The sequence below is a fragment of the Mauremys reevesii genome, linkage group 2 (genome assembly GCF_016161935.1).
Source record: "Mauremys reevesii isolate NIE-2019 linkage group 2, ASM1616193v1, whole genome shotgun sequence".
NCBI classification, from domain to species: domain Eukaryota; kingdom Metazoa; phylum Chordata; order Testudines; family Geoemydidae; genus Mauremys; species Mauremys reevesii.
In genome coordinates this window covers 260520669-260592757 of record NC_052624.1, presented here as the reverse complement: position 1 = coordinate 260592757, position 72089 = coordinate 260520669, and the positions used below count along the sequence as shown (strand labels likewise).

Genomic DNA, 72089 nt, shown 5'->3' with positions numbered 1-72089 from the left:
AGCATCACAAGATCTCAAGATGTACATAGAAACGTCCCCCATCCATGCACAGCTCCAGATCTCACACCAGTGTTCCTCCCAAGCCTACCATCCCCTATGCCTTGAGGATTGCCCAAGAGGAGTTTACAGGTGCAGAGTGGAAATTTGTATAAAGTAACACTGATAGAGTCAACATTATCTTATGTATGGAAAATGACTGTGGCTTTCTAGAATAATGGATAACTTTCCACACCAGCCAAGCCCCCTCAAAACTCACAGACCTTTGTATGCATGCAGCTTTTATACAGTTGCTTATACTGGGTTAAAGGTTTGCAGATAACATGTTACTTCACTCCTCCCTCACTTTACTTACAGAATTGGCCCAAAGGATTGGATGTTCTTCTTCCATCCCCTTCATGGGAAGAATTGGAGGTGATAGCATAGTTATTTATCTTCATATACAATTCACAGTTCTTTATGTATGGTTAGGAATGCTTTCCAACACATGAATTTTCTAAAGGCTGAATAGATGTAGCTCTCTTACTTAATCCGGATAATTCAGGATAAAAACAATTTTATTCTTGTGTTTTCAAGGGCATCATCGCACAATTCAAGGGCAGAAAACTAAAGTCGCTCATGTCTCCTCTTCTGAGGATACAATAGGAACCTGAAAGTGAAATATTATAAAAGTTGCTGTATTGAAATAATTTAAAATTGGCTAAGAAAGCAAGCCTATCTGTACCTTAGTAGTTTGCATGCATGTTTCCAAAAATAAATAGATCTACAATATTACCAGATTATTGTTGCCAGTTTTTTAACTTTATTTGCTGTTTGCAATGCATTCTTAGGCTGATAACACTTTTGCAGATGTGCTGTTACATCTCTCTCTTTTTTAATTCTCCTGCCCACAAAGAAGCAGATTTGTATAGCCAGAATAAACATGAGTGTTTCTTTAAGCAAGCTACCCAGTTATTGCTAAAAAAGAAGGAAATTGCCAGGAAGAAAAATGCTTAACCCATTTTCCGACTAGAGAAAAACACCACCAGCAAAAATCATTCCCAGTCCAGCCAAGTACAAAGATCTTCATCTGAGAAGCCAAGGACAATTGGACTGTATTTCATTTATAATTGGCTTCTTCATCTTTTTTTTTAAGTGTATCTAATTAATTTAAGGGTGAGGATGGCCAAGTGCATATCCGTTGTAATATATATTTAAAATATCCTAAGATAATCTGTGGACCAAATTCTCTCTCATTCTATCTATCTAAATATGAAGGAACTGATTTGGGGCCTTAGTCAGAACCCCATAGAAGGAGTTGGATCCAGTACAATGAAGAAAATACCATTGATCTCTTTTGAATTGCTCCAGTTTTATTGCACTGTAACCATCTACAGAATTCAGCCCAGTGTCTCAATAGTTTCCAAGAATTAAGCTAATTGAAAAAAGCCAAATAAAGTTAACAATCAACAATGACCCAATTAAAGCAAATGAATAAATAAGATTAAAGCTCTACTGGCTACTATTAGAATACTGGCATAATTGAATTGAAAAACTCATCAACATCAGAGATGGCAGATTAAAAAGCTTTTCCTGCAGCTAGGCTCGCATCCAGCGGTTATTTTGCATCATCATAGTCATGCAATAGAAACTTTTACCCATCCAATTTCATCTGAATCATAGCCACTTAAAAAGACAGCCGCTTCAATATTAATTGGGCAGAATTTATTCTTGTCATTGCTTTAGTATGACAGCCTGTATAAACACCAGCAGGAAAACATTCCCTCTTTGTGTCGTTTAACACCAATTACAAGCACTACTGTGAAGGCATGAACAGAGCACAACATTTTCCGTTAACGTTTAGGTAAGAGCAAGATTCTAACTCTTTAGGGTTTTTTTATTCTGCTTCCTGTGTAGATGATACAGAAGTCATAACAGATGTTGAATACACAATTAGAGCGATATATAACAAGAGAAGCGCTATTGCTCTTTGACCTGCACGGTATTTGTGAATATATCACTATTTTTCTATCACTCTCTTCTAGAACTTGTTTACTTTTCTTTCCTTGATGGGTTTCTTATATGAATAGATGCCTTGATATTAATATGGTAGTGAGAAATATAGGAGTAACTATGCTAATGAAATTATGCCATTTTAATATGGGTATGCCTATAATAACAGAAGCTTACAGAAGTCTAAGTAGTCAGTCTGAGGGCTGATCTACACTACACAGTTAGGTAGATGTAACACACTTACATTGACCTAATTATGTCAGTGAACACACTACAGCCACACTAAACTGACATAACAACTCCACCTCCACAAGAGGCATAGAGCTTATGCCCCTGTAGTTAGGGTGAGGAAGTGTCTGTGCAGATACTGCATTACTTACATTGGCTGTTGGCTGTCTTGTCAATTTCATGGAAGGAGCTATGTAATTGACAAAAAAGCTGAACAACTAGAGCCCAGCTGCCCCCCGTCCCCAGCTCCTCTGAAGAGCTGGGAAGCAGGACCCCATTCACAACTGGGACATGGGGCAAGAATGGACTCGCTCCCAGCTGGGGCAAGAAGCCTGGGTACCTGGACCCTACTTGCTCCCCTCTAGGAGCCATGAAATTGACAAGGCTTTCCAGCTTCTGGTGGGCAGTGGGCAGGGGGAGAAGAAGTGAGGGCAGCTGGGCCCCACTCTCTGGGGGCGAGAAGCCCTGGATTGCTTTCCTCCTCTGCTTCCAGGGGAGAACAGGGAGGCAAGAAACTTTGAGTGGTTTCCCCTCCAGTACTGGTGGGAAATGGGGTAGTGAGAAGACCTGGGTGTTCCCCCCCACACCACTGGAGGGGAATCATAGAATACCAGGGTTGAAGGGGATCTCAGGAGATCATCTAGTCCAACCCCCTCCTCAAAGCAAGACCAATCCCCAGACAGATTTTTGCCCCAGATCCCTAAATGGCCCCCTTACGGATTGAACTCACAACCCTGGGTTTAGCAGGCCAATGCTCGAACCACTGAGCTATCCCTCCCCCCAGGAAGCAGATTTGGGGGCAGCCTGCTGGAAGCCTGGGAGTCTGTGTGGTAGCCAGGTTCCCAGCAGGGAGCTGCCAGCAGAGCTGAGAGACCATTCTCTTGGCTCCCCACACTGCCTCCCTTAGGTGTGTGGTAGTGCTCCCTTGTGAGGTCGACTTACCTTTCTAGTGTAGACATACCCTGAGTTGAATTCTTGTGCAATTAATAAAAACATTCTCTCCAACCTTTCTGATCCCTCAGTCTCTGATCCTGCACCATTAAAGTCACTGGGAACTTTGCCATTGACTTCACTGATCAAGCCACAAATGCTTACAGAGCATTTTCCACATTATCTGTTTTTGTTCTGACTCCATAAAATGAAGTTAAAGTGAATGATTTAAAAAAGTCAACATTTACCAAGAATTAACATAAAATTAAGGCACATGTACACAGGAGCAATAACCATGCTTGCAAGGTTGGGCAGGCAGACATGCTAGCTCTGTTTGAGCTAGTTCATTAACAATAGCATGTAACTAGTGGTAGCACAGGTGGCAGCTCATGTTAGCTGCTCGATTATGTACATAGGGGCTGGTGGTGGGTTTGTGTCCAGGGGGCTGGTAGGAAAGATCCCATAGGAAGCAAGTTTAAGGGGAAAACAATTGAAGACAGTTCGCAGTTTTTCAAAAAGATATTAGGAGCACAAGAGCAAACTATCCCACAGTGTAGGAAATATGGAAAGAGACTACCCTGGCTTAATCAGATCTTCAATTATCTAAAAATCAAGAGTCCTACAGTGGTTCTCAAGCTTTAGCAACCCGAGGACACCGACTTTAATTTAAACATTTTCACGGACCTCCTGCATGCCGCTGAACAGCTGTATTCTGGCATGCAGGAGGCGCTGGGAGGGACGGGGAAGAGTTGAGGGAGGGGGAGGAGTTGATCAGCAGGGACTGTGGACTGCCTGGAGTACCCTTATCCATGGACCCCAATTTGAGAAACTCTGGCCTAGATAATATTTATTCCTGCCTTGGGTGCAGGGAACTGGACTAGAAGACCTCTCGAGGTCCTCTCCAGTCCTACTTATGATTCATGAAGTTACATCTAATAATAAGTTAGAGGCACAGTAAAATTCCACTGTGGTCTGGGCAGAAAGGGTGAGTCATTAGTGTGTCATTAATCTTTTGCTGGAAGCCCCCATTATCCCCACTGAGTAAGGGTCTCTGTTTGTCTCCTATGCAACAAAGTTTAACTTGATCACTTTCTATGAATTCCCCACCACCACTACAGCTAGTTTCCAAACACAACCAACCACTCATTTGTTTATTCACACACCAACCCATTCACTAACAATGAAAAAAATCCCAGCATATTAAAAGTCATGGATAAACTTTAAAGACTTGAAAATGGTGGAATTACAAAAGCCTTGACAAAAACCCAGCCTTATATATATTTCATAAAAATAATTGTCAAATAAAAGGAAATGCCCTTCCATATAGTTTTTTACATTAAATGCAACAGTTGCTAAATTTAAAAAAAATCTGTAATAATACTTTTTTTTTTTTTACTGGATGCATATTAAATTGTCCCATACATTCACAAGATTGAACAAAATGTTCTAGTATCTGGATGTGAGACAATTAAAATTCTAATTTTGGATTTAGTCAAAATATGTAAGAAAGTGCTTTAGTGTATGAAAGTTGATTCAGTAATTTATGTATGACTCATTAAAGTGTTACCTCTTAAGATAATTGTTAGAGCCATTCATAATGTGAAAGTGTATCATCTGCTTTTCAGTACCTCAAGGTAATGTTTGTGGCAATTATTTCTTTTAATAAGACCTTTTTTCCTCACAAGAATATCGATTAAGTATAAAAGGATTGTGTAGTAAAAAGTAATAGTGTAGTCCTTGAAGTGCAAAAGTCATTTCCCCCCCAATTTTGCTCCAATATATCATGGAAAATAATTAAGATATTTATTTAAGTGCATACAATCTTAATATTTCAAAATGTTGACAAATGTTTGTGTATTCTGTTGTAATTTGGAAATTGGTAGCATATACCAGCTAGTATAAAACATCTATACATTTAAGATAAGATTTTCCAAATTAGGAAACAAAATTAGGCTCCTAAATCCAAATCTCAGCTTTTAAATATATGACCTGACTTTTCAAAAGTAATGGGCATCCATTGATTTCAGAGGGAAATGCTGGGTACTCAGGACTTTTGAAAATCAGGTCACATATTTAGTGTTCACCGTGTATTGATATTTCTCTCTTTTCTGATCTGCTTTACCTATCACTCTCATAAATTATGCTAAATTCAGAGGTTTTAGTGACAGGAGAATGGGAGCTTTTATATTGTAATTTTTGGTATTTATTTGAACTATGACCTCCTTTGATTCCCTCGTCCCTATCCCACCTCACCTGGCCCCCTACAATTCTTAACTGATAATACTGAAGTACTGTAGTGGAAAAATATTTTCCCAACAAATTAATCTCGATTGTAAAACAAAGTCTTTTTAAGGATTATGGACAAGTTTTTCAACAGTGACCAGCAATTTTGCACAGTTCTATTTTTAGGTGTACAGTTTGAAATGTTGGTTTTCAGCAAGTGTAGAGCACCCACCTTCTGATTATCAGGCCCCTTTAAGGTGTCTCAAGTTGGGCACCCAAAAACCAGAGACATCTAAAATCACAAGTCACTATTAAAAGCCCAGCCAAGTTTCTAAAAAAAGTTTCAAAACAGTGGATGAAATTCTCACCCCACTGAAGTCAATGAAAATTTTGTCATTTATATTAATGCGTTGACTGGTTTTAGACGGGCCAGAGACCAGTCGAGAGATTTGTCTCCCTACCTGCATCTATCATCGGGGTTTAAGATTGACCGAAATAAAAAAAACAACAAGGAAGAGTAGGAGTAAAACGCAGGTATGTTTATTAGACTAACAACAGTTCAACAAGGTAAGTAGATGGGATATGTTACCCAACACAGGCAAGCATGGTAAATAGGTGAAGGTGACACTATAATTATACTGACTGTGACCAAAAAGGTTTACTCCCTCCCCAAGACGGGTCCCAGGTAAGTCGTATGGAGGACTCAGATGGTCTCTACCATTTCTTGCAGCTTGTGTCTGAGAATCTCACGACCTCATGACGCAGATTGGAACAGAACAGACCAGATGGCAGGGTGAGAAGTGGACCTCAGGCAACAGATAGGTGGTAATTCTGATCGATGCTGGTGATTCTTCTTCCTTCTCCCCTGCGGTGTCATGGGTTCAAGTAAGATCCAGATGAGAGGGTGGCAGCTAGCAGCTTACCCTTGTGTGCAAGAGTGTTAAACCCTTCCACAACCCTAAGGCACAGTGCTCTGACATACGCATCTCAGTATAGCACTCTGCCACTCAGATGGGTAGCAGCTTCCCTCTGACATGCTGACACTTATACGCCCTGCTGTTACAGGGCAGATCACATGACACATGGTTGCCCGGTTTCCAGCCTTTCGGTAGAAAGGGCAGGAAACTATACCTAAGGAGCGGGAAGAAGGGCAGCCAAGATGGATTCTTAATTGTTGTTGTCAGGAATTCAAGATGGCATGTGGGTATTAACAACTAGAACAGAGATACAGAAATTCTCCCCCTACAAATGGGGCCAGGATTTCACCCCTTTGGGAATGATTCACCGGTGCCTTGCACCTTGTGTAGTAATCCACACCTGTGCAAAGATGGTCTAAGAAGCTGTGAGTGGTGTAAGATCCAGATCTAAATCCCAAATCCAACTGAGAAGTTTTCTTTTGACTTCAGTGGTCATTAGATCTGCCTAGAGTGAGCAGAAAATTCCTGTTTGGTGGCATCTTACACCAGTTTTGCAGAGATGTAAATGGCTCCACAAGGCACTGGAAGTCAATGGAGAAAAATCTGTTTAAGGGCCCAGTGTAAACTGAGCTAAGTCTCTACATTTCAGCTTCTCAAAGACTCCCTCGTCTAACTAATGTCTCCGGATAAGTCTTTTACAGATTTATTTGGTAGCTTCAGAAAAAATCTGATTAAGGACTAGGCATTGAGCTAAGACTTTATCTATTACTCTAGGTAGCTACTGCATCTTCCTAAATCACCTGCAGTTTTGAATGATGACTGCATATTTTGCTGATGAAAAAAGTCTATGCCTTGCCCACTATTTCTGAAGATGAATTTTTATAATTTGTGCATTTCTCCCATAACATCAATTAATCACTTAAATAGCACCCTTCATGTGAATATTCTGGTGTGCTTTACAAAAGTTAGAGCCATATAAACTTAAATTAAAGTGAGCAAAAACAAAGGGTAACGTTTAGCAACAACAACAAAATGTAATTCTGAATAAGATGATGTTCAGAATCTGTTTACTGGTAATGAAAAAAATAATCATGAGAGAAAATGTAGGGAAAGGGAGAACACTGAAAACAAGAAGTGTTCCTCATATCCAGTGGTGCATTACATCCCTACCTAGTGAGAGGGTATCACAGCAATACTTTTGTGAATCAAAAATGAATAAAGGTAATTTATGAATAATAAGGATCAACCTAAAGTTTGAATCCTGGCCCTCCAGAAGTCAAAACTCTCATTGAGTTCAATGGGACCAGGATCTCAACCCAGATGTTTAAAACCTGGTCTTTCTTTTGGCAACTATAGATACTAGGTGCTATTAATGTCCTGAAGCTGCACCTCCCCATCAGATAGTTAGAAATCTATGTGGCATTAATTGCACTTATAATATTTGTTTCTGCAAATGGAGGGCAAAAAGAAGGAGGCTAGGTTTTGGGCAAGCTAAAACCCAGATGTGACCAATCCCTTCCCTGTGCTATAATGGGACTGACCTGGTAGATGCTTGCTAGCTTGCACTAGAGTAAGCATGTTCAGTGGAAGGGGGCTCATGATGGTTGAGCAAGCAGAGTGAAATGCAGTGTCAGCTGGTGGAGTTTTCTCAGATATGATTATGAAGTTTGAGACTCAATTATCATTGGCTTAAAGAAAGGTGGGCTAATGTTTTCACTTGCTAGTCGGTAGTTAGTGGAGAAGACAACAAACTGATCTTCTGCTCTTGGTAATTTGGAAGGTTTGGGAGTTCTCCCTTCCTATAAAGAATGTGATTTGGGTCCAGCTCCTATGTAAAATACAAATGTTATACATGTGGGTATGATCCAGAAGTAAAAGCTTATCATGTTTAATTTTAAAAGTGATGATCCTGTCACTGGAGTTTTACTAATGGAAAATATGTTTCAGAGAGCTTAGCAGACCTATGGTCTATTTGGTTTGCAAACAGTGGGTGAAAATTTGCCATCAGAAATGTTCAGTCTGTTGGCTCACTTCAGTATTGCAGCAGGTGAAATTTTTTGACTACGGACAGTGACAGGACTATTAATGGGTGGCAAGACCTTTGTTTCTTTGTTTAAAAATGCAAATCTATTTATAGAGACTTTATCACATGCAGTAAAAAAATGCTTTTAATGTACACATTCAAAGGCCTTCTAAAATCTTTATAACTCAAGGATCCCAGTTACTGGCCAGTCAAATAACTATTTGAGATATAGATAGCTAGATAGATCTTTGTGCAATGTATGTGATAACATGCAAGCTATACATTAATACAAAGAAACTCTAAAACCATATACACCCATACAATGGTTAGAAGAGCAGTATCTGCATTGCATATATTATGCCCAGCTTCTCGCGGACAGCAAAAGGAAGCTAGATACAAAGGCAAAGGTCCTCAACTAAGAAAGCTTTGCCACTAATCTTGGAGAGCTTAATTCCAAGAGCATTGCCACTTAATTACTACAGTGGGATTTAAGGAATGAGATGACAGCAGAGGTCACAGATCATGCTTTAATTCTGACGTGCCACCAAAGGCTTGTAGAGAGACACAAGCTTTTGAGCAAGAGCTCTGTGTAGCTTGAAACTGTCTCTCTCACCAACAGAATTTGGTCCAATAAAAGATATTACCTCACCCACCTTGTCCTCTAATATCCTGGGACCGATACGCCTACAACTACACTGTGTACGGCAAAGGAGTGTAGCAGAAATGGCATATTTGATCATAGTCACTGACTTCCTCAGTTCCTGGAGGGGTGCTCCACCCCTGCTCCACCCCAGGCCCCACTGCCACTCCACCCCTTCCCCACCTCTTCCTGCTCCACTCCCTCGCCAGCCTCTTCCTGCCCCCACTCCTCCCCTTCCCCCAGTGCCTCCTGAATGCTGCTGAACTGCTGATCACGGTGGGCAGAAGGCACTGGGGGGAGAAGGGAGAGGCGCTGATCCACAAGGCCACCAGTGGATGCTGAGCATCCACTATTTTTTTTCTGTGGGTGCTCCAGGCTTGGAGTACCCACGGAGTCAGCAGCTATGTATTTGATCAAAGGCTGGAAGAGCTCCAGTCCTGTTACAACATTCTCTGTTCACCTTCTTCCCAGCCTGCCTCTCTTCTTATCTCCTAGAATTGCCTCCTAACACAATGCAGGTCAGCTGGTAGGTCACATATGGAAGAGGCTCCTCCCCTCATCCAGTCAGACCACTATCTTCTGCTTGTCAATGTCAACATTCACTCTACTGATGGGATCTCTCTGCTTCTATTGTGCCTGGGATCTCTCCACCAGGTACTACATTGGATTTCCCCTATCCTCTGAGCCAGGAACATTCACTTCCCATGCCTCCCATATTACTCACTTTCCCACACGCAAGTCCTCCCGATTTCCCATAGTTTACACCTACCCATGTCTCAATTTATTTTTAATACTGGAATTATGGGGATGAGTGACCCATCTTGCTATGCTGAGCTTTGACTGTAGATATTACCAAGTAGATATGCATTTGTGAGACCCAGCTTAGTTCCCATTTAGTAAAACCCCTGCCAACAAGCATCACTTCCATCTTATCAGGGTTGGGTTGTGGGCATTTCACTTAGATCCTTACCTCACCTAAACATTCTCATAAATGCTGAGATGCAAGACTTACTCATGGGGGAATTTTACACCACTACGCATGTGCATATTTCATGTGCCACACACACACACATATATATATAAAGTTGCTGCAGTTCTGCATTTTGCCCACCAGAGGGTGCCGTGGTGCTAGAACACAGCAGCAGCTCCTGGCCAGCCCCAGCTATGATAGGGAAGAGAAAGAGCAAGCAGTCTCTTCTTCACAGTGCCTGTCAGGCCAGGTCTGGAGACAGGTTATACAGGGAGATAAATGGAGTGGAGCTGCTGTGGGGTCAGACAGGGGCTCATAAGGGCTAGTAGGGGAGGACACACTGGGACAGAGGCTAATGGGAATGGAGGTGCAGGGCCATAGGGGGAAATAGGTGCAGGGCCACATGGGCAGAGGGGGTAGGAGTGGAGAACTACAGTGGGGAAGGGGTATGGCTGAGAGGGGCACAGAGACACATGGGGACAGGGGGTGCAGGAACACATAGAGATGAGGGGAGGATGCTGACTGAGGGGGTGCAGGGACACCTGGGTGGAGGGGGTGCACAGCTACTGAGGGAAGGGGGATGGCGGAGTGGGAGCTCAGAAACACAGAGGGACGGGGGTACAGTGACACATGGAGATGAGGGGAAGGGGCTGGCTGAGCAGGTGCTTGGACACATGGGGATGGGGGAGGGGTGGAGGGCCACATAGGGACAGGGGGTGCCTGAGTGGGGGCACAGTGACACATGGGGACAGGGCCACATGGGGATAGGAGGAGTGGGTGTCTGAGTAGGAGTGGAGGGACATACGTGGGCAGGAGGTGCAGGGACACATGGGGACAGGAGTAGATGTTCCTGACTGAATGGGAGAAGCTAGAGGTCAGCCAGGGTCTGCATGCGGGATGCTCCCTAACAATCCGTCTCGCCCCGCTCCAAAAGAAAATCCTGTTCCACATTTTTTCCACCTATACCCAACAACCCTTCAAGTTCATACCCAGACTCCTTCCCAGCAATTACTTTCCTCTCCCTCAGCTGCTCTGTTACCCCTGACTCCTCCAAGCCTTTGCACTGCTTCTGAGGGGTGTGGGAAATACGGTTCTGTACTGTAGTTTGAATGAATTATTACTCAGAGTTCTGTATTAATATGTCTAGTATGGAATCTATTTATCAAAAAAACATTTCCTGAATCTTTTTTGTTGTCTGTATTGTTACAGACGTACTTGCTGACAGGTATTTTGAAATAAATTACCAAAATAATTGAAACGGATGTGATTCTATTGTGTTATTTTGACAAATAAAATATGCAGAATTTTGCAGAATTTTAAAATATTGTGAGCAGATTTTTTTTTAAAAAAAAATTGGTGCAGAATTCCCCCAGAAGTAAAGACTATAACTCTCAGTAACTCCAATGCCTAGCCAGCAGAAACTCAGTTAACTCAGTTAAGGAATCAAAGAGGCAGTGGTGCAGCATATACAAAGGAAACAATTCCCTGTATGACTTAACAAGTATTTGTACCATTGGAAAACACTGTAAGTGTAGGTGTATAAAGTTTAAATTCTCTTTTGGGTAGCCAGTTTGCCATTTAGGTATGCTGATAAATTACAGATTTCAGAGTGGTAGCCATGTTAGTCTGTATCAGCACAAAGAACGAGGAGTACTTTTGGCACCTTAGAGACTAACAAATTTATTTGAGCATAAGCTTTTGTGGGCTATACCGGAAACATACTGACTGCTATACTTACCTACATGCCTCCAACTTTCATACAGACCACATCACACAATCCATTGTCTACAGCCAAGCTCTAAGATACAACCATATTTGTTCCAACCCCTCAGATGGAAACAAACACCTGCAAAATCTCTATCAAGAGTTCTTACAACTACAAAACTACTGAAGTGAAGAAACAGATTGACATAGCCAGAAGAGTACCCAGAAGTCACCTACTACAAGACAGGCCCAACAAAGAAAGTAACAGAACGCCACTAGCCGTCACCTTCAGCCCCCAACTAAAACCTCTCCAGCGCATCATCAAGGATCTACAACCTATCGATCCTTCACTCTCACAGATCTTGGGAGACAGGCCAGTCCTTGCTTACAGACAGCCCCCCAACATGAAGCAAATACTCACTGGCAACCACACACAACAAAAACACTAACCCAGGAACCTATCCCTGCAACAAAGCCTGTTGCCAGCTCTGTCCACATATCTGTTATGGGGACACCATCATAGGACCTAATCACATCAGCCACATTATCAGAGGCTCATTCACCTGCACATCTCCCAATGTGATATATGCTATCATGTGCCAGCAATGCCCCTCTGCCATGTACATTGGCCAAACAGCACAGTCTCTACATAAAAGAATAAATAGACACAAATCAGATGTCAAGAATTATAACATTCAAAAACCAGTCGGAGAACACTTCAGTCTCCCTGGTCACTCGATTACAGACCTAAAAGTCACAATATTACAACAAAAAACCTTCAAAAACAGACTCCAACGAGAAACTGCTGAATTGGAATTAATTTGCAAACTGGACACAATTAAATTAGGCTTGAATAAAGACTTGGAGTGGATGGGTCATTACACAAAGTAAAACTATTTCTCAATGCTTATTTTCCCCCTACTGTTACTCACACCTTCTTGTCAAGTGTTGGAAACAAGCCATCCTGATTATCACTACAAAAGGTTTTTTTTTCTCCTGCTGATAATAGCTCACCTTAACTGATCACTCTCGTTATAGTGGGTATATTTTTTCATGCTCTCGGTGTATATATATATATATATCTTCCTACTGTATTTTCCACTGCATGCATCCGATGAAGTGGGTTTTAGTCCACGAAAGCTTATGCTCAAATAAATTTGTTAGTCTCTAAGGTGTCACAAGTACTCCTCGTTCTTTTTGTTTTATTACACTATACGTTGTGATGGTGCATTGGTTTTGTTACTGAGATCATTTCCTACCAGATAAATAATGAATAATTTGAAACAACAGAATTGCATACTTGTTGTCTGTCTGATTCCTAAGTGATTAGGCAGAAGTGCTGGTGACTGAAGTTGGTAAAAACTAGTTTTGTGTTGGCTGGTTTATTTAAAAGCAAGCGGAGTTAAGGCCTTCTTTGGTAATCTCTCTTACTTAAACACAGCTTTCACTGGATTGTCTTGCTGCAGTAGAAGTTTGTTTGGAGTGAGGTTTTTTCTGCTAAATGTATACTTTACAAATTCTTAGATCTGTGTAACCCACTAAAGAGCAGTTAGAAGAGTGTCCATCATCAGAATCAGAGGGGGATAGGGTTAAATTTGACCACGTGCAGAAGACCAGCACAAACACATAAATCCTTAAAAGTGACATTTAAGTGTTGCCTATGCCTTGTGCTGGCCTTCTGCACAGAGGTGAATTCCACTGAGAGAATAATCTACCAGGGATTGAAAAGAAATTGGATAAATGTGCTTCAAAGGGGTGACATAAAAGCTGCAAACACAAGATAATCCTACAGTGGGTGTTTCTCAATCAGGTTATCAGCTTCACAAAGTCTTTATGATTAGACAAAGTTCAGAGGAGATGAAAGGAGCCATGTGTTGGTGCTGTCATCCTCCACTCATCTGGAATGTGTGGGATTGTCTTTAAAAAACACATACTGCAATTTACCACAGAACATGAGAATTGCAATCAGGGCGGGTGCAAGGATGTTTCATGCTCTAGGCGAAACTTCCACCTTGTGCCCCCACCAGTCCTGTGACAGCTCTCTGCCCCCCCTCCCTCTGCCCTGAGATGCCTCCCCCGCGGCAGCTCCCCCCTCAGCCATGAGGCACCCCCCCCCCGTGGCAGCTCTCCCCAGCCCCAGGAGCCGTGCAGCAGCTCCATGCCTCAGCTCACCTCTGCTCTGCCTCCTTTCCGAGCACGCCGTCGCTGCTCCACTTCTCCCGCCTCCCAGGCTTGCGGCGCCAATCAGCTGATTGGCGCGACAAGCCTGGGAGGGAGAGAAGCAGAGCGGGGCGGCCTGCTCAGGAAAGGAGGCGGAACAGAGGTGAGCTGGGGCGGGGAGCAGTTCCCCTGCGTGCTGCGCCCCCCCTTACTTGCTGCAGGCGGCCCTCCCCGCACCCCCCTGCCCTAGCTCCCTCCGTCTAAATGCCAATGACAACCGAGGCAGCTGAAGATCCATCTGCCACAGACGCTGCCGAAGGACCCGAAATGCCGCCCCGCAAATGCTGGCACCAGGCAACCGCCTAGGTCGCCTAATGGGTTACACCGACCCTGATTGCAATGTTTGCTCTTGATGGTGGAAGATTCGAAACATTTACTCCATTTATAAGCAAAAAATCTAAACTGTTAACAGTTTTGGATTTGAACTGGCTTCTAGCTCATTCTGCAGAGCTGCTTCTTCATAGAACACTAATGTTGCTAAACATGGGATACTACAAGCGACCAGCAATGTAAATAATGGAATATTGGTTCTGCCATCCTTACTCACAATGTGGTTAAAATACGGGTACACATTATTTTCTCTATTTTTACAGATAGGAAATTGATTCACAGAGAGGTGAAGGGCTTGATTTTCAGAAACGTTGAGAACCACCACTTCCCTTGAAGTCTATGGTTCAGCACCTCTGAAAATGAAAAGCTGATACACTTCGCCAGAGATACAATGAGCTGAGTGGAGTTGTAGAATTAGTACAATTAATAACTACTTTTATGTAATTCACAGTACATAGAGAACTTAAAAAAAGGAATGTAATAAGAACAGGAGTTAACCAGTCATGAAATTATTCTTGTGTCAAACTTTGCAACACAAATAGCAAACGCTACAAATTTAGGGTCTGATCCCATGCACACTGAAGTCAATAGAAAGACTTGCATTAACTCCAGTGGGCTTTCAGTTAGGCCCTTAGATTTCTTATGTCACCCTTAACATAGGACTAGATTCTGACTGGTACCAAACACCTCTGTAAAGGAGTACCCCTCTATCCCCTTGAAAGCTGTTCAGACCCAGGGTCTGGGTGGATAGGCATAAATGAGGCTATTCACCCATTTATTCTGTCCCTGGCGTTAGTGAGCAGGGAGTGGGTGGAGCCTTGCCACAGTAGCTGAGCTAGCTGGGGATGAATATACTGCTGTTATAAGCCAGCAGTAAGGTGGAGGAGCCCGAGGAGCAAAGAGGAAGCAAGGGAGAAAGAGTGAATCAGAGGGGTGCCTCTAAAGGTGTGCGTATATTTTAACTGCTATAGAGACACAGCTGCAGCTGTAGTGCTTGAGTGTAGACACTACCTACACCGATGGGAGGGGTTCTTCCATTGACATGGGTAATCCACCTCTCCCAGAGGCAGTAGTTAGGTTGACAGAAATTTTTTTCCATTGGACTAGCACTGCCTACATCAGGGATTAGGTCAGCATAGCTACATCTATCAGAGGTGTGGATTTTTTACACCCCTGAGAGATGTAGCTATGATGATAGTTCCCAGTGTAGACCAGCTGTAGTGCCTCTCTTATGCATCATGCCTTGCTCAGAGTTGTACATGAAGCCAAGGTCTGACCTGCAATAATGTGATGTTGTTGTTGTTGTTGTTGTGATGCAGTTTCAGCTCTGTAAAGCCATGCAGCATGACTAAAACTCATTTAACAAAATGATACAGGGTCTGACTTCTGTGAAAAGCTTAATCAAGACTAGCTTTGAATAAAAAGGAGACAGAAATTCAGCTCCACAGCAAGCCAATGGAAAGACTCCCAACTTATTTCAACAGGCTTTGGAGCAGAACTTAAAAATGGAACAAGAACATGGAAGAAAAGAGAAAATAAAATAAAGGGAAAGCTGAGACCTAAGGTGAAGGTAAGGAACAGGGGTAGAGAGGGAAAATTAATGATAGCGAAAAAAATTAATAGTAAACAGAGAAGTATCCACTGTGGGGAAATCAAGCTGCACTGCATGTCTGGCAAACAGACAAAAATGTTACATCAATGACATCTTTGTGTAGCTGTACTTTTTTCCAAAGGCCTTTTCAGTAGATACATGAAAGACTATACATTCACTCTGCTAAAAAGAAAATCAGCAGGGACACACAAAAAATGTTTTGGGGAAGCAAAAGCAATATTGAGAGAGCTGTCATCCTGTAGAATAGCAGCTGATCAGAAAAAGATTGCAAACAGCACTAGTAGTTGGCACTCGGTTATAGACATTGGCAACTCTTAGTGTTAAAGTGGCAGTATTATTATACTACCCTTGTCAGAAAAGATAACTTTATCCCACAAAGTGAACTGGATTTCAAAGTTCTCCCCATCCATTTTTTTGCAGTATTCACATTTTTCTAAAAGAAATGATAGACACTTTGGCTTTCCCCCATTGGTCTAATAAGAAAAAAAAGAAGTTTTAAATTGTATTTCAAAATAGTAGAACATATGGTTGCAGAGGGAAATTCACTTATTTACACAAGGCCTATGCACGACTTATGTGAGGGAAAATTTCCCCATCAGTGAATGTAAGACACATGTAAACCCAAAAGAGACACTAGTGTGTTACAAATCTTAAACATAACTTGTCCAATTCATCGCAGTGTAACTGCTGATATCAGTGGAGTTAACACTGAGATGAATTGGATCCATTGTTGGCAGTGCTGAGAACTGCTGCTTGGAGAAAGCACAGTGTTCCTAACACCTTGTCTATGCTACAGACATCTCTGATCCCTGACCAACATAGCTGTGTGACAAAAGCAGAGGCGGCTCTAGCCATTTCGCCACCCCAAGCACGGCGGCACACCGCAGGGGGCGCTCTGCCGGTCACCGGTCCCGCGGCTCCGGTGGACCTCCTGCAGGTGTGCCTGCAGATGCTCCACCGAAGCCGCGGGACTAGTGGACCCTCCGCAGGCACGCCTGCAGGAGGTCCACTGGAGCCACCTGCTGCCCTCCCGGTGACCGGCAGAGCGCCCCCCCCCCCCCCCGCGGCATGCTGCCCCAAGGCGTGCTGGGGCCTGGAGCCGCCCCTGGACAAAAGCCCCTAATATAGTCCCAGTTATATGGACAAAGCTGTGCTTTTGCTCGTTTAACTTATTTTGCTTGAGAGGGGAAGGGGCAGCACCAGAGTAAGCACAGTATTGCCAGTGTAAGTTGCATCCACACTAGGAGCACGTTGCTGGTATAGCATCCCAGTCTACTTAGCAAAATGCTCCTAGTTTAGATCTAGTATGGATCTGGCCTTACTTTAATGGTAATCTACACTTGTAGCTGGGAGCGTCCCAGTTCAGGCAGACTGACATGTGCTAACTCTGCTCAAGTTAGAGGGCTAAAGCAGTGTAGTTGGGGTAGCATGGGCAGCGACTTGGGCTAGCCACTTGAGTATGTACCCAGGGAGTCTGGGCAGGTTTGTAGTAAGGTGGCTAGCCTGAGATTCTGCTCATACTAGCCCTGACTACATGGATATTTTTAGGCAAAACTCACCCTTTGCAGAAGACAAGTACAAGGACCGTGCACCACTCAAATGTTCAAAATGGATGTTTTGATGTGATGGTTCATTGGCTTTATATTTTAAATTCTTCAGTCTGTTTTGCCACTAAAAAAAGGTCCTTTATTACCAAGATTCAAACCGTTTTGCAGCTATTGGAATAACACAAGAATGTAGCATGAAAGGGACAAAGAGGGGCAGAATTTAAGATTTTTATACACGATACACTTAGAGCAACAATTCATCATATCATGAAATGTTTTCTAACATCTAAGTACTACAAATGTCTGGGCTTATTGATCATAAAATTGATAAATGCGCTAATATTTTATAGTAGAAAGCTAATGCATCTTGCAAATGACAATTGGACAAGCTGTCAGCCACAGCTTTCCTGGCTGCAACAGAACATTTGGGTTCTCCTCTGGATCCTGCAGTTTGGATGATGAAGTGTTTCACAGGCATGCACTGTAGCTGCTTTCAGAATATTACAGCTCATACTTAAGCCAATATTCTGGATAGAAATACTGCTGGATGAAACCCGCAATACATATTTGCTTGTTGTTGCCATTAGTTGAATGTTTTTGGAAAAATCTTTGTCAAATATTTGTAAAAATGCCAAGTCAACATTATAGTGACTATAAAAAAATCCAAAAGATTTCACTCACAAAGAGTGCATGATGATGATTAAAATGCACATGACTGAATTTAACTATCAGAATCTATAAAGACACATAAAATCTCCATATAGAGAAAACTATGAAAATAATATATTAATATATTATTTATTTTATAGTAAACACACAAACAGGTTGATATACACAGAGGTTCATGATCCCTATCTGCAAAAGTTCCATACTTTGGAAGTAAAATAGATTGGTGATTATTAAGGACTCAGGGCTTTTGGAACAAGTGCCCGAGATGAAGAAACACTGTGCTATATGTGAGATTATGGGTGCTATAGGCCAAATTCTGATCTGAGTTACACCAACAAAACCCGATTGACTTCCTGTCATATTATGCCATGTAATTCAGAGGTATTTTGCCATTAGAAATTAGAAATTAATGTATAGAATACTCAAAAATTTAAATCAAAATCACAATGCAAATTGTTGTTTACAACGTTGTTGCAGCCATGTTGGTCCCAGGAGAGTCAAGGTTGGTGAAGCAATATTGTTTATTGGAAGAATGTCTATTGATGAAAGAGACCTTGTTGAGGCTCTTCTTGAAGACCTGAAGAAAAGCTCTGTGTAGCTGGAAAGCTTGTCTATATTCACCAACAGAAATTGTTCCAATACAAGATATTACCTCATTCACCTTGTCAATGCAAATTGTGGAAGTGTACGTCTGGGGCAAAGATCAGCCATCTGCACACAATGGCCAGCCCAGCAAAGTTGATGTTTCATAATCTTCACCTCAATACTGGTGATGTTAACTGCAGAGAGAACACTGGTTGGTGCAACAATCTTCCCATCTGATATGGAAAATCTTACTAAGGCAATGCTGGTGGTATCACCTCAGATGCTTAAAATGGCTTTGGAATGTCACCTATGTCTCGTACCCATAAAGAAGAGTGAGGATGACTACTGCATTGTAGACCAAGCTCTTAATTTCCATCCAGAAATGGTAATGGTAAGAGGACTCATGGGTGACAGAGGAAATGCTACAAGGACACCCTGAAAGTATCATCTTAAGAAGGGAGGTATTGACCTCCACACACTGGGAAGAGCTGGCTGGCAATAGACTCAATGGCACTGCATCATACATCAAGCCTCAGCCCATTTTGAAGAGAATTGCTTAAGAGAATTTGCTCAAGAGACTTAGAAACTGTAGAGGAGGAAGGAAAGGGTACAGCATTCCAGCCAGCAGTTTTGCTGTCTCCAAGCAACCACCTGTCTTATAGGTGGAAACACCTGTAGAGCATGGATTGGACTCCTCAGTCATCTTAAGTCTCATCAATGATATTTCCCCCCCGGCAGACATCATCTTTGTATCGAGGGATCGCCTCTGCCGATGATTAGCAAAGGCAGCCAACCCCTAGCCATTATCCCTCTTGGGTGAAGACATGCATCTCAGTCCTTCCCGACCACAGTATTTCCAGGCTGCATAGTTACCTGAACTACACTGTGATTTTTCCCAGCAAAAGACTGTCTAAATAGACAGGCTTCCTTCTCTCCTAAGAGATGGTAAGCAGTGTAGTTGCCAACAGTTAGAAGTTATTACACAACTCTTTGTAAGCAAGCCTATTTTATTCTCAAGGTAAAAGAACTACAGAGAAAACATATTAAAAATAAAAGAATCTACACACGTTAATAAACTTATAAGAGATCATCTCAACTGTTTCCAACATGTCTTCTGGAAGGCAAGTCCTTCAAACCCTGGGGTTCATAAAAGCCTCAGCTCAGAACAAACACACTAATGAAAGTTTAGTCCATCCTTTGCATAGGTTGGGTGTCTGATCTGGAGTCTCCAGGAGCAGGTAATAAGTAGACAAAGCGTCTCTCTCCCTAGGTTGTAGCTCCAAAAGGCTGGCTTCAGAGGGAAGAATTTGCATTTCCCTGATCCCAAGTATTTTCCAGAAAATCCACTTCACACATATTGCCCCAAAAAGCTCCTTGAAGTTTTTGATCCTTCCCAGAGATTGCATTAGTCAGTCTCCTAGAGAAGGTACATGCAACTCCACAATAACACAAGCACAATTTAATGTTTAATACAATGGACCCCAAAGGTATTAAATTTAATTAAATAATGAGACATATAAGGTGACTGAGGTAATATCTTTTATTGGACCAATTTCAGTTAGTGAAAGAGATAAGCTTTGGACTTCACAGAGCTTTTCTTCAGGTAATTAATTAGTAATGATTACATAATTAATAATAACTTAATGATTCAATAATGTTTATTTTAATTCCAAACAGTTTGTCCAGGATATTGCAGAATATTGTCATATCTGTCACAATCTGTTTTTCTAAAACTCTTTTTGACAGTAGAGATGGTTCAGAATGAACAGTCGAGACAAGCAATGACTTAAGTACAATGAGAAGTCCTTGTCTAGGAAGCCTTGGGCTAAAGGAAGAAGTACAGATCTTCTAAGTGCAACTGAAACCCCTGGGAAGAGGAGCTGCAGAAGGACAGTGGAGTACAAATAGCAGCCTACTAGCTGTCTTACACATCTACCCACAGCCTAACAGAGCAAAGTAGGAGCTCCACTTCACAAACCCCCCTTCTTCCCCATCCCAAGCATTTTACTTGAGGATGCAATTTCTGAGTGCATGGGGAAATTTCATTGAACTGTGGTGGTTTGTAGAGGCAATGGCTGATGGGAGATTTAGAGGAGAGTTGTCTCTGGGCCTGATCCAGAGCCGACCGAAGTCAAGGCAAGACTTTCCTTTGACTTCAGTGGGCTTTGGATCTGACCCATTAAAAGACCCTTTGTTCATTTTGGGGTGCTCTAGATAGAATAATACATGCTTCTATGTCCCATCTTAATGTTTTTTCCCTAAACTCAATCATTTCAACACTGCAAGTGTGAAAATATTTGAACTGGACCCTAGAAAACTAAGGTTTGCCAGACCTTAAGTTATAATAACAGCAAATGCATGATGGCACAATTTCATTCTTTATGTGAAGGATTCATACAAACTACTTTATATTTTCTATATTTAGTTAACTTCTTCTAGTTAGGAAAAAAACACCCACACTAAGGAGGTATAAGGATAAGATTTCCAAGGACACATTTTTGTGCACGTTTTGTATTGCTTCTTTGTTCAAAAAAGAGTGGGGGTAGTGGGTAGGAAGCTGTCTCAAACCAATTTATGTGACCGCAGAATTCATGGAAATGATAGTAAATTATATAATTGCTTCAGGCTTGAAAAAAGTAACCACGATCTTTTCAAAACTGTTCTTTTGAAGTCAGTTTTGTGCAACTTTAAATATTTTATTTAACTGCATATGAAGTAGGGGTCCCAACTTTGACTTCTGATGAAGGCAAAGGTGCTTTTGCATGATTGCCGGGAATTTTAGATTTTTTATATATTAGACGAGTCATCAAGAAATTGGCACATATGCCGTATAGAATTTCCTCTGAAGAAAGCAATTTTCAACAAAGATTTCTGTAAAACACAGCAAATAGTACACATTTAAAATTAAGTGTTAAATGTAATTTTTAAAGGAAGACAGAAAAAGAGCTTTAAGAATTTTAATATTAAAAACAGTTCATTTTTTCTGCCCCCCTTTTTTTTTGGCTGTATCCTACTTTTGGCAATATATTGTTGTCATAGGTCTTCTCCCCCACTTGGAGCTGTTGGGTTTCAAGATGGGGACCTGCATGGACTCCTCTAAACTAAAATCCTAGTTTAGATCTGGTTCTCGCTGCCACCAGTCAGTTTTAAGTGTCTGACACACTCCCTGTTCCCCCAAAAACTTCCCCTGGGGAACCCAGATTCAAACCCCTTGAATCTCACCTGAGAGAGAGAAACAGCCAGTTCCCCTCCCCCCCCCTTCCCTCTCTCCAGCCTGCTCCGGAGAGATTACACACAGAGTCAAATCCTTGACTCAACACAAAGAGGGACTCACCTCCCTCTCCCCTTCCCTAGTCCTGGAGAGAGATACCTTGATTCAAACCCCTTGAATCAAACAAAGAGGGATTCCCTATCCCCCCCATCCCTTTCCCCTAGGCCTTGGGAAAAATACCTTGATTCAAACTCCTTGGATCAAACAAAGAGGGATTCACTTTTTCCCCCTCCCCTTCCCCTGAAAATCCAAACAAGGGAAGAAATCAATCAAGTTTTAAAAAGAAAAGATTTTATTAAAGAAAGAAAAAAAGTACACTCTCTCTGTATTACCAGGATGCAAAAATACAGGGTCTAACTTATAAAAACTGGAGAGACTTCCCCCTTCCTCCTCCTCAGAATAATCAGTAACAGCAACAGAAATAAAGAATTTCCTTCAGCAAACACACAATTGCAAATGTAGAAATCAAATTATAAGACTAATTCACCTTTCTAATACTCACTATACTGGATAGTAGGAAATACTCCAGGAGAACTTGGAGACATGTCTGGCCTCTCTTAGATCCAAAGAGAGCACACAGAGCAAACAAGGAACACAGACAAAGCCTTCCCTCCACAGAGATTTGAAATTATCCTGTCCCTTGATTGGTCCTCTGATCAGGTGTTCCTCAGGTTACTGAGCTTGTTAACCCTTTACAGGTAAAAGAGACTTTAACCCTTAACTATCTGTTTATGACAATTGTTAAAAGAGTTAAAGGCCTTTTTTAAAAAAAGAGAATTGAATGTCATGTTTGTGAGTGGTGCCTGATTGACAGCCATACAGTCTCCATAACTTTATCTACATAAGAAGAAGACCCCAGGCAGTGGCAGTGGAAGGTTCATCACAACCATGTGAGCTTGTAAATGTGCTTCCATCACCTCCTGAGCACACCACCTGAGAAGAGGCTGCTTTAGACAGTGAGGCACTATGTGTCCCAGAGATCAGGGAGGCTGCATCCTTTGAGTTTTAGCTAGCTAGTCCCACCCAAAGGCTGGTTCCGCTGTTTAGTGTGTAAGAGGGATGAAGTCATAAGTTTCTCTCTCTCCCTGCCTGCTCTGAGGTGCGATGTGTAACCACAGGAGTAAGGATGGAGCAGCCCACAAACTTCCCAGGTTGCAATTCTTCATGGCATTTGTGCAGGCCACTCAAAATGAGAGAAGCTGCTCATATCCCTCCATGCTGTGTACAATTCTGAACAACTAACTTCAAATTTATTATGTAATCCTCCCTATTGCCTGCTATTGTCTCTGCCTGTGTCATGTTACATTTATTCTAAACTAGATTTGTAAGCTTCTCAGACAGGCATTGTGTCCATTTATCTGTAAAGCATTGTGCACGCCAAAGATTTCATTTAAGGCATAGATTGTGCCAGTTAGATGAAGCCAGCAGACACATCCACATGCATTCTGCCTCCCTGAATCCCAGGCACATGGAGGTTACATGTCCAGTGCTACACTTCTCTGGGGCTTACTCCTTCCTTTATTGGAGAGTTGAGAGAAGGAGGGGAAGTCCATGCTGAGCAGAAGGGCTTCAATGTCCAAAACCCCTTTCCAATGAAGAGGCAGGTGAGATGTAAGGGAATGGGAGACATAGTGGAGCATCCACTACAGACATGAATCACCATTCCTCTCCCTCCACATGGGGAGTGGTCATTAGCCTGAATGTAAAATTCAGTGCTGTGTTTTTCATAATATTCTTCAAGGTATTTTATTAGTCTGTTCCTTTTAAGTACATCAGGGATCTTGGCCACTAGTAGAAACAAACATGGTTTTAGATAATAAGGAACATGGTACACCACTACCCTGATATAATGTGGTCGTGGGGAGCCAAAAATCCCTACTGTGTTATAAGTGAAACGCCATTATATCAGGGTGGCGGTGGCAGGGCTGCAGCAGTGATTTAAAGAGCCCGGGGCTCCGGCCATGGGGAGCCCCAGGCCCTTTAAATCACCATTGAGCCCTGCTGCCACAGCCCCGGGATAGCAGTGGCAGGAGTCCAGCGGTGATTTAAAGAGCTTTGGGCTCCAGCCACTGCGGGGAGCCCGGGCCCTTTAAATCACCAGTGAGTCCTGCTGCTGGAGCCCCGGGATAGCAGTGGCAGGAGTCCAGCGGTGATTTAAAGAGTTCTGGGCTCCGGCCGCTGCGGGGAGCCCGAGCCCTTTAAATCGCCAGCCCAGCCCTGCTGCCGCAGCCCTGGGATAACGGCAGCAGGGCTCCGGTGGTGATTTAAAGGGCCTGGGGCTCCCTGCAGCAGCTGGAGACCCTGACCCTTTAAAGTGATGCCCAAGCACCGCTGCCGGAGCCCCAGGATAGCAGCGGCAGGGCACCAGCAGTGATTTAAAGGGCCCTGGGCTCCCTGCAGCAGCCGGAGCCCTGGACCCTTTAAAGCGCCGCTGGAGCCCTGCTGCTACCATGCTATATGTGAACTCGTGTTATATCGGGTCGCGTTATAGCGGGGTAGCAGTGTAGTAAGCCTGTTTCAGACACTAATAGTAAGAGAACCCTGAGTTAGCTATAATGTACAATAGAAGTACATTGTATGTATGAAAATAAAAACCACCAAGGATAGAAAAAATGTTCGTATGAGTCTCAAATTAAAAATACATCTCACCCCAAGGAAGAAATTGAGGTAGGATACATGTGAGAGAGAATGGAAGCTGGATAGTTTAGTCCAGCCTTAGCTAGGCCTCCATTTTTGCACCCACCAAATACTGCACCAATAATTGCAATCAACATTTACAACTGCAGTTGGCCACCTGGACGTCTCCCCTTCTGATCTGTGGGCCCTGTCAAGTACTCAGGTACCCTAGGGGTGTTAACTGAGCCAGGCAATAATCAGGGAGTCAGTGTGGGAAGGAAGGCAGGTTGTGTGTGCAAAATGGTACAATTTGAAGCCCAAAGCTGGAGATTTACCTCTGAAAATCTGGCCCCAAATGCCCACCAAATCCATCCCATCTCTTCCTGATGACTGCTCAACTACCTCTGGCAGGTGTATGTAGAGGGAGGCAAGGCACTTGTCACCTCCCTCCAGCCAGCACTAGGAGTGAAGTAAGGAAGAAAACATCACTATGGCTTTTACACCCTGTACCTCAATGCTCATTATTGTCTGCATGAAACAACAACCCTCTTCCCACCGTGACTTACTCACAGATAATCCATCTCTCCGGGCAAGAAGCAACAGTGGCTGTGGAAAGTGTTGTGCATTGCCAGGTTCCCCCCAGTGTCTGTGCTGGGGAAAATACTAGAGCCAAGAACAGGGATCTGAGGGGTACATGAAGGTAGCAACGATTCTACCATTGTCTCTCCACACATATAAGGAGGGGATGGTGGCAGCGATTTCTATTAATTACAGATGATTACATCATTCCGAGTGGAGAGTTTATTTTTTAAAAATTCTCCAAATGAAAAAAAAGCACAGAAATTGCCCACTTAGATCAGACTAGTGATACGTTTAGTCCAGTATCTTGTTTAGGACAGTGACCAGCATTTGATGTTTCAGAGGAAAGTGCAAGAAATCCTAGAATAGACAATTGTAAAAGCTTGCCCAAGGCAATGACTGGCTTATGCACTGAAGCATGAAGTTTCATATTCCTTTTAACTGTTTTTCCTGTCATGTAATGATGGAAGATCTCATTAGCCATATAAAAGTCCAACCCTTTATGTAAACTTACTAAGCTCTTAGCCTCAAAGATATCTTGTAGCAATAAGTTTCACAGGTTAAATATGTGTGCTGTAAAAATATTTTTTACCAGCTTTAAAACTGTTGCCTTTCAAATGAACTGAATATCACTTTTCTATTGTATAAAGGAAAATGGTAAAATCAAACTGTCCAATTAAGCTGTTCCACATGATTCAGCATTTTATGTGCCCTGTACCATGATCCTTGTTATACTTCCCTTTCCAAACCAAGCAACACTTTAACTGTTTCACAGTTTCCTCATGTGGAAATCTTTGTTTTCATGTCTCCAATATTTCTGGTACCCATCTTTGGATTCCTTCTATTTCCACAATATCTTTTTTTTTTTAGTTGGGAGTGACCAAAGCTATACATCCTGCAGCTTTATTGGCTACTGTATCATGTCTGTTAGCCAGGATGGGCAGGAATGGTGTCCCTAGCCTCTGTTTGCCAGAAGCTGGGAATGAGCGACAGGGGATGGATCACTTGATGATTACCTGTTCTGTTCATTCCCTCTGGGGCACCTGGCACTGGCCACTGTCGGAAGACAGGATACTGGGCTAGATGGACCTTTGGTCTGACACAGTAAGGCCATTCTTATGTTCTTTTGTTTCTTGGTCAATGTTTCAATAAAAAAGAATGAAGATGAGTGTAGGTAAATATTGAACAAGTGGAATTTTTTTGAAACCTGTGGTCTGCTCTATCCACATGGCTGTGTTGTCTCCAGCCCAGCTCCTCACATTCCCTGTTTTCCTGTAGTCCCATCAATAATAGTCTCTCCAGGAAACACTGGCCCTCTGGCCCCAGTTCTTCTGCCCCCATGAGTTCCACTCATGATTCGTCTTCCCTATTTTACAAACTTTTTAATATAAATATTGAAACAAATAATTGACACCTACACATTGTGTCCCTTTGGCCGGAAGTTGTTAGCACATAGCCGATTTGGAGTATTGTCTTCACAAAAGACTCAGCTGATTACATAATCATTGAGGTATCATTTGCTCTCTTCAAGTGGCGACCACACTGAGGGTGAGCTCTCTCTGTCTCCCAGTCACCTGTCTCTGAATCTAGCACTCTTTCTCTCTGGAATCTCCTTCCTCCCTGTGGGGCTGTCCTCCCAGTGGTCTGTCTGTCTCTCTGTTCCATTATGATCTCTGTTTCTCTGTAGACACTCTGTGGATGTTGTGTTTGTTGGCTCACAAGTGTCCTGCTCCTTCAGATCACTTGTCCCTCTTGCATAGTCACCTCCTATGACCTGGGCGCCACTGCACCCCTCATGACAGCTTTAGTCCACTCTTTCTGGTATCTCCCTAATGGCGGGAACCTCACAGGATCACCTGTCTCCAGGCCATTAGGTCCTTGCCTGTTTTCTTTGGTTGTTGGCCATCTTCTCTTGGTGGTATCTCCATCCTTCTGATTGCAAAAAGTCTCCCCTCTCTGATAGCAGGTTTTTGGTCCTTTATCCCAGCAGTGCCTGAACTGGACTTTTTTGGCACCCTGGTGATTGGGCTATTCCTGTGTGTCAAAAATGCTAACAAGGCGTCTGACACAGAAGTAACCAACTTAGGTATCTGTTTGTTGACTGTTTTTGCAGCTGATTCCAACTGACTTTTGGTTTGTGAGTGTGCTGGGGACGAGGTATGGTCATCAAACTCCCATTTGCATGCAAATTCCTTGACTTCTCCTGAGGCAAACCAGGGCCTATTTTCAGTGAAAATAGTATGTGGAATTGCATCTCTCTCAAAGTGGGTCTTAATTGTGCCAGTCAATGACTTGCTTCTTGTATCAGGCAGGGCATCAACCTCCCAAATATTTGAACATTGTCCACTGTAATCAAGTATTGCTTTTCACTGAAGGTAAATAAATCTGCTCCCACCATTTATCAAGGTCAGGTGGGCAGTTCATATGGTAACAATTTCTTTCTGCCGATGATTGTCACACAATGGGTAGATGTCACACCCTTTATCAAGGAACAGCAGTGTTATTCCTTTCTAGCCAGTAAATAGTCTGTCAAGCCTGTCTAAGACAGCTGTCAATGCCCAGAGGTGAAGCATATATTTTTTTGCATGATATCTCTATGTAAGGAAGTGGGGATAACAACTCTCTGTCCTCAAAATGTAATTATATCCTGCACACTCATTTCACTTTTAATTTGAAAATATGTTTCTGCTGATACCGGTACTTGGCTTTTGTCTTCTGGCCATCCTGCTAGCATTGTTCTCTTGACTGCCTGTAGCTGGATGTCCTTTACTATAACATCTTTGATTTCTATCAACTTCACTAGTGAAACTGGGAGATAGTGCACCATGTTAATGGATTCAATGTCCTGATCTCTTTCCCCCAACTCACTGATGTCCTGATTAGGGTGTCAGCTAACACAAGTAGTCATCCTGGACCATAGCTGATCTCTACCTAGTAGTGTTAGAGTGGCATTAGCATGAACTGTAATCTCTTTGGTGCTCTAAGAAGGGGTTTTGCCATGATTATCTTTAGGGGGGTTGTGATCTGATTGCACTATTACTGGCCACAAGTGTACTGATGAAATCTCTCCACTCCAAATTCCACAGCCAGAAGCATTTTCTTCTATTTGGATGTACCCCTGTTCAGTCTCTGACAGGGCTCTTCTGGCATAAGTGACCATCTGTTCCTGCAAAAGAGCCACATACAATCCTTTCTCCGATGCATCATAATGGAGAGTCAGTGCCTGTCCTGGCTGGCAGTACCTCAGGACAGGGCCGTCCATTATCATTTGTTTCAACATGCCAAATGCTTGCTGGTGGGAATCTGCCAGTCCCATTCAACGTCCTGCCTTATGAGCTGATGTATGGGTTCCGCTACTGCAGCCAGGTGGGGACAGAACTTTGACAGAAAATGTATCATTCCTATGACTTACTGTACCCCTTTCAATCTACTGGGACTGGCATGTCTCTGACTGCCTTGATCTTGCTGGGTTCTGCTTTCAATCCTTCTGCTGTGAACAGATGTCCAATGGATGTCACTTCATGCTGCTTGAGCCATATTTTTTCTGGGTTAAGTTTTATGATCTAGTCATTGCTGTAGAAAAGTTTGTTTGGTTTTTTTTTTCATGGTTTCATTCAGCATCATTGCTCCATTCACCTACAATGAGGATATGATCTGTAATTATTTTCACGCCAGGCAGTCCTTCCAATGCTCTGGTATTGGGCTTATGCCCATTGGCTTGCCGAGCCACATGTAGTCACCAAATGGTGTTGCTGGACTCTTCATCCAGGCTCATGTGCCAAAGCCCATTCCTCACATTACAGACAAAGATTCTGGCTTTGGAGAGTTCTGGCAAGTTGTCATCAGTTGTGAGCAGTGGATACTGGCATATTTTCAGTGCCTGATTCAGACGTTAATATGCCAGATGGCTTCTTTACCGCCACTATGCTATTTTCTTAGTGGCCTTGATACCCCTGCTCTGCAGACTTTGAGTTCCTTGTGTACTGGATTATGTAGTGCCACTGGAATTTTCCTTTGTGGTAAGCAAACATGTTCTACCGTGAGGTCTACATCAAATCACAGCTTTCTTTTGAGGCACCTATCACCTTTGAAAAAAATCCCAACATACTTTTTAAATTGTCTCCATTGTCCAGGGGACTCCTCCTTTTGCTTCTTGCACTGCAGCTATAAATTCTGATGCTGCATCCTGAGCAGATCCATGGCTTGTATAACTTCATTCCCCAGAGGGATCTTTAGTGCTTAACATCCACCAGCACGAACTTCAGTTGGTAGCAGCTGTTATTTTTTAGGTAGCAACTATGAGGTCATATCTTCCTGTGGGCTGCATTATGTTCTCATTGTATATTATTAGATTGTGACTGCTCTTTGTTATGGGTGTGTTTGACTCCAATTCACTCCAAGGAATCCTATTGCCGGGGGCCCCACTCTCCAGATGACATTGCACAGGACATTTCCCTATTACCATTGTTGCATGCACAGAGGCTGATTTTGTCCCTTGTTGCTTTCCTGAATCTGATATGCTCTCAGACTCAAGGAGAGAATCATGATGACATCATTGCTGTCTGGTGTGCCATCTCCCTCTTGTACAAGTCTGATGGAATCTTTTTGAGAGCTTCTTCTGCTCTTCCTAAAATGGTTCAATTTGTCACATTCCTTGCAACATCGTCCTGCTATGGGGCACCTCTCCTCTACCTGCTCATGCTGTCTCCCACAGTACATCCATCTTACTCTGGGCATGGAACCATGGCCTCTTGCTCTGCTTTGCTGTTGTCTCACTGCCTGTACTCTGGGGATGTTTTGTCTCCTAGGGCTTTCATCTTTTCTCTTGAGGCTTCTGCTGCACAGTCTATGACTAAGCTCTATCTAATGTGACAGAACACTCGCTCCTGCAGGTGGTGATCCCGCAGGTGGTGCCACAGACTATCCTGTTCTGAATCAGAGTCTGTCAAGTCCCCAAAATTGTATGTAGCAGCCAGTGTGTGTGAGGCACTAGTGCAGGGGGCTATCCCTTCCACTTAAGATTTGTCTCTTGTGAATTCCTTTGTCACTTCACCAGTTTGTTCTGCTTTGAGGAGTAACAGGTCCCCAGGACTCCTAGGATTTCTGTGAGGCTTGAGGCAGTGGTGACCTCCAGAGCGGTGCAGATCTCACTTCCTTGCTCCTCAATAAGGTAAAATTCTACTTTCTTGCTGTTGGTTGTTTTTCTGCATGGCAGGTCTGCATACAGATTAAACTCCTTTTTCCACTGGGTCCATTGCTGAGCTAGTTCGTGTCTGCAAAATCCATGATTCTGGGGAGCTTCAGACCAGATTCAATGGCTCATGCTGCCAGCTGTTGCACTTCAGAGAACTCAGCACTCAGATACTGCCACCATGTTTCATTTGCAAAGAGTGACAGTGAATTCAGATTAAGCTGAAAATGTAGACCCTTAGCAAACCCTGTAAGCTGCTCTTTGTTGCATCCACCCTAACTCTTAAATTCTCTGGAGTTCTATCAGTAATTGCCAGGATCTGGGGACTAGAATCTGTGCCTGTAGAGCCTGGGACAGTTGATGGCCCCACGGTGCCACTAAGAGTTCCGGCAAAACTACACCCAGGGAACACTGTGGAGAGTAGGTGCCTCAGGAAGTACCACCCAAGAGAGCCAGAGTAACAGTACCTTTCAGTCCTCTGATTGACCAAGTGCCCTATTTAACCCTACCAGTTTGCCCAGGAAGCTGCTGGGGCAATGGGATGGAATTTGTTTTGTCTCCTGATCTCTGGTCTCCGAGCCCAGCCTGACCGTGACTCTTGCCTCCTGACTGGTGCCATCTCTGATCTCTTGTTTCTGACCCTGATTCCTGCCTCCTGATTCCAGCCTGGTACTACCTCTGACTTACAGCCTCCGACCTTGACCCGATGCTGACCTTAACTCTTGCTTACTGAACCTGGCTCTTGTGATCCCTCTGACTCTTGCTCAGCAACTACTGTTCCTGATGTGTTGACCCCAGCCCACTCTGACCACTCGATAAGACTGCCTATGCCCTAGTCCTTTACAATAACAATACCTTGAGGGAACATAGGCCCTCTAATTCCAGTTCCACTGAACCTGATATTGGTGCAGGGGTTGTTAGAGCTGCAGGTCCTACTGCAGCCTCAGGGCTGAAGTTGTGGTTGTGGAGCAACTAAAGAGTCACCACAAGGCTTGGAGGGAAAGATTCCTTTCTCCTTTCCCTTATGCATCTCCTGAATCCTAGATCCCACTCCAGCTATGTAGGTTGGCTGCTGGGCTGAGGATTTACCCCAAAGAGATTTACTGTTATTGAACACATTCTCCAAAATGTTAAATATGAACATGACTTTTTACAGCTACTTCTTGTTCCATTAATTAATATTCTAGTTCCTTCTGTTCCTTATTCACTGTACTCATGCAGTGCTGGCATGCATCAAGTATTGTTCTTAAGCCTTTTATTTACCCTTCTTCCAAGAGGTTAGTACTAACCTTTGCAAGAAGAATTGAAATTATTTTTTATTACAGAGTGATAGGCCAATAATTTTCCACTCACACTTTAAAAGAAAAAGTGACTGTTAGTGCTCAGTGACCTTCTACCTCAGTTGTTAGAAGTTTCTGTTAAAATAGGATTGGATTTTATTCATCTCATTTTGTGACTATTTTAACTGTTGCCCTTGACCCATTGTCCAAGAGTGAACAGTAGGAGTAGCAGAGAGTGTGATCACACCAGCCTTCAGGGTAATAGAAGTGGCAGGTCATACAGCATCAGCCCTGTCAGAAAGTATTCTTGTATTTCACCATAATTTTAATGCCATTATATAAATTGATGGCACACCCTCACTGCGAATAATGTGTTCTGTTCTGGTACTAACCTCTTGGAAGAAGGGTAAATAAAAAGCTTAAGAACAATACTTGATGCATGCCAGCACTGCATGTGTACAGTGAATAAGGAACAGAAGGAACTAGAATATTAATTAATGGAACAAGAAGTAGCTATAAAAAACATTGCTTGCAGGGGAGGGATAGCTCAGTGGTTTGAGCATTGGCTTGCTAAACCCAGGATTATGAGTTCACTCCTTGAGGGGGCCACATAAGAATCTAGGGCAAAAATCAGTACTTGGTCCTACTAGTGAAGGCAGGGGGCTGGACTTAATGACCTTTCACAATCCCTTCTAGTTCTAGGAGATAGGTATATCTCTGTTTATTTTATGGTAACTCAGTCTCCTAGAAAATATAGCAGAAATAGACTGGATTTGAAGATGGGGTGGGATTTAAAAATTATTAGACACATACATAGAATGGCTATGAAATTTAGAGAAGACATGACTAACAGGGGATATGATAAAGGTATATAAAATGAGTAACATAGAAAAGGTACATCGGTATCTTGTTTATCCTTTTCTGTAATATAAAATTAAGGGACAGCCAATAGAATTGAAAGACAGTAAATTTAAAATTGATAGAAGAAAATATATTTTAAACCACATATAATAAACCTGTGGGACTCACTGCCATAAAATATTATTGAGACCAAGAGCTGTAGGAAAGGATTAGGTATTTATATAGATTAGCTAGAATAAAAATATAATAACTCTCCAAACTTAGTTTTATAAGTATCTATTGATGGTTCTGCCAAGTTGTGGATCTTACTGTCTTCATGTTGCTATCCATTTTGTATATGTAATATCGATGTTCATCTCTGCATCAGAAGAATGCACCTTACACTAGACATTTTTATTTCTATGCAATGTTGCCTATTACATTCTCACTGCTATAAATTTCATAAGCATTTATAACTTTGGATACTTGCCACGACTGGGACACCGTTCCTTTACTGCTTGAATATATGTTGTTTCAGATTTGTCCATATAATAAGAAAGGTTGCATGGAACTAATCATGTGCTATTGAAGTCCTTTGAAAATCTGCCACTGACTTTGGTTTGAGCAGGACTGTGTCCTAGCTACACAATAAAAGCACATGTAAGGATTTAGAAGCGTTCTAAAAATGTGTTATGGTGAAATAAATGGTTATGACTTTGTTTTCCTGACATAAAAGGTGATGTGCAAACACAATCAAAAGCTTGAGCTTTTACAAATTCATTTGCAGACTAGCATTGTTGAAGTAGAAACACTCCAGTTTATTTGATGCATTAAGAGATATGAGTGAAAATTAAATACAACAGTCTTTAGGTTAATTAAAAAATGAGTTGCTTTCAAAGAAGTGATTACATATTTTTGTTGTAAGCCATAGATTTGTAGCAAGCTGCTAATTTTCTATGAACTCACAAATGTATAAACTGGACAATATACAGTGATAACTAATTTTAAAACATTTTCTTACATGTTATCAAAAGAGATTGCATTTCAAACTTTATGCTTTTTAAGTCCAGTTTAAAATGTGATGTATCTGAATATTTTCATCTTGTTTCATATGCATTTAATAAAATGAATGTTAGTTACACTTAAATGATTTGTTCTTTAACAAGCAGACAAAATGTAACATGTAATTTTAAAATTACCTGTTCGCTAACACACTGCTTAACTTTTTTAAAAGTAATATTATTAAAATAGGTGTGTAGTTTTTTAGCAAGATACTACAGAATACCAAAAACTTCCAGTGATTCCAGTTTTTAAGCAGAACTCCCCACTGACTGATTGCATTTGGGAGTTCTGCTTAAAAAATAATGTCCCAATATACAACCCTGAAGTGAGCAGCTATATCAATGTGCAGAATATTCATTTTAATTTTTAATATATTAAATCACTGCTTCCTGCACAATATGTCAAAATATACTTCTATTACAATTAATTCTGCAAGCTACACTATAAACAGTTTAACTACAGTTCTTTACTATTAGTTGTTTAAAAAAACCCTAAATTGACTACTCTGCAGATCAATCATCTAGTTTATTTTCCTGAGCTAATGATCCACCACCTTTCGTGAGCTCCTTCTCCAATTCCAGAGCTACCATGTTTAAAAACAAATATAAGTAACAAAATGCATCACTAACTCAGACCTTAACTTTGCTGCCATGGGAAGAATCTAGCCTTCATTATGAATTTCTTTTTTTCCATGCTTCTATAATTTCTAACACTGCTTTTCACCATCTCATTGCACAGATTCTGAGTCCTTATCATGCCTTCCCCTCTTGACTATCTTGACTGTTCTCTGATCCACCACAGACTTTCAGTGGTCTTAGGCAAATCATTTAACTGTCTGTGTCTCCATTCCCTTGTCTGTAAAATAGGGATAAAGGCACTTCTCTACCTTATGGGGTGTGGTGGTGATAAATACATTAAAGATTGTGAAGTGCTTTAAGTTTTACTGATTAAAGTGCCATAAAAGTTCCATTATTATTCCCTCTTTTACACTCTTCCTGTGATTCCTGCTTTCAGGGATGGACAACATGCTGCCGCCGAAATATTTCTTTCTCCAGGAAGCAAGATCATCTCACTTCCATCTCCTGTAACTTTCCTGATAGTCAAACCTCCATTTCTGAAGCTGCAGCCTTGATAGACTAAGGTGATGCTGATGGGGAGAGGGCAAAACTGATGAATTTGCCCACTCGGTAACATCACTGTCCATTGAAGGCATTTACCCTTGGATTATTAAAAGACTCTGCAGCCTCAACATCCACCTGGATGTGTCATTGCTTCTGGATACCAAAATAATCTGCAAAAAATGCCATTTTTCATCTGTTGGGCAACACAACTGAACTTCCATCTGTTGGAAGCAGAGTTAGTCTCAATCTGTAATGTCCTAACTTGACTCTGTGACTTTACTAGATTAAACTAGCTAGGGACAAAAAGGGTAACAAGAAAATATTTTGCAAATACATTAAAGGCAAGACCAAGACCAAGACCAGGGTAGGATTATTACTCATTAATGAGGGAAAGACAATAACAGAAAATTCAGCAATGGCTGAAGTGTTTTTTATTTGTTTTCACACAAAAAAGTTAGCAGGGATCAGATGACTAACCTAGTGAACATAAGGAGACAAACATAAGGGGGAGGAGGATCTGAGGCTAAAGTAGGCCTTAGTTAAGAATGACTTAGACAAAGGGGGGAAGGGATAGCTCAGTGGTTTGAGCATTGGCCTGCTAAACCCAGGGTTATGAATTCAATCTTTGAGGGGGCCACTTAGGGATCAGGGGAAAAAATGGTCCTGCTAGTGAAGGCAGGGGGCTGGACTCAATGACCTTTCAAGGTCCCTTCCAGTTCTATGAGATTGGTATATCTCCTATTATTAAAGTTAGATGTCTTCATGTTTGCAGGGCCTGATGAAATATATCCTAGAATACTTAAGAAACTGACTGAAGAGATCTGCACCATTAATGATTTCTGAGAACTCATGGAGGATGGGAGAGATCCTAGAGAATTGGAAAAGGGCAAATATAGTACCTATCTACAAAAAGTGGGGAAAGGACAACTGAGGGAATTATAGACCAGTCAGCTTAACTTGGGTACCCAGAAAGAGAATACTGCAAATAATCAATCAATTTCTAAGCACCTAGAAAATAATGTGATATGTAAAAGTCAACTTGCATTTGTCAAGAACAAATTGTATCATTCTTTGACAGCGGTAACAAGCCTTGTGGAAAGAAGGAAGCCGTAGATGTGACATATCTAGACTTTATTAAGGTTTTCATATTGCCTTACATGATGCTCTCATAAACAATCTAAAGTAATATAGCCTGAACAAACCTAATATAAGGTGAGTGTGCACAAGTGACTGGAAAACTGTACTCAGACAGTTGTTATCAATGGTTCATAGTAAAGCTGGAAGGGCATGTTGAGTGGGGTCCCTCAGGGATCTGTCCTGGGTCCAGTTCTATTCAATATGTTCATAAATTATTTGGATAATGGCATAAGGGGTACAGTATAGTGGCTCAATGGCCATCTCCCCCATCACGCTTGGACAGAGGCCACTCTCTCTCATGAGAGGGGACATGATAGCAATTTTCAGGTATCTAAAAGGGTGTCATAAGAAGGAGGGAGAAAACTTGTTCACTTTAGCCTGTAAGGATAGAAGAAGCAATGGTCTTAAACTGCAGCAAGGGAGGTTTAGGTTGGACATTAGGAAAAAGTTCCTAACTGTCAGGGTGGTTAAACACTGGAATAAATTGCCTAGGGAGGTTGTGGAATCTCCATCTCTGGAGATATTTAAGAATAGGTTAGATAAATGTCTATCAGGGATGGTCTAGACAGTATTTGGTCCTGCCATGAGGGCAGGGGACTGGACTCGATGACCTCTCGAGGTCCCTTCCAGTCCCAGAATCTATGAATCTATTACATCACACAGTAAGTGGGGTCAATTAGCAGACTAGGGCTCTGACCCTCTAGTGAGGGCAGAGCAGCACAGGGTTATGGCCTGGCCTCCTGGCTGAGGCAGGCAACAATCTACAGTCTATAGCCCTGACCCTCTGATAGGGTACAGCAATGAGCAGTCTTTAGCCCAAAGCCTCCTGGCTTGGGCAGACAGCAATTGGCAGTCTAAGGGCTCTGACCCTCTAGGGAGGACAGAGAAAGGAGCAGTTTCTAGCCCAGGCTCCTGGCTGGGGCAAACAGCTAACAATCCAGTCTGGGGCTCTGACCCTTTGGGTGGGGCAGAGTAGGGAGCAGTCTTTAGCCCTGCCTCTTGACTTGGGCAGACCACAAACACACAAAGCACAGGCCCTCAGGCCTAGGGTGCCATCCCAGAGGTGGAGTCAGCAGCAGGGGTAATAGGGTGATGCAGGCCCACCCTACTCCACTGGGTCCCAGCCCAGAGACCTAACAGTGGCAGAGGGTTCTGCCACTGGGTCAGTAGAGATCCCACTGAAACATGCTGACTCACACTCTGATGACACAACCAGACTAATGTCTGGTTTCCCTGGGCTACTTCCTACCCCTACTTGTCCATAGGGCTCTCCTCGGGTTAAACGTCTGGCGGCAGTCTCAGCAGCTCCCCTCCCTTGGGTTTGGCACATCTCAGTTGCTGATTCAGGGGCCAGCAGCAAGACATAGGCATCTGATTCCTTCCCTAGCTCTTCCCTAACTAAGCTAGAGGCCCTGTCTCTTATACTTTCTGTTCCACCCCTCCGCTTCTGGCATGTGGGGAGGGGGACTTGTCTGACTCCACCCACCAGAAGGTGGAAGCTCGAAGGGAGATCACTCTGCCTCACTACATACATGTCTGATTTTTCAGACAATGCTAAATTGGGAGGGATTACAAGTGCTTTGGAGGACAGGATTAGAATTCAAAATGATCATGGCAAATTGGAAAAATCATCTGAAATAAACAGAATGAAATTTAACAAGAACAAATGGAAAGTAACACGCTTAGGAAAGAATAATCCACTGCACAAATACAAAATGGGAAATGACTGCCTATGAATGGGTTCTGAAGAAAAGGATCTAGGGGTATAGTGGATCACATGCTAAATTTGAGTCAACAATGTAAAACCATTGCTGTTGCTGGTGCTAGCCCTCTGGGGGCACTAAGCAGGAATATTTTTGTCCCCCCCACAACACATATTAATAATTAATAGGGGTTCCCCTTGAGCTGCTTGGGGCCCTAAGCAAATGTTTAGTTTGCTTATGCTGAGAGCCAGCTCTCACCATTTCAAATAAAGCGACTATCATTCTGGGATGTATTAGCAGGTGTGTTGTAAGCAAGAAATGAGAAACAATGTGGGTGAGATGATATCTTTTATTTGACCAACTGCTGTTAGTGAGAGAGTGAGAGTGAAGTTGGTCCAACAAAAGATATTACTGCACCTACCTTGTCTCTTTAATATCTTGGGACCAACATGGCTACAAAAACACTGTATAAGGCACGAGAAGTAATTCTTCCACTCTAGTTAGCACTGATAACACCTCAGCTTGAGTACTGTGTCCAACCACACCACACTTAGAGAAAGATGTGGACAAAATTGGAGAAGTCATGAGGAGAGCAACAAAAATGATTAAAGGTCTAGAAAATAAGAAAGATTAAAAAACTGGGATTTGTTGAGTGGAGAAGAAATGGCTGAGGGAGGACATAACCGTCTTCAAGTATATAAAATATTGTTATAAAGAGCAGGGTGATGTATTATTTTCCTTAATTATTGAGGAGAGGACAACACATAATGGGCTTTTAAATCACAGTAAAGGAGATTTAATTTAGACATTAGGAAAATCTTCCTATCTGTCAGGGTAGTTAAACACTGGAACAAATTACCTAGGGAAGTTATGGAATCTCCATTGCTGGAGGTTTATAAGAATGGGTTAGACAAACATCTGTCAGGGATGATCTAGATCAGGGGTTCCCAATCTTGGTTTGTGGCTTATTCAGGGTAAGCCCTGGTGGGCTGTGAGACACTGTTTACTTGAGCATCCTCAGGTACAGCTGCTCGCAGCTCCCAGTGGCTGCAGTTCGCCGTTTCCCAGCCAATGGGAGCTACGGGAAGCGGTGGATTCTCGGTAAACAAAGTGTCTCAGGGCCTGCCAGGGGCTTACCCTGAACAAGCCACAAACCAAGTTTGGGAAACCCTGGTCTAGATAATACTTAGTCTTGCCTCAGTACATGGGACTGGACTAGATGACCTATCTAGGTCCCTTTCAGTCTACAATTCTATGATTCCCTGTCCCTAAGCAGGAAACCACCAACCTAAATACAGATACCCTGCACAACCTTTAGTCAGCAATACAGGCCATTGAGAGCCCATGACCCCAGAACTCTGGTCTCTCTAATGGCTCTTCTTGCAATGTCTGGGTAAATTCAAGTTTTCAGTCCTCATCTTCAAAGTCCTCCATAGAACTGGCCCAAAATACCATTAAGGGGCCTCCTCACCCAAAATGATCATCGCCTCTCCATGACAGCAATGTTCCAACAAAATAGTTGAACTGTCAGTCTCAAGATAGAGACTCACAGAATGCATAAGATGGAGCTGTGTCAGGGACTGACCCATGAACTTGGAACTCACTCCTGGATGGGATCAGGATGACTGATCTTCAGCGCCATCAGCACAAAATGCAAAAAAACCCTTCCCTAGCCTTCGCACAATAACAACACATTAAAAATACAATACAAAATAAGCAACATCTAGTCCCTGCAAACTGGAGGGAAATGAGACCAGGAAAGAAGCTCCATATTATTTTCATCTTGGGAGGTATTAAACACCAAGCTGATGCAGGCCACAAAGGAAATAGACTCACTCCATCCCACTTGCTCTGTTGCATCATAACAATTTATCCCCCTGTTCTCTTCCCCTTATCTTCCCCGTCCTGATCACCCTCCATACCTGGGAACTTGTGTTTGCCCCATCTGCAGCTCACACTTCCCTTTGAGTCACTGGTTCATTTCCCCTCTTTAAATCTCACTTTAAAACCTTCCTTTTCTCTTTAGTTGATGATTGACTCCCTCCTTAAAGTGTTGTGCAAAATTGTGTAAAGGAAGCTATATAAAAATAAATTGATTTGTATTATACCATTGAAATGTAATTTAGATGGAAACTAGGTGATAATTACATTGTTTTCTCTTTTTAAACTGGTTTTATTTGTTGTAAGCCAAAGTCACTTACATTATAAAAGAAAATAAGGTTGAGCTAGAAAAGATACTGGTGATGAAAGACAGATAAAATATCTGAGAAATTAGGTTACATTTCAAATGTATTCCAGTACAAAGGGATGACCAAGCTCTTCAAATTGCTACACAAAAGTCAAGCCATCTACAAAATAATGTAGTAGATTTAGACAGACATTGAAGGGCAGAAAAAGATATTGTATTTTGAAACTCCAAAAACTGAATCTTCTTAACAACCCTCATAGCCGAATGAATAGTAGTAATTGGTGTAATCAGAATAAACTCCACTCACTTTCATCTGAGGCTATCACAGCACTTTACTAGCATTGTATCGGTGTCATCAGATGGCATTGTTACATATAGATTTCTAAGTTCTTTTCCTTAGCATGAGAGGAAATGTTCAGAGTTGGGAAGACGCTGTGGTGTGGTTAGGTTTTTTTGATACAAAGTTCTGAGTAGAGGTAGTGATCTCTGAAGATGAAAGATATGTGAACAGCAGGAAAGTTGGCTCTTTGCCATGATCTCAGATTAGACTCAATTCCTGAGGCAGAGTTGCCCTCTGGGCCAAGATTCCTGGAAGAAGGGATTGTCTGCCTGCTGTTTAACTACAGGTGAATGAAACAAGATACACAGAATCTGTGTCATTGCTTGTCCACTCTGCAGCCATTCTGCAGGGCATCTACTACCACTCAGCAGATGCTGGTATCAGTATAGGACAATGGTGATGGAAGAAGGGGCAGCACTAGCCTTAATTAAGCCTCACAATATTCACAGCAGGTATCATCGGACCCATTTTACAGGTGGGTAATCTAAAGCTAAGTGAATTGTCCAAAGTCACAGAGAAAGTCTGGGAGACAGAGGGGACTATTTAGAGGGATAGCTCAGTGGTTTGAGCATTGGCCTGTTAAACCCAAAGTTGTGAGTTCAATCCTTGTGGGGGCCACTGAGGGATTTGGGGCAAAAATGTGTCTGGGGATTTGTCCTGCTTTGAGCAGGGGTTTGGACTAGATGACCTTCTAAGGTCCCCTCCAATTCTATGATTAGAATTATAGCTATTATATTAAAGGTGTAACAGGTGCTATACAAACAAGCATGAAAACAGAGGAGACTGATTTTGATTCACTTATGGTGTAAATCCACACGACCCAGTCTTAAGTGCTGTTCTTGTACTACAGCCCCACCTCCTGGCTAGTATAGAGCTAGTGTAGACAGCTCCCATGCCACCCTTAGGTACATTCCCATATTTCCAAGGGGATGGGAATGTGGTCAAAGTACACTGTAATTCAACAATCCCTGGTCCCTTTGAGCCATAGCTGCTGGGCATAATTTAGAGTAATTTCTTGTCAGGAAAAAATTGAAAATGGTGCCAAATGGCATAGAAGAATAATTCCATATGGAAGAAAGGAAATCTCTTACAGTTTGTAAATAGGACTAGAGAAGAAGGGCACAAACAAATACATTTGAGCAGAATGCATTCAACAATGAAGGTTTAGAAATATGCTTCATCAGCATATAGAGTTGTCAGAGATGAAGCAGCACCATATTATTTGGATTTGTCTATGTTCTCCTATCTTCCTCCACTTTTCTTAGTTCATCAGTTCATATATTTTTCCATCCTCAGTAAGCTGTGTATGGTGGTAATTCATATTATCTGTATCCATAAAATCTGAACTATTAAAACTAATATTATAGAATCATAGAAATTTAGGCCTGAAAAAGTCCATGAGAACTCACCACGTCCAGTCCTCTGGGTTGAGGCAGGACCAAGTATACCTAGATCAGTGGTTCCCAAACTTGGTTCATGCCTTGTTCAGGGTAAGCCCCTGGTGGGCTGCGAGATGCTTTGTTTACCTGAGCATCTGCAGGTACAGCCTCTCACAGCTCCCAGTGGCCGTGGTTCACTGTTCTTGGCCAATGGGAGCTGCGGGAAGCAGTGCGGGCCAGGCTGCCACTTCCTGCAGCTCCCATTGGCCAGGAACAGTGAACCACGGTGACTGGGAGCTGCAAGCAGTCATACCTGTGGATGTTCCATATAAACAAAGTGTCTCACAGCCCGCCAGGGGCTTACCCTGAACAAGCCGCGAACCAAGTTTGGGAATCCCTGACCTATATCATCCCTGACAGATTTTGTCCAGCCTGTTCTTTAAAAAATTCCAATGATGGTGATTCTACAACCTGCCTTGGAAGCTTATTTCAGTATTTAATTATTTTTATGGTTAGAAAGTTTTTCCTAAATCTTCCTTGCTCAGATTAAGCCCCTGACTACTTGTCCTACCGTCCATGGACATGAAGAACAATTGATCAAAGTGTTCTTTATAACAGCCCTTAACATACTGGAAGTCTATTATCAGGTCCCAACTTAGACTTCTTTTCTCAAGACTAAACATGTACAGTTTTTTAAACCTTTCCTGACAGGTCAGGTTTTTCTAAACTTTTTATCATTTTGTTGCTCTCCCTGGATTCTCTCCAATTTACCCACATCTTTCTTGAAGTTTGGTGCCTAGAATTGGACACATTACTTCAGCTGAGGCCTTACCAGTGCCAAGTGGAGAGGGACAGTTACTTCCCCTGTCTCACATAAGACACTTCTGTTATCCAGAGCTGAAATTCAGCTGAAGCTGTCTAGAGCGGGGCTCCAGTAAATATTTTCAAACCTGCGGGATTCCTGGTGCACCCCCTGGGGCTGAAGTCCCAAGTCCTGGGACTCCTGGAAATACTCAATGAGAATTTAAGCTCTGCTGTTAACACCCCACAGAATGATATTAGCCTTTTTTGCAACTGCATCACAGTGCTGACTCATATTTAATTTGTGATCCACTATAATCCCCAGATGCTATTCAGCAATACTACCACCTACACCTACCTAACCAGTTATTCCACATGTTGTAGTTGCACATTTGATTTTTCCTGTCTAAATGTAATACTTTGACTTATATTTATTAAATTTCATCTTGTTGATTTTTGACCAATTTCTAATTTGTCAAGATATTTTTAACTCTAATCCTGTCCTCCAAAGTGCAAGCCCTCCCAGTTTGATCTCATTCACACATTTTATAAGCATATTCTCTAAGTCATTGATGAAAATATTGAATGTTATCAGACCCAGGACTGACCCCTGTGGGACCTTACTAGAGCCATGCTCCAGACTGACAACAATCTATCGATAACTAACCTTTGAGCGTGGTCATTCAACCACTTGTGCACCCACCTTATAATAATTCCATCTAGACCACTTTTCCCTAATTTGCTTATGAGAATGTCATGTGGGACTGTGTCAGAAGCCTTACTAAAATGAAGATATATCACTTCTACTGCCTTCCCCCCATCCACGAGTCTAATAATCATGTCAAAGAAGGAAATTAGGTTAGTTTGACATGATTTGTTCTAAACCAATCCATGCTGGTTATTCCTTTTATCCGCTAGGTGCTTATAGACTGATTGTTTAATAATTCATTCCAATATCTTTCAAGGTATCAAACTTAGGCTGACTGTCCTATAAGTAGCTGCAGAGTAAGAGACTTCAAATGTTACATGATTATTATTAATAAAAAAAATCATTTGTTCAGTGGCCTGCCTAAAGAAATAGTATCTCACAGCTTGAGAAAGCCAAATGTAAAACTGAATAAGATTTGAACATTAAAATGAATCTGAAAGAGAGCTATAGGATGTCTCTCTTTTACACATTATAAACAGGGATGGTGGCACAAGGTGCCAAACTGAATCTATTTCAAACCAAATTAAGCCATTTTCTTTGCTTCCTAGCTTTCTCATCATGCATTCTCTCATCCTGCTGCAGCCACTTAGTCTTAAGCAATGAAAGCTGACTAAAGTACCCTTAAGCTGCTGTTCTAATCATGTTTTCCAAGTCATTTCCTGTTTTCCTGCTGATATCATAAACAGCCTTGCCAAAACCCTTTTTCATCTAGAGTAGGAGAGATTCAATGTGAAGTTAATTAAGTTCTTATAGCTGAAATTCAATCTGATAGCTGTTGCAGATATTAGCAGGTTGAATATTTGGAAGATTAATTAAAATACACAAACTACAGCCTTCACCCCTTCATTTAAAGAACATTAAGGTTAACTTGTGACACCATGGAATGCATTTTCATAAAAATGCACACTTTAAAATGGCAATTGTATGCCTAATTGGGCAAACAGTAATAATTCCATATGCTTAGGCATATTCAACAGGTGGCACTTCAGAGCATTAAAAACTAGGAAGTGCCACAATGAAAATTCATAAACTACTGTGTGCACAAGGAGAGAAAGATATATTGATATATTTATTCGTGGTCTTGAGAAGAGAGTGAACAGTCTGGTGGTAAAATTTGTAGATGTAAATTAAGCTTTTAAGTTAGTCAAGAAGAGAAGAATGTGTGGCATTCCTGAGAGACGGGAAGCAGCACAGGCCAAGGGATGTGTTGGCCACTCCTTCCCACAGCCCCCATTGGCCTGGAGCAGCGAACCGCGGCCAGTGGGAGCTGCGATCGGCCAAACCTGCGGACGCTGCAGATAAACAAACCATCCCGGCCCACCAGCGGATTTCCCTGACGGGCCATGTGCCAAAGGTTGCCAATCCTGCTCTAGTATTTTTCCCAGCACAGACACTGGGAGAACCTGGCAGGGCCGGCTCCAGGGGTTTTGCCTCCCCAAGCAGCTCCCCCAAAAAAGCCACGATCGCTATCTGCGGCAATTCAGCGGGAGGTCCTTCACTCCGAGTGGGAGCGAGGGACCCTCCGCCGAATTGCCGCCGAATAGCTGGACATGCCGCCCCTCTCCGGAGTGGCCGCCTCAAGCACCTGCTTGCTAAGCTGGTGCCTGGAGCCAGCCCTGGAACCTGGCAATGCACAACACTTTCCTCAGCTCCTGTTGCTTCTTGCCCAGAGAAATGGATTATCTGTGAGGAAGTCAGGATGGGGAAAGGACTGTTGCTTCATGCAGGCAATAATGAGCACTGAGGTGCAGGGTCTAGAAACCATAGTGATGTTTTCATCTTTACTTCACCCCCAGTGCTAGCTGGAGTGAGGTGACAAGTGTCTTGTCTCTCTCTACATGTATCTGAGGCTGCCAGATATAGTTGAGATGGGATGGATTTGGTGGGCATTTGGGGGTCACATTTTCAGAAGTTAATCTCCAGCTTTGGGCCTACAAATTGCACCATTTTTCACACACTCCCCATCCTCTTTCCCACACAGATTCCCGGATTATTGCCTGGCTTAGTTATCGCTCCTCAGTTACCTGAGCACTTGACTGGGCCTGCAAATGAGACATGGAGATGCCCAGGTGGCCAACTGCAATTGTAAATGTTGATTGCAATTATTGGTTCAGTATTTGGCGGGTGCAAAAATGGAGGCCTGGCTAAGGATGGACTAAACTATCCAGTTTCCGTGCCCCCTCACATGTATCCTGCTGCAGTTTCTTTCTTGGGGAGAGATAGCAACAAGACCTGTATTTTTAATTTGAGTCAACCAAGGGAATTGTCTATCTCCAGTGGGGTTTTTTCTCATATATAAAACTTACGGGTATTCTAATGAATACTAATGAGCATTATAAGGTTTTTCTTACTGTTAGTGTCTGTAACAAGTTTACCACCATGTTTGTGCCACTCTAAAACCATATTGATTTCTACTACTGGCCAAAATCATTTATGTAATTAAAAGGAACAGAATAAAATACCTTGGCAGTGAATTTATACATGCACTGGTAGTATAGTTGTTTGCTATCACCACTCCATTGACCCCATATTGGGTATGTACTGAAATGCAATCAGACATGACTGGATTGAAATGTGAAAAAGCTTGCGTTTAATGGTTATCAAATTTGAACAGAACACTTTTTAGAACACTCTTTATGAGTGTCAAATCCTGAAGCTAGGGATTACAGATAAGCTGCTGTCTGCTAGACTGTATTTGATACATTAAGGAACATGAATATGAATCCAAGAAAAATAAGATGGGAAATTCCAAATTTTGGGATTAGCTATGCATTTGTTAAATGCTTGTTATTTGAATGCTAAATTATATTTTCACAACAGTCTGCATGTTCTATTTATTATCTCATGAAACAGAGTTGGCCAATAGGTTTATTTCAGATGCTGGAATTTGCAATGACTATAGAATTATGGACAAAAAATGTAGGCGTTATATTCTGAAAGTGAAGTCTATGGATTTACTTGTCTTTTATGAATGTATGCCTGAGCTTGATTGTGGAGGAAAAGGGGACTTGGACTATTAGACAGTAGAACTCTGTAGAAAAGGTTACTTTTTTTTTCTGCACTTGCAAAAGAGCTAGACAGTGAAACTAGTTAAATATATTAAATCTGCTTTAGAGACAGCCTGTAGTATTTCCTCTATGTGCATGTTTTTAGGCAAGATTGAGAAACTGGCACATAGCACATACCTATTCTTATTAACATTCTGTGTTTGCTAGAGCCAAGTATTGGTTGTTTTTAATTTTAGAAGAAAACTAGACTGTAATTCCAGTGTATGACACTAGAAAAAGATAAACAAAAGGGACACAATAGGAATGGGCATGTTAGCAAAGCTAAGAGTATTGAAATTTGAATATAATTCTTTACGAAAATGAGATGTGGCTCTACAGGCAATGAATTTGTGCATGCCATTAGTTAGCAGCATATTGTTTAGGTGATTTCACAGCTCACAAGTCAAATGAAGTTGCACAACTGAACTGCCATAACAGCTTGCTATTCCTGCTGTTACCACCACCCTCAGATAAGACAGTCCCTAAATCAATTCATGACTGTTCAGCCATTTCACACAGACCGTCTCAAAGACTTCAGAGTCACATCTTCCAAAGGGGAGTTTTTAAAAGGAAATGGATCTGAGCCTTCCTCTGCATTTCAATGTAACCAAATTACAAAAATGAAAGTAGTATAATGCTGATATGCTCCAAGGCTTTTTACCATCATAAAAAGATCAATTTCCTAAAAGTCTCCATCAGTATAAAATGTGTAACCCTTCTGCCAGCTGCCAATGACAACAACAAGGAGCAAGTTTAGTCTGTCAAGGGGACTCGGCCTCTTCTTACTGTAATAAAATTATGGCTCAAGCCCCACTCAAAGCCACACTACCATCTCTGACTCTGGGAAAATAAAAGAAACCTCCTGGTCACCTTTTCAGGCTGTTTAAATTCAGTGGTCTTGGACACCTAGATGCTTATGAAAATTCCATTAAGTGCCTAAATGCCTTTGAAAATCTGACCCACAGTCTTTGGGAACATGGAACCTTATGTATCTTTTTATTTGGGAAAAAGGGAAACACAATCAAAGGACATTAAAAACATATATTTAAATACAAGAAACTGAGCAGCCCAAATCAATGCATCAGGAACTTGATCAACTCCATGGTGGCAAATAGTAATTGTCCAGCTAATTGAGGTCTAAAATTCTTATTCCCATCACAACCCCACTAACCTAAAGTACACTTGTGGTCCAATTAGGCTTGGGTGTAATCAAGTGTGTAAAGGGGTGGCTTTCCTCTGCCTCTCCGCTCTAGTCCAGAGAGAACCAGTTTGCCAGGTCCTGCTCCAGGAGGTTCAGTTTCATAATATTAAGTTCTGCTTCTTCTGGTCTGGTGGGCTGGGGCAGTATGAAGTCAGCTCCATGCAGCTGTTGGCTGGTCAGGCTTCACTGTAAGATCAGCTCCACCCCACTGCCTCTGTTGTTCTGACCATAAACAGATCTACCCTGTCACCGCTGTTGGCTTAGTCAGGCTCCACTGCACACAGCTCGACTGCTGCTGCTATGGTGCTGCGGACTCAGTCCACGCTTGACATTGAATTTTCAAGTAGGGAACTAATTCTGTGCAATTCTTATGCTCTTTCACGAGTACCATAATAATAATAACAAATTATCATGTAGACAATCAAAACATACAAAATACTAACCAAAGGAAATAAAACTAAGTAGGTGGAATTATGGGTAAGCAATGTTACTATTCATGTAAATGAAGCTGGCAGAGCTGACTTTTCCCCTTCTCCCCAATGGAGAGAGCAGAATGTTTTCTGAGGAACAGAATGGGCCTTTTAGACACAAATCTATGTAGTGGCAATGTAGAGCTGCATTACCATAAGGGAACATCAGAAGTCAATCTGCCTCAAAGAGCTTGCATATAGGAAGGGGAAGCATGCCTGCTACTATCCTTTTTGCACTTGTGTTCTGTACCTGCTTTGCAGGGTGGTATGGGAGCGGATCATGGTACCACCTATTACACCTCTTTTTGAGCTCTCTTTGCCCTTGGCAGACCACGGACAAAGTAGTCCCACATAACTCCAAGTGTACATGCCAAGCTCCTGCTCCCACTGATTTCAGTGGTGCAAGAGCCTAGCTGTTGTAAACATTCCTGGCCCTTATATCGCTTGTGCAAGGGGATGGGGTAAAGAATCCTCCTGTGTCTCAGGGTAAATGCCAGACAGAATTTGGGGCCCTTAGATGAGAAGTTGATTGCATCAGAGGAAAAAGTGTCAAGCTTGCACACCTGCATCAAGGCACAATTGATTGCAAAACGTTATTGCTTCCGGTAAGCACAGAAAAATCTTCCAGACCTTCACAAAGGATGCCAGAACTCTAACTCTGAACATTCGCTCAGCAAACTAGAAATTACATCATAATATCGCATTTCTCTGCTACACTGATCATTCTACACATTAATAACGGGAATAATATGACTATTAGGATTTTGTGTTACATTCTGGGAATGGTGTTGCTAGAAAGATAAATCCATTGGAGGGACTCCGGACAGGAGCAACCAAAACAGTTATATGGCTGGAAGGAGAGAGCAGTAAAGAAAAATTAAAATACATACAGTGGTCACCATCAAAATGCTGACATGTACTGCTTGCAAATAATTGTTATTTACAGTATCACAGCATTTGAATGGTGACCTCTGTAGCATGGCTAAGTGACAATTTCAAGGAATGTGATGACAATCTATATGTATTTGAAGGGTATAAGAAAAGTAATGAAGGAGAACAATTATTTCACATAACAAAAGGGAGTGTAACTAGGAATGATTGAGTTAAATTAAGAAACAGGAAATTTAGTCTGAATAGCCGAAAAGAATTCCTGACAGATCTATCAGCCTGTGGAATGATCTCTGAACTACTCATGAGTAGAAACTTCAGAGCTTGGCTCAGTTAAAACTAGGCTGAAGAGAACCCCAGTAAGGGTATAATGGGGACAAGTCTGAATTGACAGAATGACCTAATAGTTTTATTTTTTTCCATCTCTGTGTTTATGTGTAACCCCCTTTCTTGCTTTCAATGTAAATAACTTCAGGCAATTTAACTGGGGAGTCTCCAAAGCTCGGGGACACACTTCCCTGCATAGGGGGAGTATGTAAGTCTCTGCTTGATCAGAGTAGCGCACTGTCCCCATCTAGTGGTTAGGCCACCTGGAGATTGCTGTGCTTGCTACAGCCTGACTCTCACAGAGACATTGGCAGCAGGGATCAAACCCCCTTCCTCTCTGGGTTACTTGGGCACAGGGAACCCTCACTTGTGTGCCCTGGTGCCTGATGTTGTTGACAAAAAAGGAGATCCTGAGTATCCCAGTGGTGACGTTGGACAGGTGGGAATCCTCTATCCACCCCTCAACTGCAGTTCTTTTATTTGTAAGGGAAATTAAAATTGGCAATGCCTTCACCTGGCTGGGCCTTGTACACACTCAATGGCATACCTTGGGTGCCTCCAGAAATAAACCTGAGCTAATCTGTGCAATGGGTTTAACTAAAAATACTATTTATAAACAAGATACACTCAATATACATTTAGAGTACAGTTAACGCACCTTTACTTAATAATTTAAGAAAACATGGTATAACAGACTGAGGTTAAATGTCACTACTAATTTAAATGAGCAGAGGGCAGTTCTATAAATCAGTTAACAAATACAGTTTACCGTAATAAATGAAACATATCTAACTTGCATTTAGACTGTCACCATTTACCCTGAGTGCACACTCCTCTGCATTTCAGAGTTCTAAACACTTGCTTGCGTGCACATGCTTGAAGATCTTGAAGGTGTAGACAGCACTCCGTTGGTGAGTAAATTAGTCCAGTCAAGGCAATATGGGGGCAGAACTATACTAAGTTGGAATCATTCAAAGCTGCACAACCCTTCTGAAGATTGGAGTTGATGTCAGCAACCCTGGCCTCTGGTTAGATGACAAGATCACTCCACCTCTTCTCAAACTCAGACAACGCCTTAAAGTCTCTTTGCTGTCCCCCTTCTCTTGCAAGCACTTTCCCACATAAAGGTGGTGGCTACTCATGATGCCTTTAGTGCAGGTCCACATCAGTCAGCTCTGGGCACAGCAACAGTCTCTGCCCTGGCTCCAGTGAAGCCCATCAACAACCTCTGAGGCTCCCTGCTTGATCAAAGCCCCCCAGCAGCAGCTTCTGGCTTTCTAGTAGCAGTTTAGTGGCAGCTCCTGGTTTGAACATAAAGCAGTCTCAGCTCCTCTCCAAAATAGAGCCCACCCTGCATTCTCTAGAAGTGGAAATCTCTCTCCCTTCCCCAAGGCATCATGGCAATTGTAGTCTCCAAGGCTGGATTTCAGCACACAAGATCTTCCCAGCTGGAAAACCCCCAATTAAGTTCAGAGGTCCTTCTAGTAAAGGGTGCCTACACATGTCAAGAAGTGTTGACAACCTTCTCTGTCTCTCACAGATGCTGGTCCCTGTCTTTCCATGCCAACCCTTTATTATAGAGATAAGAAAAATACTTATTTAAAGCTATGGAGAAAATAATCACTCAACTCGAGTGTCTGCCTATCTAAGGCCATTTGACTATGCCTAAGATGGTATTGCGGTCTGGAAGAAAATAAATAAACTACACACTCTTTAGGGACCATATTCTGATTATGGACAATTACAGTTTGACAGTTATGGGTGTTTGGTATCAGACAGTGCTACTTCCCAAAGGTTGAAAGGCAGGGTGGCTTTATTTAATTTAGGTTACATTTTATATAGCAGGTAATTCTGTTCATTTAAGGGGAATTAAGAGGCATTATTTCTCTATACGTAATTTTCTGAATATTGTGTATGTACTTGTACTTGTGTATTGGGTTAGCTTCACCAATCCTGGGTGATGTAGCCTCCGGAGGGGTTAGGCAAAGGTGAGCTCCCAGCTTCTCTCTTCCCTTGAAGGAACAAAGGATCCATGTTCCCAGTTTGAAACTAAAACATGATAAAAGTCCTTCCTAATATTACTGGTTACTCTAGAGTAGCCTCTGAAGTTCACTGTATCCAGTCTGATCTTTAACATAGAACTGAAACGTTATTATCCAAGTTTTCATGAACCTGAACAATCTGAAGTTGAATTTAACATTGTCTCATTAATGCTTTATTCAAGATTTAGGTTCCTAAATCCATAGTTAAACATCAATCTGGTTTTCAAAATTGACCTTACTGAGAGACATTGAGAAGTCTCTACTTTTGAAACAATTGCCTAAATGGAGACTAACAAGCCTTTACCTTTCTCTCCTCTTCCCCCTGACCAGGGGCAAACAGGAGTGGGAAAATTGGGCCAGCTCACCATGGCTCAGGCATTTTCTTCGGTCCCTGCCAGATTCTCGCCAGGCGCTGTCCTTCAGACTCATGCTTCCTGGGTTCAGATGTGGATATGGAATAATAGAATCATAGAACTGGAAGGGACCTTGAGAGGTCATCTAGTCCAGTCCCCTGCACTCAAGTTAGGACTAAGTATTATCTAGACCATCCCTGACATGTGTTTATCCAACCTACTCTTAAAAATCCCCAATGATGGAGATCCCACCACCTCCCTAGGCAATTTATTTCAGTGCTTAACCACTCTGACAGCTAGGAAGTTTTTCCTAATGTCCAGCCTAAACAGCCCTTGCTGCAATTTAAGCCCATTGCTTCTTGTCCTATTCTCAGAGGTTAAGAACAGTTTTTCTCCCTCCTCCTTGTAACAACCTTTTATGTACTTGAAAACCGTTATCATGTGCCCTCTCAGTCTTCCTTTCTCCAGACTAAACAAACCCATTTTTTTCAATCTTCCCTCAAAAGTCATGTTTTCTTTAATCATTTTTGTTGCTCTTCTCTGGACTTTTTCCAATTTGTCTACATCTTTCCTGAAATGTGGTGCCCAGAACTGGACACAATGCTCCAGTTGAGGCCTAATCAGCACGGAGTAGAGCAGAAAAATTACTTCTTGTGTCTTGCTTACAATACTCCTGCATAATAATACATCCCACAATAATGTTTGCTTTTTTTGCAACAGCGTTACATTGTTGACTCATATTTAGCTTGTGATCCACTATGACACCCAGATCTCTTTCCACAGTACTCCTTCGTAGGCAGTCATTTCCCATTTTGTACATGTGCAACTGATTGTTCCTTCCTAATTGGAGTACTTTGCATATGTCCTTATTGAATTTCATCCTATTTACTTCAAACCATTTCTCCAGTTTGACCAGATCATTTTGAATTTTAATCCTATCTTCCAAAGCACTTGCAACCCCTCCCAGCTTGGTATCATCTGCAAACTTTATAAGTTTACTCTCTTATGCCATTATCTAAATCATTGATGAAGATATTGAACAGAACCGTACCCAGAACCGATTCCTGCAGGACCCCACTTGTTATGCCCTTCCAGCATGACTGTGAACCAACCACTGATAACTACTCTCTGGGAATGATTTTCCAACCAGTTTTTCACCCACCTTATAGTAGGTTGTATTTCCCTAGTTTGTTTAGGAGAAGGTCATGCAAAACAGTATGAAAAGCCTTAAGCATTACTAAAGTAAAGATATACTACATCTACCACTTCCCCCCATCAGCAAGGCTTGTTACCCTGTCAAAGAAAGCTATCAGGTTGGTTTGACATGATTTGTTCTTGACAAATCCATGCTGACTGTTATTTATCCCTTATTATCTTCTAGGTGTTTGCAAATTGATTGCTTAATTATTTGCTCCATTATCTTTTCCGGTACAGAAGTTAAGCTGACTGGTCTGTAATTCCCCGGGTTGTACTTATTTCCATTTTTATAGATGGGCACTATATAGATGCCCCTTTCCAGTCTTCTGGAATGTCTCCCGTCTTCCATGACTTTTCAGAGATAATTGCTAATGGCTCAGATATCTCCTCAGTCAGTTCCTTGAGTATTCTAGGATGCATTTCATCAGGCCCTGGTGATTTGAAGACATCTAACTTGTCTAAGTAATTTTTACTTGTTCTTTCCCTATTTTAGACTCTGATCCTACCTCATTTTCACTGGCATTCACTATTGTAGATGTCCCATCACCACCAAGCTTCTTGGTGAAAACCGAAACAAAGAAGTCATTATGCACCTCTGCCAGTTCCACATTTTCTGTTATTGTCTTTCCCCCCTCATTGAGTGAGTAATGGGCCTACTCTGTCCTTGGTCTTCCTCTTGCCTCTAATGCATTTGTGAAATATTTTCTTGTCTGCTTTTATGTCCCTATCTAGTTTGATCTCGTGTTGTGCCTTGGCTTTTCTAGGCGGGTTACGGCACAACAAAACCCATGTAGGTGTGTACGGTCGCTAATGTAGAAGTAATTTACTGGGTGCAGCTCACCTTTTTACTTATCCCCATGTGTAAGCTCAGCTCTGCTGGTGGAGGGGCAGGTATCAAGGCTCTAACTCCTCACCCCCTTGGCCTTCTCCTCACCCACTTTTTAGCCTCCCATACATATCTATTTTTCAATCTTGGCTGTTATTTGTATCCTAATATTTGTCTCATGCTTTGAAAATATGCAGAAAAGTAATACTTTCTTATCTGATATTTAAAATTCCTTTTTGCCTACAGGATAACTGCATTTATTCTTAATGTTTTGCCTCACTGAAAGTATTAATAGAATTATATATTTGGATGCAGGGAATTTGTTGGCTGGCTCAAAAACAGGAAGAAAAGGTAAAACTTGATCTGTAAATGTGCCATAAGTGGCTGTTCCTTATATGGTGTCACCTTAAAAACTAATATGAACACCTCAAAAGTAGGGAAGATTTGTCTTAAATAAACGGAATCACCTATAATTTATATTTACATATATTAACATTTCAGGTATTTATATAGTGGTTGATTTCAGGGGGGAAGAGTTCTGGGGGTGAAATGAAAGTCTCTCTTAATGTTTAAGGAGTATAATCAGGGTTCTATGTATTCTATAATGATGGAGTTTGCCACAGAATTCATCCTAGCCACAGAATTCTGATCCAGAATCTCACCTTTCATTTTTTAAAGTTCAGTTTCTAACCTAAAATATGTGAACTGAGTGTGACCTGATGCCTGTCTGTCTCTGCAAAGAAGCTAAAATAATGGCTCTGAGAGATGTGAGCTGCCCAAATCATCTTACTTAGGGCCCTATGGATTCTATGAATGTGAAGCTGTGGAATTTGGCATTTTTCAAAGATGCCACAAAATTCAGCATTTTGCTGAAGAATTCTGCATTTTGTTGCAACCAAAGTTACCTACCATTTTGTTTTCTGTCTCCTGCTTGGACTTGCCTGCAGCTACCTCTTGTTCCGCAACTTTTCCCCACAAGGGGGAATGTGCATGTACTGTTCTTTAGAACCAGGCATTTATGGGGTCAGGGATCCAGAAGAACTAGAGTTCACCTCTCAACGAGGGAGGGGGGTGGAATGGATCCAGAAGTACAGGCTGGGCAGCTAGGCTGCATAGGGAATAGAGCAGCATTGAGGCCTTGGGAGCTGAGAAGTTGAACCGCTGAGGCTCACTACAAACTTCCAGTTTCCCTGAGGCACCGCCAGACAACACTGTAACTGCTGAAGCCCATAGAGGTGAGCCATCTGGAGAACACTATGAAAAAATACATCAAAAATAATCATCGCTGAAAATAATTACTGATGACCTGTGCATCAACGGTGTATTGGTGTGAGTGAGATGAGAATAAGGGCATTTCATGGAGATAAAGTAAATAATATTATTTGCCATGGAATTTAGGTGTTCTTGTCTCTGAAAATGGTCCCCCTTTACTGTAGAGTACTCAGTGCCTGGAACAGAAATGATCCTTTTCTATCAAAGCCCCAAAATCTCTGGATATGGATGGCCTGAGAACGGTGAATGGGGAAGAGTACAGAAAAATCAGCAGTGTATTGGTGTGGGAAGGCCTCACAATGGGTGAAAAGTTAGTGAGCTAAATGAAAAAGCTGAGAACAACAACAGATATTGACTGTGAAGGAGACACTGACAGTAATGAGGGACTAGGTTTAAAATAGCTTCTACTTGCATGTGTATCCCTGTCAGTTAGACTGTGACACCTCATGTAGTTTCACATTATTGAAATTCCAGTTCTGTAGCACATTCATCATTTTATGGGCTAGGGAAAATACCGGTCTCTAGTTCACCATTATTTGTATGTGTTTGGATGCCTATGTATGTTCCTAGAAGATCTCTTTTTCCCATCCCACTCTCATTGGCTGCTACTAATCTGTAATAAAGCTATGTAATAATCTCAGATACAACCAAGTGGCACAGGACAAGAGCATCCTCTTCTTGTGTTTATTGTAGGTTCATCTATTCATTAAGCAAACCTGAGCAAGGAACAAGACAGAACTGCATAATTTCAGCAAAAGCTGCAACCTTAGGAAAGGAATCAGACAAAAGAAAAATCCTGATGACAACACCACAGCTGACCCCTGAATGTTTGTAAAGTGGAGCTGGTTGGGAATTTTCCAGTGAGTTAATGTCTGATATATTGGATCCCCTGAATATATCACAGAACAGAGGCAGGCAAACTTTTTGGCCTGAGGGCCGCATTGGGTTTGGTAAATTGTATGGCGGGCTGGTCAGGGGAGGGGGTCGTGGCCCAGCCCCCACCTCCTATCTGTCCCCCTGGACTCCTGCCCCATCCAAACCCCCTTGTTCCCTGATGACACCTGTGGGCTCCCTGCCCCATCAACATCCCCCCGCTCCCTGCCCCCTGACTGCCCCCTGCTGGCCCATCCAACCCTCTTCCTTCCTGACTGCCCCCCCCCCCAGGGCCCCTGCCCTCATTCAACCCCCTGTTCCCACCCTGACCACCCCAACCCCTATCCATACCCCCACCCCCGACCACCACCCCAAACTGCCCTGCCCTCTATCCAACCCCCTCTGCTCCCTGCCTCCTTACAGTACTGCCTGGAGCACTGGTGGCTGGCGACGCCACAGCTGCACCTCCCGGCTGGAGCCGGGCCACACTGCTGCTGCCACCACGCAGCACAAAACACTGGGTCAGGACAGGATCTTCAGCTGCACTGCTCCAGGAGATCAGAGCCCCGCCGCCTAGAGCATTGTGCTGGTGGAAGAGCGAGCAAGATAAGGCTGCAGGGGAGGAGGCACACAGGGGAGGGGCCGGGGTAGCCTCCCGGGCCTGGAGCTTGGGGGCTGTGCAGGACATTCCTGAGGGCCGGATGTGGCCTGCGGGCCGTAGTTTGCCCACCTCTGTCATAGAACATGAAGTGGACATAGTACTAAAGAACATGCTGCTAATGTGAAATAATTTACCAAAAGAGAAAATAAAGAGAAAACATTCTGCAAATATTTAGATTTGGGTAAACTTGACAGCCAGGGCATCCAAGCCCATTGGATACACCAGCAACTTGCCAGGAGCCTACGAGCCTTACCTATGTTACCTAGGGGCTTTACTTATTTTACCTAAGATCCTTACCTATTTTACCTACTAATTACTCCCAAGAAGATGAGACATATGTTGCTGATGGTCATGGACTCCCTTCTGAGAGAAATGAAGGCATCCATATGCCAACCTGGCATGTTCTGGGAGGAGTGCTGCCTGCCTATGGCCTGCATCTGAGATGTTATGGAAAGATTGCCAAGATTCATCTGTCCCTCTGACCACAATCCCATTCTCATTTACATGGGCACTGATGTAAATTCTTTCTTATTAATGATTTCCCATTATTTTCCTCAGCTATAACTTACTACAGTTAGTCTGACAACTATAATATATTAGCGTATTAGCGGTGGCACCCTACTTAGGCCATTCAAGGCATAAATCACTGAAAGGATGCACTCACAAACACAGAGCCCCAGGACATATCACTGTCAATCTCCTCCTCTGTCTCAATTAAGAAACAATACCACACTGTCTTTTTACATCAGGATTGCCAAAGTAAAAGGCTTGCAGTTCAAAGTGTCCTGAAACATTTAAAAAACACCAAATTGCGTACAAGTCCAAAATTGATGTTCTTTAAATGATGTATTGCAGTTCAATGGCTTCCCAAAAAAAAGCCACTTTTCATCCCACAGCTCTTTCATGTCTTTGACTTGTGTTTTGGTATCAGTGGGGAAAGCAGGTCTTCTACATGCATGTGAGCAGAGCTGACTACTGACTTATAAAATCTGATGCAATCCCAGATGGTCAATCTTTGGCATCATGTTTTCTGATACCAAACAATACCACTTGGCACATTCATTTCTTGCCTCATTGTGCTACTATGGGGGAATATCCACAGGGGGAAGGAACTTGCAACAAATAAGACCACTGTAGCTCAATTTCTCATCCTCTTATTAAGCTGATTTCCAATGAATGTGCTGAAGCAGTGCTAGGAAAATGATATGAGGAAAGTATGCAAACAGATCAGAGTCACACAGATGTTCCCAGGTCACCCATTTGGCCTTGAAGACACAGCCCAGAGTAAAGGAGTGGGGTGGAGGCATGCTGCATTGGAGTAAGCATTGGGAAGCAGGATGCCTGTGGCAATGCTAGATACACAGGAACACCTCTTTACAGAGTGGTGCTTATGAGCCCTGTCTCTGGGTATGTCTACACTACGGGATTATTCTGATTTTACAGAAACCGGTTTTTTAAAACAGATTGTATAAAGTCGAGTGCACGCGGCCACACTAAGCATATTAATTCGGTGGTGTGCGTCCATGTACCGAGGCTAGTGTCGATTTCTGGAGCGCTGCACTGTGGGTAGCTATCCCATAGCTATCCCATAGTTCCCGCAGTCTCCCCCGCCCATTGGAATTCTGGGTTGAGATCACAATAATGATGGAGCAAAAACAGTGTCTCGGGTGATTTTGGGTAAATGGCGTCACTCAATCCTTCCTTCGTGAAAGCAACGGCAGACAATCATTTCACGCCCTTTTTCTCTGGATTGCCCTGGCAGATGCCATAGCATGGTAACCATGGAGCCTGTTTAGCCTTTTTTCACTATCACCGTAAGTGTACTGGATGCTGCTGACAGACGCGGTACTGCAGTGCTACACAGCAGCATTCATTTGCCTTTGCAAGGTAGCAGAGACCGTTACCAGCCCTATTGCACCGTCTGTTGCTTTGGAAATTGGCAATGATGATTACCAGTCATATTGTACCGTCTGCTGCTGTCATGGGTGCTCCTGGCTGACCTCGCTGAGGTCGACCGGGGGCGCATGGACAAAAATGGGAATGACTTCCCAGGTCATTCCCTTCTTTATGTTTTGTCTAAAAATAGAGTGAGTCTTGCCTAGAATATGGGGCAAGTCTACTAGAGAACCAGAGAGCACAGCCGCTCCGCGTCAGAGCCCCAGATATCCTGCAGAAATGATGAGCTGCATGCCATTCTAGGGGGTGCCCCTGCAACAACCCCACTCGTTGCTTCCCTCCTCCCACACCCCTCCTGGGCTACCGTGGCAGTTATCCCCCCATTTGTGTATGAAGTAATAAAGAATGTAGGAATAAGAAACACTGACTTTTTAGTGAGATAAAATGAGCAGGAGACAGCCTCCAGCTGCTATGATATTCCAGGCAGGACTTCTCCATTACTCATTAAAGGGTGGCAGGGAGAGGAGCACAGCCTCCCGCTGCTATGATAGTCCAGAATCTCCATTAGACATGAAATGGGGGAGGAGAGGAGCTCAGCCTCCCGCTGCTATGATGAGGATGGTTACCAGCCCTATTGCACCATCTGCCAGGACTGAATCTCCAGAACACAAAGCTTAAATGACCAGGAGTCATTCCCATTTTTGCCCAGGCGCCTCTGGCCGACCTCACTGAAGCCAGCCTGGAGCACTCACAGGATGATGACAAGGACGGCTATCAGTCAAATTATACCATACCATCTGCCACCGAGGATGCTGCTGTTTACTACCAGCAGCATCCAGTAGACATACGGTGACATTGACTGGCGACAATTGGGAGCTCAGCCAAGAATGCAAATGCGAGACTGCAGGAACTGTGGGATAGCTCGAGTCCTCAGTCCCCCCTCCCTCCCTCCATGAGCATCCATTTGATTCTTTGGCTTTCCATTATGCTTGTCACACAGCACTGTGTTGAGTCCTTGCTGTGGCCTCTGTCTATCATAGCCTGGAAATTTTTTCAAATGCTTTGGCATTTCGTCTTCTGGAACGGAGCTCTGATAGAACAGATTTGTCTTCCCATACAGCAATCAGATCCAGTATCTCCCGTACGGTCCATGCTGGAGCTCTTTTTGGGTATTTGGGACTGCATGGCCACCCATGCTGATCAGCGCTCCACACTGGGCAAACAGGAAATGAAATTCAAAAGTTCGTGGGGCTTTTCCTGTCTACCTGGCCAGTGCATCCGAGTTCAGATCGCTTTCCAGAGCGGTCACAATGGTGCACTGTGGGATACCGCCCGGAGGCCAATACCGTCAAATTGCGGCCACACTAACCCAAATCCGACATGGCAATACCGATTTCAGCGCTATCCCCTCGTCGGGGGGGGGAGTACAGAAATCGGTTTTAAGAGCCCTTATATCGATATAAAGGGCTTCGTTGTGTGGACGGGTGCAGGGTTAAATCGGTTCAATGTTGCTAAATTCGGTATAAATGCGTAGTATAGACCAGGCTTCTGTTATATGCTCCCTTTCCCTTTGGGACATTGAGCACCACCAGGAGAGTTGGGAGGGAGTGTAGGGACTGGAATTATACCTGGATATTATTCATGCCATGCATAGGGGACAGGAAGGCTTTGTTGGGCTTATACCAATGCTCTGTGCCCACAAAGGGCTAGGCAGAAACTGGTCATAAGGGCCTGATTCTGCCATTCTTGTGTAACCCCCCTCCTGTTTATCATCCACGTATGAGGTTGTTCAAGGTAGGGTAAGTCTGTCTTGTGGCTTTTTACACAGCTTTGGGGGGACCGGGCTTGAGGTTCCGCAATGTGCGCTGCGTTGTGTGCCACGTGTATTCATCTCAGCCCAGATCCACTCACAGAAACCTCCAGGAACAAACTGTTCCTCTGTAAGGAAACCGAGAACAGGATTCCACTCCAGCAGCCTGTCTCATGCTCCCAGCTTCAGTCAGTGCTGAAACTCCCTGCTGGGAATACAGTTGTCAGGTGTCCAGTTTTCCCTGTCAAAATGGGACCCTGGTGGCTCCAGTCAGCACTGCTCACGGGGCCATTAAAAGCCTGGTTGGTGGTGCAGCAAAGCTAAAGCAGGCTCCATGCCTGCTCTGGCTCTGTGAGGCTCCCAGAAGCAGCAGCATGTCTCCCCTCTGGTTCCTACGTGGAGGTGTAGCCAGGCAGCTCTGTGCACTGCCCCGTCCACAGGTGCCAGTTCCACAGCTCCCATTGGCCGGGAACCACTGCAGGGACAGTCCCTGCAGACAGGGCAACACGCAGAGCTGCCTGGCTGTGCCTCCACATAGGAGCCAGAGAGGAACATGCAACTGCTTCTGGGAACTGCTTGAGGTAAGCACTGCCCGGAGCCTGCACCCCAACCTCCTGCCCCAGCCCTGATCCCCTTCCCACCCTCTGATCCCCTTGGTCCCAGTCCGGAGCACCCTCCTACACCTCAAACCCCTCATCCCCAGCCCTGTCCCAGGGTTTGCAGCCCCACCCAGAGGCCTTAACCCCACCCCACCCCACACCTTTGCCCCAGACCCAGAGCCCCATCCTACACTCCAAACTCCTCAGCCTCAGTCCTGCACCCCAAATCCCTGGCCTCACCCAGAGCCCATGCCCCCAGCTAGAGTCCTCACCCCCTCCCACATCCCAACGCACTACCTCACCTTGGAGCACCCTCCCACACCCTGAACTCCTCATTTCTGGCCCCACCTCAGAGCCCACATCCCCAGCTAGAGCCCTCACCCTCTCCTACACCCCAACCCCCTGAGCCAGCCTGGTGAAAATGAGCAAGTGAGGGAGGGTGAGGAGAGTGAGTGACAGAGGGAGGGGGGATGGGTGAATGGGGGCGGGGCCTCGAAGGGTTGGGGCAGGGGAACAATCTCGAAGGGGTGGGGCAGGGGTGGTGCAAGTAGAAAGTTGGCAACCCTAGTTGGGAGGGGCAGAGGATACTTCCTGGCAGAAACCAGGATGATCTCTCAACATGTAGCAGTTTGTAGTCCGCAACTTGTAGATCCCAGGCTGCTGAAGCACACTGAATCTTGGCCTACACTTGGATATCACTTTACTGTGTGAATAGTCCCACTGATTTGATGTAAGAATGACAGAGTAAGAGTGACCAGGGATGTGAAGAATGCTGATATTAGAGCATACTTGTGCCTCTTTCTCACATAGGCACCAATGTGCGGGATAGAGGGGTATGTACTGTTATCTTCACCCACAGTTTATTTTTGTGGGTGCAAACTTAATAGTTTTAATCTGCTCCTGCAGAAAGGATGGCTTGTCCTTCTGAAAATCTTAGCCCTTTGTGAAAGATGGGAAAAGATTGAGCAAAAACAGATTAGGCAAAATGCTTAGACAAATGCAAGCACATCTGAGGATGGACTTTGACACCAATCCGAGCTCTATGCGTCAGATCTTACCTCCTTGCAGTTTCAGAGGACCCCAAATTCTGATACACCTTTGCAATGTCACTGTGAAGGGGAGAGAGAGCAGAATTCCGGGAGCCTGAGTAGCGGTTTTGCATCCCTCAATGCTGAAAACCCCAACTCAGCATGGGCGTCCTGCGCTTACATGTACAGTGAAATTTCAAGGTGGATCAAGGGAGGAGAGAGGCAGAAGTGGAGCCACTGCTCCATTGAGCATCAAGGATTTAGGACCATGGGACAGTGAGTAAATCTACATTCCTTCCAACCTGCTCCCATAGAATCCCAAGGCCAATTATTTAGGCTTGATGTAGCATGGAGGATTTAGCTCTTAGAAAGATCACACAGCAGGTACTTCAAGGATTTAAAAAAAAAAACCAACAGCATAAATAAATTCACTGCTATATTCTTCTGTCTCCTTTCTTCATTGTTCTTTTCTTTCCCCAGCGTCTCAGGCTGTCTGTCTGGGGGTTAATCATATGCATCTACGTTTACCTCTCTGTGTCTCACTATGTTTTGTTCCTAACATCTCCACGTGACTTGACTAAATTCCTCACGATGGACTAATTCAGGCTGTGTGCATTTATTCCAATAAAATAATAGCTGCACAAATTCATTACAGCAGTGCATAGTTTGTTGGCCTTAAAATAAAATTATCATCCAAGGCACACTGATAGCCAGTTTAGCATCATTGAATCGTATGGTTTTCCTCCCATCAAACTGTGGTTCGTGGACTCGTTATTGATGTTTGAGAGTCATTGTGTATAGAATTCTGTTTTATGTTAATCCTGAGCACTGACCCGACATTAACTTCTACAGCACAGAGTGCATGAATGTGTCAGAAAAGTTAATCAACAAGAACATAAGGCTGTCGTCAGCACTGCACATAGTCACAACAAATCCTTCGCATCGGGGCAGGGATTGTGGATTAGACCTGCCACTGCATTAGAAATAAAATGCTGTGGCTGAAATCATGACCTGTGTAGAGAGGTTTGGGAGAAAAAAAAAAAAGCCCATGTAAACTGAAAGGCTGAAGCTCTGGCTCATATTCTAGATGGGATTAAGAATGGGAACTGGTTACCACTTTGGTCAGTCCGCGCAGCCACAAGAGCATATGTTTCGATGACTAAAGGATGTCTCTAGTCTCCCAGCTGGATACTGCGTATATTGTAGTTAGCAGCACATCATTAGGGTCACTAGCTCATACAGCAGCAATGCGCAACAAATAGCATCTCGAAACCCAATGCAACCTGGTGGAATCCTGTCGTACATTTGCATGGTTGGTCTTGTGCGAGATGCTTGGCTGGCTGCATCCTGAGCCACCTTCACATCACTGTCCCAAAGTACTGTCTCATAAAATCAGAATTTTGTCTGTAGTATTACATGTGATCTCAGTGAAAATGTGCAATAATTATATACTCTGTTGACTTTGGAATAGTATTTGGATATTTCCTAACATGCTTATTTGTTTATGTTCCAGGAAATCAGTGGAGACAATGAATCTCATTTGTGAATCACATGTGAAATAATAGATTCCTAACTAGCCTAAAATTGTTTTTGAAGCTACATAGGAAACAGAGACCGAAGTCTGATTTCTGAGTGTGTGTTTACAGAAGCAAGCACGTATTGTGTGTTCCATTTTTACAATGCTCCCATTGAAGGTCTGTAGATGCAACCACCCCACTCACAACTAGCACTGCAACTTCGAGCTACAAAAGTCTCTTTCTTTTAATTTCATTTCTGAATTCAAGACCTATATGTTCAGCCTCATCTTGACAAGTACCTGTGCTCAGACCCCTTCTGCCTATACAGGATCTCACTCAGCATAGTCCATTCCTTCTGTTAAATAAAATACAATTATCATTATAATACAAAAACAAATTACCCAGACTAAAAAAAAAGTTAATTTTTACAGCTGGGAAATCAATAGGCCTTCTTGTGGTAGCCCCTGGGGCATGAACTCACACTTTCTTGACATTTGTATCCATTCCCTGCCATTTTCAAATGAAATCTCAAAACTTCTCCCATACCCAGAACTATGTTTCATGACCAGAATCGACTCCCTATTTATTTCCTTTTCTCTGCCTGAAAACTTCTGCAGGAAGCCATAGGCCTCAGTTACACAAGAAAGTCATATTAAATAAAAGTTTCTTGACTATCGTCTATCGCAGCAAAGCTACCCCTTTCTGAGCCAGTCAACTAGAGTACCTCTCAAATCTTGTGTACCCAAGTCAAAAGTCAGATGTATTATCCTCCAAAGGTGCAGCTCCTCTGGTGGCAGTAAAGGTAGAAGTGCTAGTGTAGATCAGGCTCAAGAGTTTTGGCACAGCGTCATCTGACCCTTCTCCACAGTAAAAAAAAATAAACAAATTAAAAAAAAATGCCTGCCACCTGTCAATGCTGCCAGCATTGGAGGAAAAACACATCTGAATTTTGCTAGTGTAGATGCAGACCTTTCTTGTTACTTGAAATCTGTTCATTTACCAAAGTCAATTTTCTTCTTTTCCTTTGCAAGATATATTGACATCATTTTGTTGCATTCCCCATGATATTTTTCCCCTAATCTATACCATTATCTTGGTCAATTCAAATGGGTTCTTCAACTGTGCTCTCTTCATCTAGACACACAAACTCCTTGCATGCATTTCAATTACCAATACCTTCCTCTTTGTAGCACCTTTAATACAACTTCATCAGTATGTAAATTACCATACCACACTTACAAAGTAATTGCTATGACTCAAAGAAGGTCCATTCCTTCTGTTAAATAAAATACAATTATCATTATAATACAAAAACAAATTACCCAGACTAAAAAAAAAGTTAATTTTTACAGCTCTACAGTTAGTAAAGGATCCATTTCCTTTATCTGTATGTGAGTGTATCACTCATTATGTTAATGTGAGTTAGGCACAGTATTGATGGAAATTTTAGTCAGTTAAACAGTAGTGGGATTGGCTTTTTCAATTTTAAATACGGTTCATAAAGAAGTAATAAATAAATCAGTTCATAATAAAGTTAATAAAGTTATTGCTAAGATGATCTCTATTATAGGAGGTTTTGAATGAAATATAAACAGTTTTAGATTTTGAATAAATGCATATTTGCATTACATGCATAATAATACTGTTACTATATTTACTGCTTTGCTGTATGCATTCTATATGCAAGCAGGATACAGAATTTGCACCCCTAGGATATTCAGTGTACACCTCATGAGTGTGGTGAAGCCACAAGTTCAGCCATTAATGAATATGTAGTTGAATTAATTTCCAGAGATGTGCATTGTGGATTCTGTTTCTAATATATTGAGTTAAATACTCCATAATAGCTATTTGTTCATTGTAATGATAATATTTAATTCAACATTTTCATTTTTGGTCTCCCTCTGTATGAGGAAAGTAAACCGAATAAAATAGAGATAATATAATTCTTCTCCACTAAATATGTATGGGTCAAATCAGGTTGAATTTAATTCTGAGCTAGGAAGCCAGTTTCTTTCCTTTATAAAATTAACAAAGATATATTTTCCTCTTATTTCTTATTTCCTGATTTAACAAGCATTGCCATTCTCTGGATAGCAAGGCTTTAATAGAAGGAAATTACACAGGAATCATGGAATATAAATTGAACTTTCCTGCTCTATATTTCCTCCTGTCCTAACTGAAGGAAATTGCAAGACCTCAATGAAAGAAAAAAAAAAGAGTTCTCTGGTGTTGTCTGAATTATTTTTCAGAATGGAGTTAGTATATAATTGCTATATTTGGAAGCAAGTAAGCAGTAAGGACTGAAATAGACAATTAGTTTCATAAATACACTTTTAAAAGATACCAACAATAGTGGCCATCTTGCTTTCTTTCTCTTTCTTTGTTTCCTCTCTGGCTCCCTCTAGTGTAAACATAGGTATTTTCTAAACACTTAAGTTAGCTTCAACATATCCTTAAAAAAATAACTAAAATTTAAATTTACAATCTCAGTTTTCAGTTTCTAATGATCCAGTCTTGTATTTAATATAACATTTCTAATCATGTATAACCTTCCAATGATATAACAGTTTTCATTGGTATTTTGCAGTACTTGAGCAAAATCTCTAGATTATATAGGTCCTGAATATATTTCCATTGAAGTGAATCAGAGTTTTGCCATTAATTTCAATGGGGCTAGCATTTCACCCATGGTCTTATGTGTGATTCTTGTATGTATTTTTTTCTTATCAATTCATATGAGTTGCATTTGTCCTATGTCCTTCAGTGTTTTGTACAGAAGACATAAGATTAAAATGTGGTGTTTCATCAAATCTAATAATTTAGTTGTTACTCTTATAGGTTGGTAATTTGGCTTTCAAAAGTTTAGACATTAATTTTGTCAAGTATAGCACAATTCCCTTTATTATTTATTTCAACATCTGGAATAAAACAGGTGCCCACACAGAGTCATAACATACCCTGAAAGTCAATAGATCTGGGCTAGTTTGCATCAAGTTCCTATAAGATGATAACCTTGAAATACTGCAAATATCTCTTGCCACTAGACTTCAACATAATGTTATTGATTAAAATACTTTTAATCTCTATCAGCTGTCCCATATATGCACATCTCAAAATGGGTCTCATTTTTATGTCATGTCTTATTTAAGACCTCCTTGAGAGAGAGTACTGAGGAAATATGATTCAGAGAAACAGCGGATGGCACTGTTGGTTTGCTGCTATAAGGCGGTAAGGAATGTATGTTTTAAAATATACATAAAACCCCCCTCGCCTTCTCTGTAAAAACAAACATACAATATATATTGTTCACTTACAGTTGGTGAAGTCATAATCTGATGGGGAGGTGAATTTAGGATGTTGCATACATTGTTTTTATACAAAGATGAAAAAATAGGCTCAAATGCAATTGGTCACATGCTACTGATTTTAAATAATACATCTGGTCAACACAGACAAACAGCACAAAACAGATTTTTGCAAAGATCCTTTCAAATTCTCTTTGACTTTGTTTGCACAATCTTAATGTTCACTATCAACCAAGCTTACTGACAGAAATGTTAAGACAAACAATGACTTTAAGGGACTATGACTGAAAACTGATTTCAGAATGATAATCATAACTATTTACCCTAGAAGTTCTAAGATGTACAATTATCTAATCAGGGAAAAGTTGTGAACTATAAGATCAATGAAAGCAGTTCTAATTTTAAACATTGAGAACTTACAATAAACTGTTAAGGAACAAACTAAAAGATCAATAATTATTTGCTCAACTTATTTAACTTAATGATTTATAATAGTGCTTTGTAGCACAAAGTGAGATTGGGGCCCTATTAAGCTAGGGTCTGTAAAAACACATAGCAATTGAAATGCCCTGACCCTCGGAGCTTACAATCTAAAGAAAGAAAAGTGTGAGTAACATATATGAGAAAATCATGATTTGTTCACTAACCATTCTCAAACAGAAAAAAAGATACATGATACAAATTATCAGTCCAGAGCTATGTATTGATATTGGAGAATTAGTTGCAAATAACTTGGTTGATAACGGATTTAGAGACAATGAATGAACTCATTCTGTGTCATTAGAAGGTATAGTTACCTATGACCTGATTCAAAGCTGATTGGACTCAATAGAAGGATTCCTATTCATTTTAATAGTCTTTAGATCAGACCCTCTTTACAAGTGAATTATTTACACTATTATGGAAAGTTCAGTCGATGTATCTCAGGAATTCAGGAACTGCCAGTACCAGATGCTTCAAAGCAATGCATCTTACCCTGGGTTTTGCAAGAACAAATTCAATTCTTTAAGCTTTTTCTGTGACAGTAAATAAATTCACTCCCACTGAATGCAGAAGCAATTGCTTTGCACAGATGAACATATTCTCTTTTTAAACTGAAAATCTAAGTTAGTTTCCTCTAGAGCCATACATATCCAAGATAAATAATTCAGATCTAAACTCAGATGTTCAGGAGTATTTGGATGTAGGATTTTGGCTGTGGCTCAGTTCTGGGTTTCTCACCTCATTCTCATACAGTCTTGCAGATATAAGTTTAAAAGGACTAATACATTACTGATGTTTTGTGGTTCTTGTTTTTTTTAAATGTATTTCCCTGTGTTGAAGCATACAGAAGATTTATTAACAGAATTGGGCCAAAACTTTTTGATGAAACTTTGACAAAAAATACAGATTTGGGTTGACTGAAACATTTCACAAATTAGTGTCAAATTGTTTTGGTTAAAAAAAAATCAATTCTTTAAGATTTTCAAAATGAAACTTTGATTTTATATGTCATATTGCTTTTCAGTTCAGTTCAAATTTTACTTCAGTTTTATTTAAAAAAGGGTAACTAAAATGTAAATGAAAGGTTTCATTTTGAGTCAAATAAAATGTTTTATCCAACCTAAAATGATGTATTCAGACTTTTTTGGTTCACCAAAATAATCAGTAATTTTCATTTTTTTCCAATCCAGCCAGTGAACCAAAAAAAAACAATAAAATAAAAAAATCAGTTATTCTCACAGCTCTGATTATAAACCGCTTTGGGGAATGTAAGGGGAATAGAGCCATTTCTGAAGCAGTGATCATTTGTTTTTATTCCTAGATTTATAATAACCCTATTGCTTTGAAACTCTCCAGGCATTTTTCAGGCAATATAAAAAGGGGGAAGAGGGAACCACTGTACAGATCTAACATTTTTCTTGTAAAATCAAAACTGTGTGCTTCAGAAGAAGCCCTCTGCTTACAAAAAAGACATACAGTTGGGTCAAATACATGCAAATAAAAATCAATTTCTAAAAACAGTGGCACCATTTATTTTCTTGCCACTGTTCCATTTAATTAAGCCTAGTTCAAAGGGCTGTCTTTGGCTGTGGATTGCATGTGTTGTCACAGAAAGTTATTTTCTTGCTCTGGCCAAAAGGATCACAACTGGTAGGAGAACTTCCACATTTTTTGTACTGAGAGGGCTCTCCACTGGCTGCTTCAGCCTCAGTTCAGGCAAAACAAGCACTGTACTGATTGCAGAAGCACTCCAAGAGCAGGGAGAGCTCAGCAAGCTGACTCACTGGTGTTGCAGGTGGTGAGTCATCTGGGGATAGAAGGGAGCCATAAAGGTCATCCCTGCAGGACAAGAGACACTTGCCGCCATTCTCTTCTTTGAGATTTTAACATCTCCATCCAAGCTACCAGCCCATTGCATTGAAGAGAACCCTTGGTACTCTGCAATGCAAAAGCTAGACTTGGTGAAAAAAAAAGGACATTACACATTAAACATATTTATGAATTATATGCAATAACAGTAAAGCACTAAAGAACACCTTTTCTTAAAGATTTCCCTGTATTTTGGGCCAGATTCTGGGCTATGCTATGATGGCACAAGGGGCCAGTTGAGGATTCATCTAGCTTGAGGCAATCTCCTACTGGCATGGAGACAGCATAGCCTATTCAATGTATGCCATCACTTTCGAGTTGCATCAGCATACTGGGTGTGTCAAGGCATGCCGGTGACCAGAGGAATAACAGGATCATGCTGTACTCCAGCAACCCTCACTTGTTTAAGAGACACTAGCAGGGTTATTACCAACTGATATAAGTTAAGTAGCCAAACTAGCCCCCCGTTATCCCAGGAACTGGGGGAGTGTGAGAGTAAGCCACCTTTTTTCCTGTCCGCTCATTAGGAAATTAGAGTGGAGCTTCAATGCACCTGAGCATCTGAGCCCATGTATTGCCCAGCCCCAGTACAGTCCATCAGAAACCACCGACCCAAAGAATGCAAAGGGGCCTACGTTATTTGGAAACGAAAATAGTAAGAATAACTTAAGTAGTGAGTTAAGCACAACAACATTAAATGATGAGAAGGCATGCTGGGACTTGGGAATAAGCGGTGGCTGGCCATACTGTGCCAGTCCCTGCATGGGTGCCTAGGAGCCCCCTTCACACCAGTCCAGGGGCTAGTTACAGTCACAATGCAGGCACTATGGCCTGTCTTGATAGGCATATTAGCTGACAGTGTCATAGCCAAGGCTGCACCCCGAGGCTATATAATGGCTAGTCGATACACCTTCAGATGTGCTGGCCTGCATCTTAACCAGTGTTAAGCGGGCTTTTTAATCTTATTTGGTGGAGCTAACATGATACCAAACCACACTTTTGCCCATCAAGACAGTTCTTGAGATCCAGGATTATAACTCTGCCTTGCCAAATTCACCAGCAGGGTTAGCTAGGTACAATGCACTGCCATCTACTCAGCTTGAAAGTCTAGTGGAGCTCTGACCCCAGCATGCACTTCCCTACAAAGAGGAATCCTGACTGGTTCTACCAAAATAGCTTTGGAGCCTCGGGTGCTTTTGCAACTCTTCACAGTGTGACCAGTGGCTTAAAGCTACAATCTGATCCTTGATTGCTTTGTGACGGTATTCCTCACTACGCTACTAGTTAAGAATGGTTTAATTTTCAATGCTTCTGGAATATTATATTTTTAAAGAATCCCTGCCGAGGCATATGGGAGATGTACATTTGAATTAACTTGTGTTTTCCTTCAGTAACTTAGTCCCTTGGCATTTGTTACTTTTTGTAAAATAAATAAAGACTGAGGGCTCAGTTATGATCTCCCTTCACAGATGCTCTCATCTCTGTCAAACAGAAGGGTGGATGAACTGGATGTGAGTGTGGGCATCGGGGGAGGGCATCAGCCATCTCTGTACCAGTCATTCCCCTTTCCTCCAAACCTTGTGGAGAGCTCTTTAGGAGTCCCAGGAGCCACGAGCAAAGGGAGTTGTTTGAAAGGAAGCATATCATCCCTTTATAGTCCACAGAGAGACTGAAAATGAAAATTAATATAGCCAGATGCGGTTTTATTTTTCTGGGCCACTGCTATCATATGTTGGGAATTCCCTCAGAATGTTTTCCTAATGGGGAAGTCCCTGGCTGGGGGACACTCTCAGCGTGGGATGAGACCTAGATCCAGCATGGAAACTAAGGGCTTCCTCTCAGATGTGCCTGTTCAGATCTCCAAGATACATGAAAATATTTTTACCCCCACACTTCCTTTTGCACTGTATGATGATGGTGTGGCCCTGATTCAGCCAAACCATCTAGGGCCAGATTCTGCTGCCCTTATCTTGAGTACACTGTTTTCAGTGAAGCTACAAAGAGAATGAAATATTATGAAATGTGAGTAAAGATGGCAGAAGAAGGACCACAGTTTACCTGGGCCAAGTTGTGCTTTCAGTCACATTGGTACAAATTCAGAGTAACTCTATTGTTTACACCAGGGTATCTGAGAGCAAAATTTGGTCCCATATATTATAAGAACTATGCCTTGGATTACTAACAACCCTTAAATTATTAGTACTGAAAGGATTTTAACAGGCCAACATTCTTTTGCTGAATGTTAAATTTTTGCTCCTCATAATGTTTTTTTCCCTGTTCTGTTAACTTTCTGCTTCTCATGTGAACACTGCAATGTGTGGGCTACTATCACAGAAAGGAAATGTTTAAATCCAAACTCATTTTGCATTGACTTATATTTTAATTCCCTGAAAACATTTTTTTTTAATATCTTTAGTCAGGCTACTTTTCAAACACCAATGTTTGCTTTTCAAAACCCAAATTACCTTCCCATTGTTCCTTTAATAAGGCTCCACTTTCCTTAACATATCTCTTATTTTCACTACAAGTAAACAGTTTCTTTTTATTTACTATGACTATATTTGACACATTTATTACTGTTGCATGAATTAGTATTTTGGTTTTCAAATGATCCTTTAGACTTAAGGCCTGATTCTCCTCTCACTTACATGGGTGTAAATGAGGAGGAGTAACTCATCAAAGTTAATGGGCTCACAGTGGTGTAAGGACAGTGTGAGAGGAGAACCTGACCCTTTGTTTTATAGCTTTTCTGCTCTTCCCTTTCATGGTTAAATTAGGGAGTCTTAGCTGTCTCCAGATTATCTCTCTTCCAAGGTTATTTAAAACCCCTTGCTTATTTTCTTACCATTCCTGTTTACTGTAGTAAAATTTCTTTCTTTGTTTGGAAAAATATAGGCGTTATGCACCCAAGACACCAATACATGATATTTGGCAGAGAGAAATCTGTACTGTATGAAAAGACATACTTTTTAAAAAGTGCAAAAGAGTTTTTACAAGAGTGGCTTTGGACTCAGGCCATTTTCACACTACAGAGCCTAGTCCTATATAACCCTTAATTCCCTGAGTAGATCTTACTCATTGATGGACAGGAGACTCCCATACACCCCATGTGGTAATGGAGACCATCAAGCTGCAGGTGTGTCAAGAACAGATGAGTAATCCTGTGCATCTCTGGATATTGAAGGAACCAAGGGCCTTTACTCGAACTCCAAGGAATCTGGGGAGCTGCAGCAGAATACATGGAGAAGCGCTTTATGAAGCTACAGTGCTCTTCCCACATGTGACAGGGTTCACTCACCACTGGTGCCTCCTCCTGGTCACTCTGAGGATTAGTTCTTCCAGGTGTTGCAGTTAATTGGGCCTTATTTATCTCTCAGGGCCAGTGTAGGGAGTACACATCATCACACCCCTATTTGTGGTCATTGACTGGTTTTTCAGGATTTTGCTCTTTTCCATCCATCATGAAAAAGGGGGGGGCAGGGGGAGAATGTGGATCTAAATTAGAAAGACAACATTGTGACATTGCAGTCTATAGAATTTTATAAAAATATGCTAATGAGCGAATATAATGTAACTGGAATATTCTTCATGCAAAAGGTCTCTTGTAAGGTATCATTA

General features: G+C 42.2%; 1 long non-coding RNA gene across 2 annotated transcripts; it reads left to right on the top strand.

Annotated features, from left to right (window-relative positions):
* Positions 1 to 40009: 40009 nt before the first annotated feature.
* On the top strand, positions 40010 to 62906 carry LOC120399584. 2 transcript variants are annotated; one of them, XR_005595239.1, is made up of 5 exons: positions 40010 to 40390; positions 49584 to 49648; positions 53471 to 53506; positions 55121 to 55287; positions 62808 to 62906. It is a non-coding gene; the product is annotated as an uncharacterized LOC120399584 (long non-coding RNA). The 2 variants fall into 2 exon arrangements; XR_005595238.1 differs by lacking the exon at positions 62808 to 62906 and adding an exon at positions 55724 to 55936.
* The last annotated feature ends 9183 nt before the right edge of the window (positions 62907 to 72089 follow it).